Here is a 63,479-nt window from a genome sequence, read left to right as displayed (position 1 = left end):
GAAAACCCTATAGTCATCATTGTTTTCTTGTTGGGATGCATTCGGATAGTCAATGATTTCCCAAGAGGACCATATCTCCAAAGTGTCAATGACATTAACATCATACAATACCTTTAGTAATATATTCAACTGCAATGTAAAATTAATTAATGAGATGTATTATGAAAAAAACAATTTAAGTAATATTAATAGTGTTTTCATAGTTTAAATTGGTCCTTACAATTGTCTTCAATAGTTGATTCTAGTATGTACTATTTGGGCACCATGATATACTATCCACAAAGAGAACTATCTTATGTTGCAAATGTAGGACAATTGGTATTCAAGGATCTTTTATGAGCATAGGTATGAAGGTCTATTATAAAAATAAAAGATTAGAATATTACATATGATTGACAATAATGTTATAACCCATAAATCTAATGTAATGACCTAAAATTTTAACACATAGCTCGATAAAAGATTGTAAATTCTTAATTTATTTAATGGTTTAAAAGTGTGAATTTTAATTTATAAATATTTGGGAAATTCATCATCACCAATAGATTTAAAAGGGGCAAAAAACATACTTTAGCCTGTAAATACATCTTTAATAGAAATCGATCAAAAAGATTGCAAAATCCTCGAATTTCATGTTAAAGTTTTATCCAATAGGTAAAATAAATTTTAGAACCATAATTTGGGAAATCTAATTACTCCATTAGATTCGTATCGAAAAATTATTTAAAATAGACTATAACTTTGCAAAAATTGAAGCCTAGGATATACTTTAAAAAATTAAAAAAAAAAATTGAAAATAACCTTTACGTCCTAGATAAAAGTAGAGGGTAAAAGAACTATACTCTAAGTTTAGAAAACTAAGAAACTAAACTAATGAATAAGCTAAAACAAAAATGTTGTTGAAACTTTTTATGAACCCAGGATTTTGGTGGGAATTCACATAGATTTCACCTGCTTAGACTTGAAGGCTCTCTTTGATGGTTATGTACCCACTTGAGAGCATCTTTTTGTTGGTTTAGCCTTTAAGAGGTGTCTATGAGTTGGACACCACTATAAAACACTAGGGACCTTATGCATGAGTTGTGTCCTTTTAAGATTGTTTTTGTTAGCTTAAAGAGTTAGGTGTAAATCCCCATCTTTGACTTTTAACTATTTTAAAGAAAACATTGTGATGTGTATGTAAAAAGTGTATGCATGTAATGGACTTAGGAAGAGAAGATTACCTCCAATGAGGGATTACTCTCTAGCTGTTAAGCCATTAGGAAAGAAAATAGAAAAATCTTTATTGTAGGAATTTAGATTGCAAGAAAGTAAATAGCAACTAATCTAAGAATTTAAAACTTGTAAGAAAGTAAATAAATATATAATCTAGGAATTTAAAGCTTGCAAAGAAGTAAATAAACAATTATTCTAATGCTCTTGAAAGCTTATTTAGGATAAATTAGAGAAAATTACCTCTATGAGGTTTTACTCTCTACCTTTAAGCCTCACTAAAGCAAACTAAGATCTACATTGTTTAAGACAGAAAGTTTCAGTGTAAAGAAGGGAGTAGATAGAGAATGAAGGCTTAGAACTGCAAATTATATAGAAAAATCTGAAAATTACAACTAAAACCCCATATTGGTCACTTCTTCTTCTTGGTTAAAGCTTATTGGGTGTTTGGGAAGGGATTTGAAGATAATTTTGGTGGGTTAGAGGGTTTTGAGGAGAGACTTGGATATAATTTTTTATTACTTGAGCCTTTTATTTTACTTTGGATGAGTCTTTTATTTATAGGATTTTGGCAGACTCTTGAGAATAAATTTATCCTATATCATAGGATTCCTAATGTTTGCATTAAAATCTCTAGAGAAAAACTAAATTATCTCTCTTCTCCTTGGACTGTATAGTTTTTCACTCATTTATGTGATTACCAATCGTGATGATCATGAAGATAGGATTGTAAAAGGTCATAATTTTTAGAAAATTCTTTAAAGCGGATAAAAGAGTCCTTAGTCATTGGTTTTGGGTTAAATCCTAGAGCACTAGGCTAGATTACATGTAAATATGAACTTGGATTTTCGACATTAAGGTCATCTAGCCTAACTAATTTCCTAACATCATAGGGTTAAAAATGTCTTTGCTCATAAGTTTTAGAGAATTCTTTGGGTTGGGCAAATTGTCAAAATCTCTTGAACTTGATCTAATTATATTGATCTTTCTAAGATTGAAGATATACTTGGAGGACATAATGGTAATCTACCTTGGTTTAGTTCTAACAAGGCGATATTATGATAATAATTACACTCATGTAGGAACCAATTTAACTAAGGGTCTTTGTTGGAATAATATAGAAATTACAAGAAGACCATGATGGTGTGTTTTTTGAAGAATTAAAAGATGACTAAAAATATAAAATAGAGGGACTTTCTTAGGGAAAATTCATTAAAGAGTGAGTTAAAAGGTAATTATCCCTAATCAAATTCGAGCACATATTGGTTTGTAACAGAATTGGCCTTAGGTGAACCAAGGCTTGAATAAAAATTATGCTTGGCTATGGGTCACCCTTGGACTAGGCAAAAATACTCCCGAATATGGGTTACCCTTGACCATGCAAATAATTAAGTTTGGCCAAGGTTGAGATACAGTTAGACTGAAATTTAAGCTTGGCCAAGGTTATAGATACTCAGGTTTCGAAACCTTTATGGAAATTTAAGCTCATCTACATGTGTTTAAGAGTCACCATCATTTAATTAAAGTGTGAATAGACACTATGAAAGATTTTTAAAATTTAATTTTCTTGATTTGTAGTGATTCACATATCCAAAAGATAAGGAAAAATAGTCTATCTAGAAATCTAAGGTAAGGAGGTTCGGTTGATGAACAAAGAAGGTGTTAAGGCACCTTATTCCTCACATTTTAAGATGGTTATCAATATATAACCAAATGGTGAAGATTATATATATATATATTTTTTGGATTTTGAAAATAAAGGAAATTATAGAGAAAAGCAGAGGGTAAAAGAACTATAGTCTAATTTTAGAAAACTAAGAAACTAAATTAATGAGCAAGCTAAAATAGAAATATTGTTTGTTGAAATTTTTTATGAGTCTAAGATTTTAGTGGGAATCCACATGGATTTCACCTACTTGGATCCGAAGGCTCTCTTTGAGGGTTACGTACTTGCTTGGGAACATCTTTTTGTTGATTTAGTCTTTAGGAGGTATCCATGAGTTGGACACTATCATGAAAGACTAGGGACTTTATGCAGGAGTTGTGTCCTTTTAGAATTGTTTTTGTTAGTTTAGAGATTAGGTGTAGATCCCATCTTTGACCCTTACCTATTTTAAAGAAAATATTGTGATATGTGTAGACATAATGTATGCATGTAATGGACTTAGAAAGAAAAGATTATCTCCAATGAGAGATTACTCTCTAACTCTTAAGCCATTAGGAAAGAAAATAGAAAAGTTTCTATTATAGGATGTTAAATTACAAGAAAGTAAAGAGCAACTAATCTAGGAATTTAAAGCTTGCAACAAAGTAAGTAAACATCTAATCTAGGAATTTAAAGTTTGCAAGAAAGTAAATAAATAATTATTCTAATGTTCTTGAGAGTTTATTGAGAGGTTATTGGAAGAGATTATCTCTAAGAGGTTTTACTTTCTACCTTCAAATCTTACTAAAAGTAAACTAATTTCTAAATTGCTAAAAACAAAGAAAGCTTAAGAGTAAAGAGGGGAATAAATAGAGAATGAAGGTTTAGAAGGGGAAATTACATAGAAAAATCTAAAAATTACAACTAAAATCTTATCTTAGTCTCTTCTTCTTCTTCTTGGTTAGAGCTTATTAGGTGTTTAGGAAGGAACTTCGACAGAGTTTGGGTGGGCTAGAGGACTTTGAGAAGAGATTTGGATATAATTTTTTTATCATTTGAACCATTTCTTTTACTTTGGAAGGGTCTCCTATTTATAGGATTTTGGGAGACCCTTGGGGATATATTTGTCCTAAATCATAGGGTTCCCAATATTTGTATTAAAACTCTAAAGAAAAATCAAATTACCTCTCTTCTTCTTGGATTGGATGGTCTTTCACTCACTTATGTGTCTTACCAATCATGATGATCATGAAGATATGATTGTAAAAGGTCATAATTTTTAGAAAATTCTTTAAGGAGGGTAAAAGAGTCCTAAGTCATTAGATTTGGGTCAAAACCTAGAAAACTAGGCTAGATTACATGTAAATATAGACTTGGATTTTGGACATTAAGGTCATCTAGCCTAACTAATTTCCTAATATCTTAAGGCTAAGAATGCCTTTGTTTACAAGTTCTAAAGAATTCTATGGGTTGGGTAAAGTTGTCAAAATCTCTTAAACTTGGTCTAATTACATTGATCCTTCTAAGATTGATGATAGACTTGAAGGATATAAGGATAATCTACCTTAGTTTAGTTCTAACAAGGTGAGGTTAGGGTAATAATTATACTCATGTAGGGACCAATTTGACTAAGGGTCTTTGTTAAAAGAATAAAGAAATTACAAGAAGACCTCGATAGAGGGTTTATTAAAGAATTAAAATATGAACAAAATAGTAAAATTGAGGGATTTTCTTAGGGAAAAATTTATTAAGGAGTGGGTTAAAATGTAATTATCCATAACCAAATTCGAGCACACATGGGTGAACTGAGACCTGAACAAAAATTATGTTTGACCGTGGGTCACTCTTGAATTAGGCAAAAATACTCTTGGACGTGGGTTACCCTTGGCCAAGCAAACAATTAAGCTTGGCCAAGGTTGAAGTACGGTCAGGCTTAAATTTAAGCTTGGGCAAGGGTTAAGTATAGCCAGGCTTAAATCAAAATTTTTGAAAAATGGCCTTTAGGCTTTGTGATTGCTTGAAAATAGGATTTTGAACATTTTTGAAAATTACCTTGGGTCAAACCCCTTCTCGAAAGGTTTTTGATGCTTTCTGGCTTAGCCTAGGCAAAAAAGGGGTGTCTACAAAATGTTTATTGAAAATCATGTTAAGCTACCGCTTGAAACTCAGGGATTATTTAGAAAGAAGTCCCTTCGTGAGGGTCCTTTAAGTAATTTTTCCTTTTTTAAAATAACATAAATATGCAATTATTGGTCATTGAAGGCAAAAATGGGGTGTCCACAAAATGTTTACTGAATGTCATGTTAAGCTACTACCTGAAACTTAGGGACTATTTAGAAAGAAGTCCCTTCGTGAGGGTCCTTTAAGTAATTTTTCCTTTTTTTTTCAAATAACATAAATATGCAATTATTGGTCATTGATTATTGATCCATTTTACCAAATGATCATTTATCTGGCTATGGTTTTTTTAGAATAGAAATTATATAATTATTGATCATTGACTATTGATCTAGTTTACAAAATATCATTTCATTATTTTGATGTGCAGTCATGTTTTTGCTTGGTGGTGTTGGTAAACGATCCATTAGTATATGCAATCACGTTTTTAGTGTTATTTATTTAGTGGCGCCCACTAAATGTCATTCAGATGCATAGTATCTTTCTTAGAAAGACAAAATATCAGATGGTTCTTCATTCTGCATATATGAGCATTCTGATCATTTTGTTAGAATCCACCGGCTTGAACTTGTTTCCATCAAACAATAGTCTCCAGCTCTTGCATGCACTGCATTCAACACTTCTTTACATTGGTTGCCCATCACCTATCTATCTGAACAATACTTCTCAATTTCTTTAAATAGCACTTCATTAGGGAAACATTTTCAGTGAAATCCTAAGAATATCTTTTGACGGTACGTTGGATGCTATGATGTCTTAAACATGGTTTGAGTTAGGGCTGCAACTGGGGCAAGCTGGCCTGAGCTCAACCCGATTGATGGGTGAGCCTAGCCTGCCAAGTTATGTAGAACATGAGTTGAAGTCGGGTTGCGGGTCCAGGCAACCCACTTGATTCACCCAAAACTAACTCAAGCAAACCCAATTTCAACCCAAGTTTAGAAATTCAAGTCAGGTTGAGCTTGGGTTAATGAACTGATCAGGATCAATGCTAGGGTTGAGGGTTATGCCACTAGGGTTGAGCCTGGGGTCTACCTTCCAACCCTCCCAACTTCCAACTAGTTTGAGGTTGACATTTTCCTTTAGTATTGGATTAAAAGCTTAATTAGTCTTATAAGAGCATTTAAGCCAAAGACTTGTGCAAGAAGAAGTCTTACCCTTCACCTTCGTTACCTGCATCCATTAAGAGGATGTCCAAGACTTCTTTGTCTCCTGTACTACATGGAAGGGAAAAAAACGAAATTTTCCTATAGTCCTAGGCTGTGTTTGGATTGAGAGAAATGGAGAAAAGAGAAGAGAAGAGAAGAGAAAATAAATAATTCTCTCCATTTCTCTTGTTTGGATTGTTAAGTGGGGAGAGAAGAGAAAATAATTAGAGAGAAGAGGAGAGAAAAAAAAAAGTGAGTTTTCTTTCACTCCAAAAACGGAGAGAAACCCATTTAAAATATTTTATACTTCCAACTCTGCCTCTAGATATTTTTTAAGATATTTTAAAATTCCAAAGTTGTCCCAAGTTCTGTCCAGTCAATCCAAACATGATGGAGAGAAATTGAGTTTCACTTCTCTTCTTTTCTCTTCTCTTAATGAGTTTCTCTTCTCTACACTTCTCTCAATCCAAACATAGCCGTAGAGACCATTGGTTTCATAGCATTTAAGTCCAAGACTTGTGCAAGTCAAGTCCAAGACTTCATACTTCATACTTTCATAGCATTTAAGCCCAAGACTTGTCTAAATCATTTGCTACTTCCATTGAATCTTCAAAAACAGTCACGATCTAGGATGGTGTCTCATTCCTATTGCAACATATGGTGTCTACGAGTTACATTTTCGTTTGAGATTAAACACATTGGGCTGTGTGCCATGTAGAAAAATGCTTAGCTAGCAGTCCAATTTTTTTTAAACTCCAATCAAAATGTGCCACGTAGACACCGTTCCTATTCTATAGGAATGGTACACATTACCTGATCCAGATTCCTTCGAACATGAGAATGGAGGGGGCCTACTTTATAAGGAGAAAACTGAGTCTGGCTCATGAATTTTATTTTTAAATTCGGTTATTTTGCTCTCTTGCTGGCTATCAACTTTAATTACAGTTCGAAATCTGTTTCAAGCAGCAATCTTTTTCTTTTTCTATATATTTCACCCAAGAAGAAGCTATAATCACTTAAACCGAATGAAACTTCCATCTTCCACGATGAGTGCATTTGCTTTCTTTCTCCTAGTTTCCATCCTTCTCTTTTGTATTAAGTTTCCAGTAGGATTGGCCACGTCTGGCATTCTAGGAAATGAGACTGATCGACTCTCTTTGCTTGCTTTCAAGGTTAGCATATCTCCTGATCCTTTTCAAGTTATGAGGTCGTGGAATGACTCCATCCATTTCTGCAAATGGCAAGGAGTTACATGCAGTCGTCGACATCAAAGGGTTACAATGTTGAACCTCATGTCCCAAGGGTTGGGGGGTTCCATATCTCCACATATTGGGAACCTCTCTTTCTTAAGGGTGATAAACCTCGAAAACAACAGCTTCCAAGGTGAAATCCCCCAAGAAGTCGGCCATTTATTCAGGCTACAAGAATTCAATATGAGTGAAAATTCTTTCGTAGGGGAAATTCCAGACAATATAACCCATTGCTCTAACCTAAAAATCCTTCGTTTAGGTCACAACAATCTAACAGGAGGGATTCCACCATCTTTAGGAAACCTTTCGTCTCTCAACCTTCTTTCTCTAGAATTCAATAGCTTGGAAAGAAATATTCCAGATTCCCTAGGCGAATTGAAAAGTCTAAAAAGAATTTCTCTTGCAGCCAATATGTTATCTGGTATGATTCCTTCCTCACTTTACAATCTGTCGTCTTCCGAATTCTTTTCTTTAGCAGCTAACCGACTAGTTGGTAGTCTTCCAAATAATATTGGCTTCACACTTGCTAAACTTAGCGAAATTTATATTGGAGGAAATCACTTTCTTGGTTCCATTCCTGTGTCATTATTCAATGTTTCGGGGCTCAAGAAAATTGACTTAAGTTTCTGCACTTTTACTGGAGATGTCCCTATTAATGTGGGAAACTTGAAGGGCCTTCAGTATCTAAATTTGGCTTCAAATAATCTTGGAAGTGGGAAAGTTGGTGATCTGAATTTCCTCAATTCTTTAACGAACTGCACATATCTATCGATGTTGGGTATCGACGGCAATCATTTTGGAGGTAAACTACCCAACTCTATATCCAATCTCTCAATACAACTCAGTGAACTTCATGTAGGAAGAAATCAAATATCTGGAAATATCCCTGTTGGAATTGAGAACCTTGTGAACTTATTTGCATTGAGCATGGAATCTAACCTTTTCACTGGTCCTATTCCCAAGGGCATTGGGATGCTTCAAAAGCTTCAAGAATTATTCCTAGATGCAAATTTATTCTCAGGGACGATACCCTCCTCATTAGGCAACCTTTCTCAGTTATACTTACTCCAATTATCAAACAACATTTTAGAGGGAAACATCATTTCAGATCTTGCCAAGTGCCATTCTTTGCAAATATTAGGCCTAGCTAGAAATAACCTCAATGGTACAATACCGAAACAGGTTATTATTAGTTTATCCTCACAGTTAATTTACATTAACTTAGCCTATAATTCTTTGATCGGCTCCTTACCTGTCGAAGTCGGTAAGTTGAATAGTCTCCAAAGTCTAAGAGTTGCTGAGAACAAATTGTCTGGTCAAATTCCTAGCTCACTTGGTGGTTGTTCGAGCCTAGAATACCTTTCTTTGGAGGGAAATTACTTTCAAGGAACCATCCCTTCATCTTTTAGTTCCTTGAAAGGTTTGCAAGATTTAGATCTTTCGCGTAATAACATATCAGGGGAAATTCCTAAAGGTCTACAAGACCTTTTATTTTTAGAATATCTAAATATTTCTTTCAATGACCTTGAGGGTGAGGTACCAGTAAAGGGAGTCTTCAAGAATACAAGTGGATTTACATTTGTTGGGAATAGTGAACTCTGTGGAGGCATCCCAGAACTTCAGTTACCTGCATGCCCCATCAAAAAATATAAGCAAAGAGGAAAATCTCTTGCTTTCAAGGTGTCGATTGGTGTGATTATATTTTCAATTGTGGTAGCATCTTTTCTGGTGTTTTATTGGAGGAGAAAGCCAAGAATGAAATCTTCTTCGACAATTTTCTTGGGTGATTGGTACAAAAGGGTTTCTTACAATGGACTCCATAGAGCAACAAATGGATTTGCTTCAGCCAATTTGATTGGTGTGGGGAACTTTGGATCTGTTTATAAAGGAATTCTTCATCAAGATGAGATACCTATTGCGGTTAAGGTACTAAACCTTAATGTACGAGGTGCTTCCAAGAGTTTTATGACAGAGTGTAAAGCTTTAAGAAAAATCCGACATCGGAATCTACTCAAGATCATTACCGCGTGCTCAAGTGTGGACTTCAGAGGTAATGATTTCAAAGCTCTGGTTTTTGAGTTCATGCCTAATGGGAGTCTAGAAAACTGGTTGCATCCAAGTTCAGATGAGATAAATCAATCGTGTAATTTGAACCTTCACCAAAGACTAAGCATAGCAATTGACATTGCTTCCGCATTGGATTATCTTCATAATCATTGTCAAACACCCATTATTCATTGTGATCTGAAGCCAAGCAATGTTCTTCTTGATGACGAAATGACAGCCCATGTGGGTGACTTCGGTTTGGCAAAGATTCTTGCTAGCAACACAAACAATTCTAGCGAAATTGATACCAATTCAATATTTATAAAAGGGTCTATTGGATATATTCCTCCAGGTATGAATTTGATATAAGTTCATGTTGTTTCCTTTTTTCAAATTTTCTAAATAGATATCATTGATAACTCCAATTTGCCCAGTAGTTTTTAATACTTGACTAGACAATGAATGGATTGCAGAGTACGGTATGGGTGTTGAGGTCTCTACACAAGGGGATGTCTATAGCTATGGAATACTTTTGTTGGAGTTGCTAACGGGAAAGAGGCCAACTGATGAAATGTTTAAGGATGGTTTAAGCCTTCATCAATTTTCCAAAATGGCCTTGACTGATCAAGTGACGGAAATTGTGGATCCGTGTCTGCTCTTAGAAGATCGTAGTGAAACTATCAATGATTTTCGAAACCAAAGATATAATGCAATGGATAAAATACGAGAATCCCTGATTTCCATATTTAGAATTGGAGTTGTGTGTTCTACAGAGTCATTAGGTGACCGAATGGAAATCAAGGATGTTCTCTTGGAGTTGCATTTGATTGAGAAAATGTTTCTTGAAGATGGAATCCACAAATAGAGTTGAAATACTCTCTATTGGTCTTACATTTATGTTCGACTTTTGGCTAAATACTTGGAACTGTTTTTTTTTTTTTTTCCGCATGGTGTTTGGTCGTGTATGTAGCTTTGTCTAAGCCTATCTTGGTAATCTGTTCTATTTTATTTCTTTACTTGTTGAAATTGGAAATTATTTAGTTCAAGACATAATAAATTACTGAATAAGTTTAATTTCATGTCTTATCACTCCTATGCTACATTGAAAAAGTTATGCTTTGCAAGCACAATGTTCTTGTTTTCTATTCTTACTTTCAACTATGGATAGTAGCGCAATAGCATATGAAAAATATCCTAAAGTTCACTTGTTCTTACGGCACATGCATCCTCTTTAAGATTAAGGGAGATGAGGAAAAACCAATAAAGTGGATTAAAGGGGTAAAAGAAGAAATATAGTAAAATTGGAAGGGTATTATTGAAGGGGTAGAAGAAAGAAAATATAATTGGAGGGGTGAAGGGGAAAGAAAATAAAGTGAGTATCGTGGACCCAACCCACTATAATTAGAGGGGACGCTTATCCCCTACAAAATTCACTATAGTAAAATAAGGATATAGCGACGGCCATGACCGTTGTTATAGGTAAAAACCCGTCGCAAATACATATAACGACGACCACCCTGGTCATCGGTGGTTGTCGCTAAACCCCCAATGCTATATCTATTATCGACGGCCAACAATTCTAAAGACAGGCATTATATGTAAGACTTTTAGCAATAGCCATTATTGACCGTCGCTATAGAGAATTTGGTTTTTTACAAAAAATTTGGCCTTTAGCTAGGGTTTTGGCCATCACTAGAAGAACTTTTGAAAAACCAAATTTGATTTTACACATACCCCCATCACATGTTGCTGAATATTGGAAATACCCCTATGTTTTGAAATTGATGACCTAAACCCCAACTACCAACATGAAAAGATCAAAATGCCCCTCGTCTTCAACTTTCATAAATCTAATTGCCAATCCAAATTCTAGTCTACAATTTGAAATTCCTGCAATAACATTCCAAATGCCACACTCTAAGAAAACATAATTGACACGACAATAAGACTGTTTTGCCAATATATTATGACACCACTTACATACAACACAACCTCCCTTCTTCTTTATCAAATTGCAAATTTGTCTATTTTGATTTGTAGAATATAAATAAGAAACTATCAGTAGCGTGCGTCCTTGAAATCTGCAATACTTCACCTTACTTGTTCACCACGATATTCAAGAACCTGGATACAGTCACAGAAAAGGTGCACCCTTGAGGATTATATTCATTGTTGATGAAGTATGAACTAAAACACAAAGAGGTTGGCAATTTAGCCATTTCACAAAGAATAAGAGAAAAGGAAGAGAGAATTTTGGGAATCTCTTTAGCTGTTCTACAATTCTTGTAAGAAAAACCAAACCACGCCTATAGTTATCTTTCTTTGTGGACAAGAAATGCCCACTAATGTCTCACAGTGATGATGCATTTCTTATTTTATTTTCTCAATGTGTGTAAAAGGGCCATTCCAATGATAAACACATATAAAGTTGAGAAAAGGAGGTGACAAAGGTGAATCAAGCAGCGAAAGTGAATTGAAATGAAGGATGGATAGTTTACTTGTAAGTGGTAAAGACGTTCCCTGAATGTAGAAAATGTTTTAGGATCCTTCCCTCCCTGTTTAAAGAAAACCACACAATTTATTTTTAGTCTGATTCATCCCAGTGTCCAAGCTAAATTATAAAAGAACAAGACATCGTGTTATGTAAAAAATACAGAAACGTTACCCCAATTGTGTTGAAGCTTGCTATTGTAGCTAAAGAATGACGGTAAGGTCCCATGACTCGATGCGCTATTGCCTCTTCTGTCCTCTGGCAAGCAGAAAATAAGACAAGGCTCAAATAATCATACCATTGAGAAAAAGAAAGTAAAAGATAACAGCTGGGGTCAAGGTCATCAATTCAAAACATAGGGGTATCTACAAAAGCTGAAACTATGCTTCACCAATAGAAGTTCTACCTGCTATCCCTACAAGCATTTGGATGGTTATAGCTTTTGCTGATGATTTTCGTGGATAAGACTTCCAGAATTTCCAATCTATAGCAAGCATGTGATTTACAACTGATTGTTTCCCTTGGTTAACTGGAGAAATTACGTATCCCCCACCTACAATAGAACCAAAAAAATGTAACTCATTAATACATTTTAAACAATGCAAGGACTTCAAGGATCAAACACGAGGTCCCATCAAAATACAAAGTCCTCAAAAAAGACACCTTACAGCAAAAAGCAATAGCTCTAATATGCTAATTATTATTATTATTATTATCTCTTGGAAAAATTAAAGATGGCAAATATATGTGCAGCAAAGATCACCATGGGATACTGTACATACTATGTAATGAGAATTTGCGCAGTTAGCTACATTTTAATGTAAACTACCTGAATTGGAGGCTTAAACACAAACGCGTTTCCTGTCAGCAAGGTCGACAGGATAGTTGAAGGGTGGGATTGCCAAGACAACCGCAAGTGGAATTTGCAATTAAATACAATCAAGTAATACAACCAATTCTAGAACGTCAAAGGAAAAAATAAATAAGTGAACACTTCCATGCCATTTTTGAATCTCATTACAGTTGCTAGATGGTTTTAATTGGATAGAAACTATATTTATTTCATAAAACTAATCAAAAAATTCAGGAACATTTATATCTTAATAAAAGAGAGTTCGTATACAATAAGTTTAACATTTAACAGCTCTAAGAACTTTGCAGGATTTCTTTTCCCAACAAAGCATCATCCAACAAATTGGAGAACATGTGGACAATTGACAGAAAAAAAAACCAGGCTGAATATTTATTATAAAATTGGTTTAATTTTCCATGACATTTGTTTGTAAAATATTTATTCCCTTTTCCTGTTATACGTCATCTAATAATTGCCATCATCATTATCATCCCAAATATTGGGGTTAGGAACATGAATACTTTTCTTTTCGCATTCAACTCTAGTTTGGTCCATAGTTGGGAACAAATCCTGCCATATCTTCATTTGCAAATCTTGGAGTTGAGAACAAAACACTCTTGGAGTTGAGAACAAAACACTTTCATTTGTGAGGTTGGATCAATGACCAATAATATAACATTTACTATGGTGACTTTCAAGATTTTGTCTGGTCGAACAGATAATAGCTAATCCATTTTTTATGTCAACATATAATTCCCCATACTTTTCACACTTATTAGTCACTATGACCCACACTAACCAATTAACAATTCAAGTGAAAAAACAAAAGACACACGAACAAAAAAACAAAGCAACAACAATAAGAAAATTACCTTAGACACAAGGCAATCATATAAACTAGCATCAAACAATTGACACAATTTAAGCTTTGATGAAGAAACCAAGGGGAAAAACCAACCTCTTTTGGAATTGTACATTGAGAAACAATGGATGTCCTCCTGAGCTTCTCGTAGTATGAAGATTCCCTATGACAACACCACTTGGCCTGCAATTTTGTTTAGGAAGAAAACAAACCTTTGAATACATAGTAAAAAATGAATTTTTTTGAAGTTATATATGGTAGCCCCGAGTTAATTACCTGAATTATAATTGCTGCTTTATTTTGCTTCCTGAATCTAAATTCATTACGAGCAACCATTGCCCTTAAACCCATCTGCAAGACAAGCACAGACAACCGGAGCCAAGTATAATCCTTTTTGGCTAGGCATCTACGCAAATTCTTTTGAATTTTCATAGCAGTCACTGATCTCCTCATTTGTTCACACAGATTGCTGGCCAGCCTTCCTACGAACCATTTCAGAAAAAAAAAAAAAAGTAAAAAAATTTAAAACTAAATGAGAAAAATAGAAGCAAGTAGATAACAAATTCTCTGCAGTGCTTTCTCAGTTGCTACTAGAAAAATAACAGTATAAGCATAGGGCTATGTAAAAGATCATAAACATGTCTTTCTAATAAGTGTGTCAGCCTACAAAATTTAAGAAGCATACCAAAATAATAATAATTTCTTAAATGGTAGTACCTATAATTCATACTTAAAAGTTTTGGATGGGTTACCTCTATAGAAGGCCTACACTTGAATAGTTGCTTTCCGGCCACCTTGGCCTCACTAGCTAAATGAATGGGTAGATGTACCATAATATCAAAGAATGCTGGCAAAAAGATCATCTCCATTTTACAGAGTCTTAAAACAATTTGATGTTCAAGACACTTTAGTTCCCTTACCCTGAGTACCTTACGACATAATTGTCTGAAAAATGTGGACAACTCAATTAAAACAAAACACACATTCTTAGGCAAAAGTCCCCATATTGTAAGTAGAATAAATTATTGCGTCAATACATGAAAATCATGACTCTTCAACCCCAAGATCTTGCATTGTTCAACTTGAAAACACCTTGAGAAATTTGAAAAATAACTATTTGGAACCTTTACACCCTTTAAGCATGCACAAAACTTCTTCTTTTCAAGTGACGACATTGTGTGACATGCAGGTGACAGTAGCAGTTTCCCTTTTTTCGGTATTGGGTGAAGTTCTTTCCTTATACCCATTAACTGCATATTAAGACGGCTTTTCAAATCGTCTTTTGTTGAACCCTCAATGTTCAAAAGTGTACCAATCAAATTATCGCATACTTTTTTTCGTTGTGCATAACATCTAAATTGTGCTGTAATAAAAGATCTTTCCAACATGGTAAATTGAAAAATATGTTTTTTTTTTTCTTGCAATCATCCTTTTTTCTCTTCCTCCTAATCCTATCTTTATTTGCCTTACCAAAAATAATTTGCTCGTATTCTCGTAATTGATCAAACACATCCTATCCACTCAACGGTTTTGGTGTAAGTTCCAACTCTTTTTTTCCATTAAACTAATTTTTATTTTTTTAGAGTCTATGATCAAGTGGTAAGAATCGACGATGTCCCAAGTAACATTCTTTGTTTCCTTTTTACAATCTGACTGAATAAGCGTCTTTGTGACAAGAGGGATAAACAAGTTTTCTTCCATCTTGATAAATTCGCATATGTAGGAAAGTCATTGATAGTCCATAAAATGGCTGCATGCATCTTAAAGTTTTGTTTTCTTGAGGCATCTTATGTCTTAACTCTATCTGTCCACAGTTCATTCAATTCGTCTATCAATGGTTGTAGATACACATCAATGTCGTTCTCAGGAGCCTTAGGACCTAGAATGAGTAACGACAACATAAAAGTTGATTTCATACACATTCATAGAGGCAAGTTATATGGAATCAAAACAACATGCCATGTGCTGTGAGGAGTATTCATGTAATTGAAAGGAATAAAACCATTGTAGATACCCCATTTTTGCATCCGCCTGATTAATCAACTCATCAACCCGATTGCAACGGTTCCTGTAGACACCCCATTTTTGCATTCGCTTCATTAATCAACTCGTCAACCCGATCGCAACGGTTCCCAATGATGGATGTTTATTTCAATGCTTTATTTGTTACTAGATATGTTTCAGAAATCCGGATGAAGTATCTCGAACTGACAAAACTATAGAAACCACGCTATGCTAGGAAAATATAACCCCAACAACTTAGAAATCATCATTTTTCAGGCAAAAAGAAGCTTCACGATAAAAATCACTAAAAAAATGACCAAATTACCAAAACACCCCTAACCTTAAAACATCCCTAGAGCCTACGTTACGCTTAAGAAAACCCATTCAAACACATAAAACAACAAATAAAAACCAAATAAACCATTTCGCCACTTTTCACAGAATTCGATAAAATTACGAAAATACCCTTCATAATGTTCACGATCATTTCGCATAAAAAAATTTAATAAATGATACAAACCAATATTCCCATTGAATTCCTTACGAAAATCGATTCAAAAATATCCTGGAACATCAAAAACCGACTTGAAACGGAAAAGTTTTCTTCAGGGGCAAAACGGTAATTTTTCAATTAAAAAATTTTAAAATTCCGAAATTAATAAATAAAACATTAAATAACGTAAAGTGAAAAATTAATGAAATTAATTTAAAATTTTGAAAAAAAAAATCGATCAATCAGGCTCTCAGGCAAAATTGTTGATGGTTGCCTAGATATTTATTAAAGGCTCCATCTGGGAGCCCAAAGAATTAAAAATAATAAATGGGGGTTCTCCAAAAAGAAAAAATTAATGTCAATCAAATAAGACTAAAGTCAATCTTAAAGTTAATCAAGTAAGACTAAAGTAAAAAAAAATTAAAGTCAATCAAGACATTTGAGAGAAAGTAAACTAAACTGAATTTGCACATCACTCTTCGTTATGTGTGAAGATCCTCTTACGTCAATCTAAGCTACGGAGACAATGATCAGAGCACCTAAAGGGCGAGCGAGGATGTCTCGTAGCCAAGTAGAAGTTACTGCAGGAAGTGGGCTAGGCGAGTGACAACACTTCGTGATCAGAGACACGGCTGACACTTGACCCTCGCCCTTGAGTAAGAACGACAATGCATCGACGATACTAGACTAGGTCATCTCGAAAGATGCTTTGAACACAAGGGGAGAACGACCTTCCAAAAACCTCTCAATTGTCGACAGAGACCCGAAGCGAGCACTTGAGCCTCAAGTGTTGATGAGTCAGATGACAGAGTTCATAACAATGATAGATCTTACTCGCTTGCCAGCGAGAGAAAGAATAGGATAAAAAGGATGAGCGAGCTCCAACACTCTGTACCCAACCTGATACACCCCACCTCTTTCGTGATGTACAACGGAAGAGGAAATGCACGAGAACACGTCTCTTTCCTTATTGAGGCCTTTTGGACATGGTGGAGATCATGATCTTCGTTTATAGGAATTCTCGAAGTCTAATGTTCACTAACCTTGGAAGGACGAGGCAAGGCGAAGGAGAAAACTTGAACGACTACATATGAAGGTTTAGACATTTGGCCATTGCCTGCGACAAGCAAGTCGTAGAGATATGCCTAGTGGAAATGTGCATAAATGGGATGGTCATCGCTTATCGAGCATTACTTGAAAATCTCAGGACTTCGAACTTTTCGGTGCTTCATGAATTTGCACATCGGACCGTTGTCCCTGTGTGATTAGGGGGAGCTTATGGAATGGAGAGCGTACTAAGACCGAGAACCGTCAGGGACCTCAAGTATTCATAGTAAGATCTTCGCTCAAGACGGGGGTAGTGACTACCCTGGGCAGACATGCACCTACAAGAAACCCAATCTCAAAGCAGACAATGACAACGTCCCTGAATTCCCATGAAGTATAGGCGATGTTGAAGGGATCCTCAAAGCATGGATCCAGGATGAAGCCATCCACGTACCACCTACACAATGCAAACTGTCTCTTACTGATCAACTATACTTTTCAGAAGAAAAGAGCTATGTGGTGTTCATCAACTTGGCTAATGATTTCCAGCCCCATTCAAGACCATGCCGCCGTGGTCGAGACGTCAAGGAGAAGCATAAGGGGTCAGAGAGGCCTAACTAGCATCTATGTCTTGCCACTCCGAACGGTCACCTCACATGCCAATGTGTTTCATGGCAAGCGGAGACATATCTCGGAGAAGAGAGAAAGAGGACTAATTGATGTTGATCATAAACTTCTTACAAGATGGTCAACTCTCACTCGATAAAGTGGAAGCACTCAAACTAAATAGGCACACCACACGTTTCTACATCCACCGAAGGGTATTGTATAGGAAGAGCATGCGAGGGGAACCATTAAGATGCCAATATGACGACAAGACCCTACAAAGAAACATAATCACTATTGCAGATCGGGCATTACTGACTCACGAAGGAAACGCCACATTGTTAGTTTAAAGGTGTGAACTTTTTCAAAGGCACGAATACATGATACGCCCATGGTCGTTCTTTGTTTGGGGGCTAGACTTCATCGGACCGATCGAGTTAGGCCAAAGAACACACTTGGACAATCACCACTATAAAATTCTTTGTCAAACGAGTTGAAGCCATACCCCTAAAGACGACTAAATGACCCACAGTGGCATATTTCATTAAAAAGCACATCATTTGTTGAATGGGACCCCATTCATCAATCAACATGTGAGACAATTGCTGGCTAGCTAAATGGTGCACGACCTCCATAGGTCATGGCACAAGCACCAACCCTTAGCGTTATGGGCATTTTCGGATGTCACCTTGCACATCCACGAAGGCAACCCCTTACAAGATGACTTAGCTTTACGAGTAAATAGTTTACTTAGGTAAGGGATGTTGACACACATGATCGTACCAACATGATAATGATCATTTGCCATACACATCGTGTCTAACAACAGCCATACAATCATTTTTTCCTTCTCTCCTGATGATCTGTTCGTATCGACGTACTCTGCTCAAGAAAAAAAGGGGGGACATAGAAAATGTAATGGCAAATGAAAGATTCACAAAAAATGTTCATTATTCTCTATTAATCGAAAGAAAAAGAGAACACTTCCCCTTACCAAAAGTTTTTCTTAAGAAGTTACATATGTTTTTTATTAAAACAAATGAGAAAGTAAAACACCAAGGAAACTACAGAGTTAAAAGCGGCCCAACAGCCAACGTTCGGAGGGTGTCTGTATAGCGACGGATGGGGGCTAACGCAGCTAGCACATCTGTCTGCTCAACAAAGCACGACTTTCTCTTTGTACTTAATGAGCAACAGCTCTAGGCAAGCAACCTCACCCTCAACATCCGAAAATGCAGATGCTTCTCACCATGCTTCAAAATCACAAAGTCAAAAGTGGCCAATGGCCAACGCTCAGAGGCCCTCTATGCCACTGCTCTCACAACATCTGCACGACGTCAAATGGGATTTGACATGGTAGGCATGCAACCTCACCCTCGACATCCGAAAGTGCAAATGCCTGTCAACATGCTTTAAAATCACAAAGTCAAAAACGGCCCAAAGGCTAACGCTTGGAGGGCTTTTACACCACTGTTTTCACAACATTAGCACAGTGTCAGATGGGGGATCTAGCATGGTCAAAATCTTAACAAAGCACGTCTTTCTCCTTGTGCTTAGTGAGCAACCGCTCTAAGTAAGTAACCTCACCCTCCACATCCAAAAGTGTAAATGCTTGTCAAATGCTTCAAAATCATAAAGCCAAAAAACGACCGAGTGGCCAACGCTTGGAATGCCTTTGCGCCACTACTTTTACAAGATCTACACGGCGTCGGATGGGGTTTAGCATTGTCAAAGCCTCAGCACGCTCTCAACAAAACACAACGGCTTTCTCCTTGTACTTAGCAAGCAACCGCTCTAGGCAAGCAACCTTACTCTCAACATCCGAAACTGCAGATGCTTGTCAACATGCTTCAAAATCACTAAGTCAAAAATGGCTCAAAAGGCAATGCTTGGAGAGCCTTTATGCCATTGCTTTCACAACATCTACACAGCGTCAGATAGGGTCTAGCATGGTCAAAGCCTCAGCATACTCTCAACAAAGCACAATAGCTTTCTCCTTATGCTTAGCAAGCAACCGGTCCAGGCAAGCAACCTCACCCTCAACATCCGAAAGTGCAGATGCTTGTCAACATGCTTAAAAATCACAAAGTCAAAAGTGACCCAGTGAACAACGCTCAAAGGGCCTCTGTACGAGAATAGACGGGGGGTTAATGCGGCTAGCACATCTGCATGTTCAATGTGAAGCTTAGCAACCTTCTCCTTATACTCCGCCAATAGAAGCTCTAGGCAAAGAGTTTCGCTCTCAATCCCTAAAAGTGCAGACCCTCTTTGTTCCACCATACTCTGCATCGACAAGCTCGATATCAACACGCTTCAAATCGTGAAAGGCAACTGCTACTAGCCCATATTGTACTTTCAATCAAACTACATTGAACTTAACCCATTCTGTAGTCCTAAATCTTGCCTCCCCAAATGCCAAGCTACTGCGAGGTAAGATCAGATAAGCAAGTGCTTCGCATGGCAAACACAACCTTCAACACTTCTGAAATCATAAAGGTCAATAGCCCAGAACAAGACTCAATCAAGGTGTTGTCAAAAAAATGTTTGTGATGCGCATAAAACTCTCGATACAATGCCTCATCATTCGTAGCAACTACAACACCCTCCACATTTACCCCCAAAGGAGAGGAGCGGGCATGACTGTCACCCATGGAGCTCTCTCGAATATGTGGACAATCAAACCCAAGGGCATAATCAATTGAAGCCATTAGAGTAAACTCACTAGTAGAAATAACTTTGGTATTCATGGCATAAGAAGATGATATCATACCACCCATTTGATCAGTTGGGGAGGTAACATCCTCTCTAAGAATAATGTGCATTTCACGCCACCCAACCACACCACCCTTTGGAGTATTCATCCCTTCTTCCTCATGACAACATTGGTATGATCAATATCATCGATATGTGAATGCATTGCACCTCCTTTGAACGAAGGGGGGCTTGTACAGAACTTACAATACCAACAAGAGAAGCAGAGAGGGAATTCCCAATAGAGACTGGTATTGGCCAAAGGTACACCTGCAAGATTCTCCACACCAACAACGTCATCCAAATCATCTTCAAGAATGCTAAGCCCACCCTCAAGAGCAAAAGAATGTGAAGCACGCCAATACGTCCTAAAAAGATGGATCGAAAATAACATAACGTGTAATCACGGAAGTCATGGACATACGCTTTGGAATAGGGCCAGGAAGACCTTGATCAAACCCACATTGACGTGCACACCTGTTTGGAGTATAGTACTTAGTATCCCACCTGCCACCCAAGAACAACAGTACATGCCCAGGTGTTGAGCTGTGCAGAAATGCCACTTGCCCCTCGTGAAAGGTAGGGTCAATGAGTTAAATTGAGATCCACGCCAGGGGCTCAAGCAAACATGCTAACTTGCCCAATGCCATCAATTAGAGGAAAATATACGACCTCAGAAGGCTCATATAAAATCTTGTTAACAACTTTGTTGTCCTTGCCCCACACCACCTCCAAGCATGAGGCTCTAAAGACTTTTGGTCCTCACCAGCCAAAGTGCCATCCTTCAAACAAGTGCTGGCCATCACCATCAACTTAAAACACATAAGGGACGAAGGCGCCAACATGACAAGCACAAAGTGGACAACGAATTTGTGAAATGTCTGACATACGATACGAGCACAAAGGAAATATGACCGAGTATCACGAGCACAAAACGACTAACGTGCATACTTCGGGGTCGCAACATTGAACGACGTCAAAAGGGGGGGGGGCATAATATTAAAGACAAATTCACAAGCATTTTAGCAATTTAACACATTGGTGTTGAGGCCAAGGCGTCAATAGGGTGTGATCATTGGAGAAGGCGGCTTCGCGAAATGTCTCACACAAGATATGGGTATGAAGGACATCATCAAAACATACCTGACAGCAGCTCGAACTAAGTGTCCCACCCAATCAAGTAGGGGGCTAAATGTGAATGATGCTAATTTACTAGGGCAATGCGGCAACGATGACTTGGAAAAGGGGGCCACATTGCATCACTTCGAGGGTTCCATCTAGAGAAACAACGCACATGGACAGGTCAAGGGGGATGTACACCACTAGGACGTCATGTGACTTGGATAGCGCACATGGACGGCTCAAGGGGGATGTTCACCTTCATGATGTGCGCACATGGACAGGGGGAATGTGCACCTCCACGACTTGCGCACATTGACGACTCAAGGGAGATGTGCACCTCCATGACGTGCGCACATGGACGGCTAAGGGGGGTTGTCCAAGACGTACACTCATGGATAGGTCAAGGGGGATGTGCACCTCCAGGACGCCACGTCACTTGGACGGCCCAAAGGGGATGTGCACCTCCAGGACGTGCGCACATGGACAGCTCAAAGGGGATGTGCACCTCCAAGGTGTCTCCCAAATGGAAGAACGGGATCTAGGTGGAATAGATCCTCTTGCATGCCCAATGGGATGCTCGAAGAATAGGTAGACATGGAACTCATTCGAATGCAACCCCCTCGAGATACGTGGACGAATCAGGGGTTGTCCATACGTTGAAAGGGACATTTGAAAGCTTACAAATACCTTGAGAGAATATTGTTGTGAGAACGAATTTTGAGAGAATAAATAACTTATAGCAATTGTATCATTTATGTATTTTAACCCAATACACTATTTTTTTTAGGTTTAGGATTTTATATGATCCTAATCCTAATTGTAAACAACTACTGAAATTGTTTAATTGTGTCATAATGTTTTGAGAAGTTGATTAATAACTTGAGCCAAATCTCTGTAGTGTGTGAATAGTATGTTTTAATTTGTAATTGGGGTGTGATAAATAATTTAAGAATTTGGGGTGTAATAAGTAAAAGTTGGGGTGTCAATAACAGCTTTCTAAAAGAAACAATATAATCTTAGCTGGGATAAGCAAAGAAGGAGACGGAACTAGAACGGTTGGATTTAATGGGTATTGTATGAATTGGGTCAAGGTCACCAAATTCCATTATCATTATAAAATGTAGATTTTTCTATAATGAAATCCATACATAGTGGTGTACTTCGAGTAGTTCAATATCAAACAAAGAGTGGATTTGTATGAGTTTGAAATGATATGTACCGTGATCCTTCCTTCCTCATCAATTGGGAACTCACAGATGGAAATAACGTGGACGCAGCTTTCCTGCTATCATCCTGTCAAAATCCAACATATACTAGACATAGTTTAACTCACAAAAATCAACCAATTTGAGTAGAATGGCAACTCTAGTATAAAACAATCTTTATAACAATAAGATGTCATTAAATCAAAATGTGAAAAAAAAAAAAAAAAAAAAAGATCAAGTAGGTAATGATGATTCTAAATGACTTTCCCCACTATTTTTTTTATTATGACACACCAAACATAAATAATTGAATGGGGTTCAACGGTTGGGAATTTCTTTTCAAATTTGGAATTTGAAAACACGTATTCAAAACAAGATTTGGTGTTTGATGTTCATGGAAATTATGAAAAGGGGGACTTTGATAACGCATGTAAATAAGATCACTATGTAGTTTCCCATAAAGATGGAGATAAGTGAGGGCCAAAGTGTAATTTAAGGAACAACAGACCTTAGTTAAGTGGCTTTCGGAGAGTTCAAAATGATTCTTTCACAGGACAGATGGCACCGGAACAACAGAAAATCCAGAGGCAACTAAAATCCCAATCCACAACCCAAATCCAAATCCTCCACTCCACCATCCCTTCATTGCAGAAAAGGTAAATGTCCTCGGCAAGAACTACAATTAAAGTGTCAAAATAGTTAACATGACACATCAGTGTGATTGACATCAAACCAATAAATCAACAATGAAAGGAAATCTAGAACCAGTATATTCAAACCAAATAATGTGTGCAACATGATTCATAGAGTGTGAGTATGTGAAAAAATGAGTTATTTTAATATAGTATCTCTAGCAAGTTAGGTTTCTCAAGCCTATAAAATCCACCTCACTGAAACACAAAATTGTCTACCTAGAAAAGAGAATAAGCTGCAAGTTTTGGTTGTGGATACAAGAGGTTTTTAATTTGTATTAAAGGGATGAATGGCAAGAAAAATACAAGCTAAATGGACAAGATATCCCTCACAAGGAGATAGAAAAGAGTGGAAAAAAGAAGCTAGATAAAAGCATAAAACAATCTAGTTCCATCTAAAAACAAAATCCTCAAAGAGAACATTACCTCCTCGTGGTTGTGGCCTTGTGGGTACAAAAAACCGCCATTGCGGAATCATTTATTTCATATATAAAAGTTATAAAGAGAACATTACCTCCTCGTGGTTGTGGCCTTGTTGATTTTTCTCCACAAACTGGTCAAATTAAACCCCTAACCTTTAGGGTAAAAATTTCAACTATCATCTTTAACCTTGAGATTACATCTCCTTCAACTATCAAACATTAACAACAAGATAAAATTTTGGGAGAAAAAAATATGGATTCATAGATAAGCATCTGCATCAAATAGTGTGCATGGTTTTTAAACTCGGTATTTGGTCTCGTCTCGTTCACCTCTGATACCGAGTTGACTCGGACGATACGTCTCGTCTCGTCGAGTCGTCTCGTTCAACATTAAAACAATGGTTTTTAACCATTTAAAAAATCTGAAAAAATCAGGAAAAATTCAGAATTGATTCCTATTAAAAAAATGAACCCCTCAAAAAATATATAATTAAAAAAAAATTATAATATACCTATCAATCAAATTCAAGGTAATTAAATAAGGGTCCCGTTCAATGGCTAATTTTTTGGCAAAACATTTTTTAAAACATGAGTTAGAAGTTTTGGAATGGGCTGATTTTTGGTGAAGATGATCTCTACGGTGAGGAGATTATCATCACCAAAAATCAGCCCAATCCAAAACTTCTAACCCCATAAAAAATAGTTTACAAAAAATGGACGGTCCACGATTTTTCAACTTGTAAACATGGGTTAGAAGTTTTGGAATGGGCTGATTTTTTGTGAGGATGATCTCCTCACCATAGAGATCATCCTCACCAAAAATCAGCCCATTCCAAAACTTCTAACTCATGTTTTGAAAAATGTTTTGCCAAAAAGTTAGTCATTGAATGCTACCCATTAAATAAAACACATGTTTCCTAAAGATTAGTATAAATTTCTACTGAAATTTTCATCAAAAAACTTCTAAAGAAAAAATAAAACAAATTATCAAAAATACATTTAAGTATTTATCACAAGAAAGTAATAATATCACTCAATAGCTATTGCTTGTAAAATAAAATAGAAATTTTCATTTTTAACTTTTTTTTTCACAAAACTCGGTTGTCTCGGTTAACTCGGACGAGATTTTGAAAATCTCGTCCGATACAACTCGTTTGTCTCGCGAGTTAATGTAAAATCTGTAATATCTCGGATATCTCGTTTGTCTCGGACTAGTTTTGCGAAAATATCGTCCGAGACGACTCGCATAACTCACGAGACGCGTTCGTCTCATAACTCATTGTGAGTTGGTCTCGTTCACCGCTGATACCGAGTTAACTCGGGCGATACGTCTCGGTCTCGGACGAGTTTTAAAACCATGATAGTGTGATCTACATGACAAAAAAATAGTAGTAAGAGTCATTTTATAACCTAAAACCTTTTTTTTTTTTCTAACAATATTTATCACTAAAATGCTGGTTTTTTTAAATATTTCACAATGCTTTCGGAATGCTACACAAAATTATGAATGTTTCATTTCGTCCCATTTCAGTGAATATTTCAGTTTTTTTTCTTTGATGGAAACATTCCTTGAAAATGAAATTTTAAACCTTGATTGCAACATCTATTAAAAAAAACTGTATAATAAATCGAAGAATTAACCAATTACCTTAGCAGAACAATCTGAATCATCAGTTTTCAAGAGAGCCAAAGCTCCCGAAACATCGGGGTCAATCCCAATTATCCAATCCAAACCAGCATCGGTACTCGCCCGTGATTCGACACTAGAATCCTCAACCTTCTCAGGAATAGGACAACTAAGAGAGGCTAACCAATTTTCCTTAAGTTGGGCATCTGAAACATTAACCCTAACCCTAAAACTATCCCTCAAAACCCTCTTTTTGCAACTCTCAACATGAACAAGTTCATGGGTATCCTTCAAATCGAGGGAAGAACCAGAAAATGGCCTAAATTTAGTGGGATTGAATCGGATTTTTGCTCTGAAGTTAGCAGAGATTGTGTTCATGTGAAACGTTGGTGAATACAGATTTTGAGGTAGGATATGGAGGGTTTCCATTAAAATGGGGATCGAAGAAGAGATGGTGGTGACTAAAAGATGAGATTTTGGAGAAATTTCGAGAAGAGATTGAGGGATTTCTTCATCTATTGTTTTTAGAACTTCAAACTTGGGAGGTATGTCATTCTAAGGGACGTGCTATTCGCGCCCACCAAATACGCTGTCCTTGCCCACTTAATCTTTGTTTTTTAAAAAAATAGGAAGTTACATTTTTACCCTTCTCCATACACCCACCACTTATCCATCTATCAATCTAACAACCAAAACCATGTTCTCTATTTATTCTCTCATCCTTCTCCATCATCTACCTCTTTCTCTCCCTCAATCTCTTGGTCTTCTTCTTCAACTTCATCTCCTTTTGAGTATGTGAGAGGTTGAATCAATAGATATTAGGTTTTAAATTTTTTTTTTTTTTTTGCCTTTCAAAATCTTTTTATTTTAATTTTCTTATACTTTTTTGCATTTAATCATTAAAGATGGTAATAAAAATCATCATTAGAATCTTAAAAACCAATGATTTTAAATCAAAGAACTCAAAGTTTTTTTTACAGTTTTATTCAATAGATTCAGACCGAACTTGTTTTAGTAGATTCAGTAGGTACCTACAGTACATAACTTTCTACTGAACATTACAAAACCATTTCAGTGAAAATCTACTGAAGCATTGAGAAATAAGTTATGTTCTTTGATAGATATTATTTGGTAGGTTTAGTAGGTACCTACCGAATTTGCTAAAACAAGTTTGGTCTGAACCTATCGTACATAACTTCCTATCAAATATAACAAATCATTGTAGTGGAAACCTATCGAAGCACTGTAAAATAAGTTATGTTCTTTAATAGATATTGTTCAGTAGGTTTAGTAGGAAGTTATGTTCAGTATGTACCTATTGAATTGTCTAAAAAAAATTCTATATGAACCTACCGAACAGAACTGTAACAAAACTTTGAGTTCTTTGATTCAAAATCCTTATTTTTAAAGATTTTAATGGTGATTTTTCCATCATTTTTGATGATTAAATGAAACAAAAAAAAAGTAAAACATAAATAAATAAATGAAAGAAAAAAAAAACCTTAAAACCTAATATCCATTTATTCAACCTCTTACAAATTCAAAAGGATATAGATATGAAGAGAGAGAGAGGAAGAAGAGGAGGATGAGAATTGGGTATTGAAAACGCCCTCGATCCGCGGGGTGCGCGGATCTGCTTTTGACCTTTGAGGTCTGGGAGTCACCACCTAGTTATTACGATTTAGGAACCGAACTTGGACTCTAAACGGATAAATCAACTAATCTACTACAGAAAATACTGAGTCCGGGGATCACATTACGGGATTGGAAGGTGTTAGGCACCAACCCCGCCCGACAAACGCTGATCTCTACTAATTCCCAAATAAACTACATTGATAAAAGACCTATGTAATAAAAAAAATAATAAGAAATAAATATATTTTTGAAGGCAACGGTCTTGTTCCTTCAGATCTGATAGAGTAACACCTTGTACAATATTCCTCGCTTCATTCTATATCCGGATCTGATTTCTAATCTCTGAGGCAAGGTATCTCTTTCTTAGATCTGGATTCTTCGGATTTATTTATGGATTTTTGGGTGTTTTTGAAGGGCTTCTAAGTATTTTTCGAGCTAAAGTTGAGGTATGGGTGTTAGATAAGGAGTTAGGACTTCAAAATTAGGGTTTATGGGAGGCTAAAGAAGCTTTTTGACCTAGTTCTCTTAGGATTTATTATTTGATACGAAAATAGGGTGTGGAAGCTCCTATTTATAAAGTTTTTTAGAAGAAATAGGGTTTGATTATGAAAGCGCCCTCGATCCGCGGGGTGCGCGGATCCGCTTTTGACCCTTGAGGTTTGGGAGTCGCCACCTAGTTATTACGGTCTAGGAACCGATCAATGACTCTAAACGGATAAAAACTAATCTAAAACCAAAAAAACTGAATTCGGGGATCAAGTTACGGGGTTGGAAGGTGTTAGGCACCAACCCCGCCCTGCCAAAGCCGGTCTCTACTAAATTCCCAAGTAAATTACATTGCTAAAACCTAGATAAGAAAATAAATAAAAATAAAAGGTTTACCTTTCCGATGGCAAGGACTTGGTTCCCTCAGATCTGAAAAAAAGAACTTGTACCGTGCTCCCTTGCTTCGTTCTACTTCCGGATTTGACTTCGGATCTCCGAGGCAAGGTATCTCCTTGTTTTTTGAATCTGAACTCTTCAAGTTCGTTGCGAATTTGGGGATGTTTTTAGAAGGCTTTTGGGTGTTTTCTAGACTAAAATTGAAGGAGGGATGTTAGCTAAGGAGTTGGGGCTCCAAAACTAGGGTTTATGGGGGGCTAGGGGAGCTTCTAGACCTACTTCTCTTAGGGTTTATGATTTGATACGAAAATAGGGTGTGAGCACCTCTATTTATAGATGTTTTTAGTGGTTGATTTGGATAGAGTTAGTATTTAATTAGAGATCTTTTAATTAGAGTTGTGTTTTAATTTGACTTGTTTTAGGTATAATTATGTTTTAATTAGAATTGTTTTAGGTAGAATTATTTTTAAGTTAGAACTCTATTAGATAGAGTTATTAATCAATTATAATTCTATTATGACTCTTGGTCTTATTTGATTGACTTTTAATGTTTTGACTTTAGTCTTAATTGATTGACTTTTAATATTTTGACTTCAGTCTTGCTTAATTGACTTTAATTTTGACTTCAGTCTCACTTGATTGACTTTAATACCTTGACCTTAGTCTTGCTTGATTTACTTTGATTTTTGGAGAACCCCTCCTCTAAAATATTTTTAATTCTTTGGACCCCCAAATGGAGGGGTCCTTAAAGAAATATCCCACGAACCCTCAACAATTTTGCCTGAGAGTCCGATTAATCGATTTTTTAGGTTCAAAATTTTAAATTAATTTCATTAATGTTTAAATTTAATTATTTAATGTTTTATTTATTAATTTCGAATTTTTTAATTATGAAAATTGTGAAATTACCGTTTTGCCCCCGAAGAGGACTTTTCACGTTTTAAGTCAGTTTTTGATGTTCTAGGATGTTTTAGAATCAGTTTTTCGTAAGAAATTCAATGGGAATGTTGGTTTGTGTCATTTATGAAAATTTTTATGTGAAATGATTGTGAACTTTATGAGGGGCATTTTCGTAATTTTGTCAAATTCTGTTAAAATTGGTGAAATGATCTATTTGATTTCGATTTGTTATTTTATGTGTTTGAGAGAGTTTTCCTAAGCGTAACGTAGGCTCTAAGGTTGTTTTGAGGTTAGGGGTATTTTGGTAATTTGGTAATTTTTTAGTGATTTTTATCGTGAAGCTTCTTTTTGGTCTGCAAGATGATGATTTCTATGTTTCTGGGGTTGTGTTTTCCTAGCGTAGCGTGATTTCTAAGGTTTTGTCAGTTCGAGATACCTCATCCGGATTTCTGAAATACATCTGGTAACAAAATAAAGCAACGGAATACACATCCATCATTGGGAATCCTTGCGATCGGGTTGACGAGTTGATTAATCAGGCGGATGCAAAAATGGGGTGTCTACAGATTAGGGTTTCTTTTAGGGTTTTAATTATGATTTTGACTTTAGTCTTATGAGATTGACTTAGTCTTTAGGCTTTTAATTTAGGGTTTTGACTTTAGTCTTATGAGATTGACTTGATTAGTTTAGATTAGGGTTTTGACTTTTAGTCTCATTTGATTGACTTTAAGATTTTGACTTTAGTCTTTCTTGACTTTAATTTTTTGACTTTAGTCTTATGTGATTGACCTGATTGATCGAATTTTTTGGTTCAGATTTTTAAATTAATTTTATTAATGTTTCACTTTACATTATTTAATGTTTTATTTATTAATTTCAGAATTTTAATTTTTTTTATTGAAAAATTATCATTTTACCCCTAAAGAGAACATTTTGCGTTTCAAGTCGATTTTTGATGTTCCATGATGTTTTAGAATCGATTTTTCGTAAGGAATTCAATGGAAATATTGGTTTGTATCATTTAAGAAATTTTTGTGCGAAATGGTCGTGAACTTTGTGAGGGGCATTTTCGTAATTTTGTCAAATTCTGTGAAAATTGATGAAATGATTTACTTGATTTCAATTTATTTTTTTATGTGTTTGAAATGGTTTTCCTAAGCGTAATGTAGGCTTTAGGGATGTTTTGAGATTAGGGGTATTTTGGTAATTTGATCATTTTTTAGTAATTTTTATCGTGAAGCTTCTTTTTGTCTGAAAATGATGATTTCTATATTTTTGGGATTATATTTTCCTTGTATAGCGTGATTTTTATAGTTTTGTTTGTTTAAGATACCTCATCTGAATTTCTGAAACATATCTAGTAACAAACGAAGTATTGGAATAATTATTCATCATTGGGAACCGTTGCAATCAGGTTGACAAGTTGATTAATCAGGCGAATGCAAAAATGGTGGTGTCTACAGGTATTTAGTTTGATGGGTTGTGGAGAAGATGGTGGGTGTGGAAAGCAATCCGATGAGGATATTAGTGGAAAGTAGTGTGGGCGTGGAGAGTACATTGATATGTGTAGAGAGTAAGTGGGTGGCAAGAGCGTACTTGGTGGGCGTAGATAACACGTTCCGTACATCAATTATCAATGACATAATAAGAAAATTTGGATTCGATTATTATTCGGCAAGGTACATGTTCGATTGATTAAAAAAAAATAGGTGGGTCAATTTGCACACACCGAAATGGCTCATTTCACCACCTTAACTTTTAAATATCTCTTTACACATTCCTAATAAATTTGTTTAAACCTCCATTACCTATTGTACATACCTAAAGGTATTGAACCATTTCTTCATCTTTTCCTCTCCCTTTCTCTTATTTCTTATTCTTCTTTTTTGCATCTTGAAAGATTTCAATAAGGGTTTATGCTTTGATCTTACTTGTTTTTCTTATCCTAATAGTTAGAATTGAATCGAAGTTGTTCACATCAAAAAGTTTTGTTTGGTAGGTACCTAACAAAATTATTTTATAAGATTCAATAGGTACCTACCAAATCAGTTTCACAATGGTCAGTAGAAAGTTTTGTTCGGTAGGTTTTTACTGAATTTGTTTGGTAATATTCGATAGGTACCTCCCGAATTTGCTAAAACAAGTTCAGTCTGAACCTATCGAATAAAACTGTCAAAAATCTACTAAAAATTGTCGTTTTGAGGTGTTAATAGTGATTTCTCCATCTTCTTTTATGATAATAAATTGAAAAAAAAAACCTTAAAACCTAATCTCCATTAATTGAGCTTCTCATAAAACTCGAAAGGAGATGAATATGAAGAAGAAAAAAGATGAGGAGGAAGGAAAGAAGAAGAAAAAAATGGGTTTTGGGTTTTGTTTGGTAGGTGGTAGTGTGTGCAATAAGGAAAAGCGAAAGGCAAAAAATGGCAACGTGTTGCTTTTTTCAAAAGTCACTTAAGTTGGTACAATGAGCCATTTCTATGTAAGCAAACAAACCAACTTTAAAAAATCCAAAAACAATTCGGGACATTTTTAGAGGCTTTAAAAGTGGGTGGGACAATTTGCATACATCGAAATAGCTTATTTCACCCACTTTCTTGTGCTACTCACCTCAACTTTAAAATATCCCTTTGCATAAATCTAATAAATCTATTTAACTTCCATTGCTTATTGCACACACCTAAAGGTACCAAACCATTTCCTCATCTCTTCTCTATTTTTTATTCCTTTTCTTCTTCTTTGCATCTTAAAATATTTCAATAAGGGTTTTAATCTTTTATCTTACTTGTTTTTCTTACCCTAACACTTTCAATCGAGTCAAAGTCGTTCACATGAGAAAGTTTTGTTCAGTAGATACCTACCGAATTGGTTTTACAATGGTCGATAAAAAGTTTTGTTCGGTATGTACTTGCCGAATCTGTGAGTTATATTCAGTAGGTACTTACCGAATTTGTTAAAATAAGTTCAATTTGAAACCCATTGAATAAAACTGTAAAAAAATCTTCGAGTTCTTCAATTCAAAATTGTCATTTTAATGTTTTAATAATGGGTTATCCATCTTTCTTTATGATTAAATGCAAAAAAGTAAAAAAAAAAAAATTAAAAATAAGATAACTTGAAAAAGAAACCTAAAACCTATTATTTATTAATTCAACTTCTCACAAAATTCGGAAGGACATGGAGGAGGAGGATGAGAAATGAAGGATAGAAGGTACAAACACCTCATTTTTGCATTCGCTTGATTAATCAACTCGTCAACCCAATTGCAACGGTTCCCAATGATGGATGATTATTCCAATGTTATATTTTGTTGTTAGATATGTTTTAGAAATTTGGATGAGGTATCTCAAACTAACAAAAATATAAAAACCGCGCTACGCTAAGAAAATATAACCCCAAAAGCCTATAAATCATCATTTTTCAGACATAAAGAAGTTTCACGATAAAAATCACTAAAAAAATGATCAAATTATCAAAATACCCCTAACCTCAAAATATCCCTAAAGCCTATATTACGCTTAGAAAAACCCTTTCAAACACATAAAATAACAAATTGAAACCAAATAAACCATTTCGTCAATTTTCACAAAATTACGAAAATGACTATCATAAAATTCACGACCATTTCGCACAAAATTTCATAAATGACACAAACCAATATTCCCATTGAATTCCTTACGAAAAATTGATTTCAAAATATCCTGAAACATTGAAAAATAACTTAAAAACGCAAAAAGTCCTCTTTGAGGGCAAAACAATAATTTTACAATTTTTATAATTAAAAATTTCGAAATAAATAATTAAAACATTAATTAATGTAAAGTGAAATCATAATTAAAATTAAATTTTTTTTTAAAGTCAAGTCAATCAAGTGAGACTTAAGTCAAAATCCTAAAATCTAGTCAATTAAGTGAGATTTAAATCAAAACCCTAAAATCAAGTCAATCAAGTAAGATTTAAGTCAAAACTCTAAATTCTAGTTAATTAAGTGAGACTTAAGTCAAAATCATAATCAATCTAATAAGACCAAAGTCAAATCCTAACCCTAATAAAATTATAATTAAACTTTAAAACATCCAGAAATTCATAAAAAAGTCAGAAAACACTCAAATCTAGGAAGAAGATGCTTCATCTTGGAGATCAGAAACATATCCAATGATGGAAATGAAGTAAAGAATCACAAGTAAGGGATCTCTCTGCAAATTCTGAGGGAGTCATCGTTGCGATCATCAAGGTAAACTTTTTTATTTTTATTTTTTTTATCTTATTTATTTATTTTTAGGTTTTTTTAGCAGTGTAATATTCTTGGAAAATATAGAAATCGGCGTTTACCGGGAGGGGTCAGTGTCTAACACCTTCCAACCACGTAACGTGATCCCCGGACTTAGTTTTTTTTTGTAGATTAGTTATTTTTATTTATCTTGAGTCAATGCTCGGTTCCTAGATTGGGGATTCCCAAACATCGAAAATCAAAAGTGGATCTGCACATCCCGCGGATCGAGGGCGCTTTCAGTGATATGATTCCACTGGAGAGCATTAATGATAAAACTTGAAAAGCCCCAAGTATGGGAACCTTGACAAATCGACCTAGTTTTGTTATTTAGTCAGGTTTTTTTTTCTTTTATTTTTTTTTTTACTTTTATTTATTTGTGGCTTGGTTGTGAATCGTTTATTTGGATGTGGGTATTATATTTTATTCCAATTAAGGGTTATTTGGGATGACCCTAAACAATGAAAAATTCAAATTAACATATAAATTGAAGATGGAATGATGATTGCCGAGATAAAAAGTCATAGAAATTATTTATTTTTGAAAAATAAATTTTTTTTTTTTTTGGCAATCAGTGCTCTATACGTGTTGTTGGTAATAGCAAAAAAAAAAAGAAAAAGGTTTTATATCAACGAAACTGTTTGTGTTATGTTGTTGGTAAAAGAAAAATTCTTACATATTAAAAGGGTTTTTAAAAAAACAAATAATAAAAGAAATCAGTAAAAAAATAATAAACAATAGGTTTTCTCTCCCTTTCTCTGTGTACTTTCTCTCTTTCACGAACTTGCTGCCCAGGTCTCCTTCACCGCCATTAACGAGTCAGCACGTGGTAGATTTCTCACAAAACCATACTTTCGAGCAAACCCTCTCACTTCTCTCTCTCTCTCTTTCTCTCTTTCTTCCCTCACAACCATTATTGCTGCCCCCACCACTTCAACCCCCATAACTGTAATCGAAAGTTAAGAGATTGAAGGAGGAGTGCGAATAAAGCTTCAGAGATGAACATAACAGAGATCTAAATCCAGATTTGGAGAGGAAGAGATCCAACGTTGAGAAAAAAAGGGAGAAAATCAATCAAAAAATCGGTTTTCTCCGGTTGATGTTGCTGAAAAATCAGTCTTCAGCAAAGAAAATCAGTCTTTCAATGAGTCAAATTCGATGAATCCTTAAGTGAGAATGGCGTCTCTGTTTCTGTGGAGATGAGCATAGTAAAGAACCTGATTGTTTCTAATCTGTGATCCCTGTTTGGTTTTTTGAGATGAACCCAATAAGGCCGGGAGAGGCACATTCTTTAAAGGTAGAAAAGATCTTATTTCAAGGAAAAACCAAATACCAAAAAATTTTGGTATTACAGTCGATAACATTTGGAAAGGTTCTTGTCTTGGATGTGGACCAAGGAGGACGGTTTCAATCTCCACCATAGTTGTATACTATACAACAGATATTCCTTCCCACCTATTCACTATCACAATATCTTCTTTTGAAATTTAAACCTTCTCTAATGACAGATAGTGTACACAAGTTCTTGTTACACCGAAATCACGACAAATTTCGTGCCTAAACTTTTGAAATTGGAAAGAACATCCGTTCTGCTCGACAGATTTTTTATATACTTGAGGAAGAGAATGCCTTTGTTCTTTGGGAGTTGTTTTTGCCACAACAATTTTTACTAAGTGCTACATGCGTTTGTGTTTTAGTAAAAATAAAAAAATAAGGAAGAAGTGATCTTGTGTTACAGCTAGCAACATAAAAAGTTGATTGTGTGTTTGGTGGCAGGAGCATATTAAAATGTGAGTTTTGGAAGCGTGTTTTGCTGCCAGCTATTTTTTTTTTTTTTTTTAATTTGATTTTGTGAAATGGTGGCAGCCAAATAAAAAAAAACAGCAAGAGTGTTGTTAGCAACAACAATAATAGTAAAAGAAATAATTTAAAAAAAAAACTTCCTCACGAACCTATTTGTTACACAGCAAGCAAATTTGGCTAGGAATCCAATATTATGGGTTATGCTACCATGACAAAGTTAGTAAGATATTACATCTTACTCAATGTCGTTGGGCCCACTTGGATTAACAAACAAAAAATCTGATACGATGGTCTTTTAGATAAAAAAAAAATCTGTTTTCTTTTTTAAAATAATTTTTCTCAAATAAAAAATCTATTTTTTTTTTAAATAAAAGAAATCTATTTTTTTAAAAAGGAGTCTTTTGGTTCTTGTTCATTGGAAAAAAAAACTCATTTTCTTGCTTTCTGATCTAATGCCATCATTGAATTTTAATCGTTGAATTTTAATTTTGGAACCGTTTAATTTTTATTATTTATTTATTTATTATTATTTCCCATAAAACTTGTGGCATTGGATAGTTGTTATGGTGTTGGCCCAACGACTCTTAGTAAGATCGAAAATCTTACTAGATTTGTCAGGTTAGTGAAATTATTACCACAAAGTTTCTTAGGTAACAAACTTAATAAAGTAAGGGGAATTTTTGAACAAAAAGGTTTGCCATGCATTGTTCCTCGAAAAAAAAAGAAGAGAGAATCATCGTTCCTTATCTTAACAATGCCCTCAATTTAATACCTTTTGAGATTTCAAATTATTTTGGGTCATCTAAAGTGATCCTTGATTGGACCATATAAAAAAAAATTTGATTTAGATTAAAAATTGCATCCTTGTTTTAATTTTGAATTCTATTATTAGTCTTGGTGTTGATTACCTACCTAATATTGCTATGATCTTGATTGAGATATATGTTTGATGTGTTTATTTTGATCTTAATAATGTGATTGGACTGATATTTGTTTTGGTTAATATTCATGTGGTATCAATGTTGTGATGATATGATCTGGCCCACGGGCCTATTTGTCTGAAAAATGCCCCGGGCACACCCCTCCTTGTATTGCATACACCACTAGCACATTTATTGCTTTGCACACTTGCATGTCCCATATAGCCAACGTGGCACTAGTGCGTGGCCCGGTCTCTTTAGGGATGCGACATCATTCATGAAAATCACAACTTCAATCACGTATCTTAGGGTATATAAAATTAGGGCATCAGTACCGTTGGATCAGGTGACTCTGAAAAGTATATCGATACACCCAGGCTGGGGTGACCTGAGCCTTTGTTTTATTGTAAGCCACACAATCACATGTTCCAATTACCAATGTAGTACTAGTACGTGGTCAGTCCCTTCATGGGATGCTAAACCATTTATGAAAGGTACAATCCTAGACTTGTACTTATACGGTATATCAAAGGTAATCTAAAGTTCACCAATTACACTTCTTGGTCAAAACCAGTGCCTAAGCAAAATCCTGCCTCGCTGTACCCTACTGTACGAGGGGGATAAACTACGCTTATTCTAGACGAGAGGTATTTAAGAGGACCCTTACTCAGCATCGTGCGCCACCTTTTAACTGGGGATTAAACTGGCTAGTTTTCACTTTAGAGATGTGGGTTGGAGTCTTAGATTATCACCTATACGGTATATCAAACCAAGTCACCATGTACCGTCTGATTGAGTACGCTCGAAAGGTATATAGGTGCACTTGGGACTAGAGTGGCCAGATAAATTGCATTGTACGTAGTAAGCCTAGAGTCTAGTAACCTCCCTATAAGTCACAACTCGAACTTATCGTGGGTGTTCCCAGGTTGCTTGCTTTTTGGAAATGGACCCTATCAATTGTTGAGATCAAGAAATACAGTTTTGTCCTCAATGATCAATTTTTTTTTAACTTGATTCAGAGCTACTATGTCGCTGGATGCACCAACCTAATAAAGAATCCATTTTAAACTCGACAATGATTCATAATGACCCAGTCTATCTCGATCCAACGATCATTATGGGCCGAGCCATTTGAATCAAAATAGAGTTCAAACTCCTTCCTAATTCAGGTTTCAGTCCATTGTAAAAGAAGAAAAATATTTTTTAGAAGAAAAATATTTTAAAAAAAAAAGGGTTCTAGAAAAAATGTTTTCCAAAGGAAAAGAAAATGATTTTTACAACCTTAAAAAATTGTTGAAATATGTTTTTCTAAATATATGACTTACAAAAATAGATTTGTTGAAAGTTGTTATGAAAACATTATTTGTCAATAATTTTCAATAAAATCAGTTTTCCTTTTAAAATAATCATTGCATTAATGAATTGTTTAATGGATTGGCGCACAGAATTCAATAAAATCTCAGGGTTCATTTAAAATGTTATCAAAGGTGTAATTGAAAGCGCAACTTAGTTATTACGGTCTAAGAACCGAATACTGACTCTAAACGGATAAAAAACTAATCTATTAAAGAAAAACTGAATCCGATGATCACATTACGGGGTTGGAAGGTGTTAGGTACCAACCCCGCCCGGCCAATGTCGGTCTCTACTTATCCCAAATAGGACTACATTGCTAACAACAAAACCTAGATAAAAAAAATAATAGAAATTTTACTTTCGATATACAAAGATTCTATTCCCTCAGATCTGATAAAACTACTCATTGTACCGTACTCCTTACTCCGTTCTATCTCCAGATCTGATTTCTGATCTTCGAGGCAAGGTATCTCTTTCTTGGATCTAGGTTCTTCGAATTTGTTATGGATTTTGGGGTGTTTTTGAAGGGCTTCTAAGTGTTTTTCAAGCTAAAATCGAAGTATGGGTGTTAAGTAAGGAGTTGGGGCTTCAAAATTGGGATTTATAGGAGGTTAGGGAGACTTTTTGACCTACTTCTCTTAGGGTTTTTTCTTGGATACGAAAATAGGGTATGGAGGCTCCTATTTATAAAGTTTTTTAGAAGAATTAGGGTTTGATCAGGGTTTCTTTTAGGATTTTAATTAGGATTTTCAGTTTAGTCTTATGAGATTGACTTAATTAGTTTGACTTTATTAGTTTGACTTTAGCCTTTCTTGGTTGAGTTTTAATATCTTGACTTTAGTCTTACTTGATTGACCTTAAGATTGACTTTAGTCTTACTTAATTGATTTTAATTTTTAGAGAACCCCCTTTTATTATATCTTTAATTCTTTGGGCCTCTAGATGGATGGGTCCTTGAATAAATATCCTAGCAATCATCAACAATTTTGCTTGAAATCCTGATTGATCGATTGTTTTGGTTCAAAATTTTAAATTAATTTTATTAATGTTTCACTTTACATTTTTAATGGTTAATTTATTAATTTTGAAAATTTTAATTATTAAAATTGTAAAATTACCGTTTTGCCTTTGGAGAGGATTTTTTACGTTTTAAGTCATTTTTCAACGTTCTAGGATGTTTTGGAATCAGTTTGTCATAAGGAATTCGATGGGATGTTGGTTTTATTTATTTATGAAATTTTTTGTATGAAATGGTCGTGAACTTTATGAGGGTCATTTTTATAATTTTGTCGAATCCTGTGAAAATTGGCGAAATGATTTATTTGGTTTCGATTTGTTATTTTATGTGTTTGAATGAGTTTTCCTAACCGTAACGTAGGTTTTAGGGTTGTTTTGATGTTAGGGGTATTTTGATAATTTGATCATTTTTAGTGATTTTTATCCTGAAGCTTTTTTTTTTGTCTGTAAGATGATGATTTCTATGTTTTAGGGTCGTATTTTCCTAGCGTAGCGTGATTTCTAAAGTTTTGTCAGTTCGAGATACTTCATCCGGATTTCTGAAACATATCTGGTAACAAAATAAAGCATTGGAATAAACATCCATCTGTAGACACCCCATTTTTGCATCCGCCTGACTTGGTGGTCCGTCATCCGGTTGCTGTGGATTCCTAATGATGAGCGTAAAGAACTTGAAAGTTTGTGAGAAGTCTCCTTTCAATTCCTTTCACTTTCTAATTTTATTCTATTCTTTCTCCTTGCCACGCGACATAGAATTACGCACGCTTAGGATCGCTACACCATACGCTCAACTTAGCAAGCACGTACAGTTAGGCTCGCTACACATTTGGATAACTTAGAGACCTCGCTACGCTAGGAAAACATGACCTCAAAACTTAGAAATAATCACGTTGCAATTGAAAGAAACTTTACGCTAAAATTCACCCAAATGAACAAAAATCGAAAAAATGACGAAAATACCCCTCATAAATTTCGGACCTCCGAAAAGTCTCGAAAGTACCTCCATTGCACTCAGAATAGGATTTCGAGTCTAACAGGACCCAAATCGATGAAATCAGAGAAATTTATGAAAAATCAAAAAATGACCGAAATGCCCCTTTAACATCCAAATCCGACTTAGAGATCCCGATCCTTAGGAAAAAGCAATAAAAATCGAAACTCAGTTAAAAATCCAATCTAACTAAAAATAAAACTCGAATTAAAAATTAAACAATTCAAATTCAAATAATTGAAAATAAAACTCAAATTAAAAATTAAACGATTAAAATTAAAATCCAACAATTAAAATTAAAATCAAGTAATTTAAACTAAAAATTAAACAATTAAAATCTCAAAATATAGTCTAATTCAAAATTAAACAATTAAAATCTAATAAAAATCAAGATCAAAATTAAACAATTAAAATCGAAATCAAGATAAAATTGACCAACAAGTTAAAATCAAAACACAATCAAGAAATTAAATCCAATAAAAAAAATTCAAATTAAATAAAAAATTCTAATATTGATCGAACAAAATTCTAATTAACCAACCATTAAAATTAAACTTAAAATCAAATCAAGAAATTTAAAATCCATTTAACCCAATCCAAAATCGATTTAATACTCAACCAATGGAAGCAAAGTTAAGTTAGCCAATCACAACTCGGTGGCGGGTAACTATTGTAACGCGGGTAGCGTGGGATCCCCACCTACATTCTCTCAAAAGAAATATTTGAAAAGGAAAGTGAGTGAAACGTGTTGACTAAAATAAAATAAAAAAGAAAGAAAAATGAAACGAATGAGAAAGAGGAAAAAATTGAAAATAGAAGTTGGACTTCTATTAAAGAGGGACGTTCCTCTCTCCAAGGGGAGAGTTTCTTCTTCCTTCATGGTTTCTTCTCCATTGGGCTCACAGATCGCTCTCTCTCACGTGGGCAGCACATCTTCTTCTTCTCTTGGTTTGTGGCTGAGCATCTTCGGCTTCTTCTTCCTTCACATCTCTCTCTTACGTGGGCTGCTCTTCTTCAATGTCTCCTCCTCCATGACCTCCCTCTCTCGTCTCCTTCATTCTCTCTTCAATACCACCACCATTAACCACCCTTCTTGTTCTCATCTCTCCACTATTTCAGCCCCATTAACAACCCCAACGGCAGTCCCAAACACCCTCTCTCTCAGCCCTCTTCTTCTTCGTCAGAATAGCCACCATTAACTATTCACAGCCACTTCGATTTTTTGTGCTCAAACAGCCACCATTATCGCCCCACAGTCGTCTCATTCTGCTTCTTCTTCTCATGCTAACAGCAGCCATGTTCTCTTCTTCTTCTCTTTTATATCTGCACTTTAGACAGTAGCATCACCATGCTCACAACCTCCGTTCAACACCCATTACAACAGTCACCATAAGACCGGCCAACTTACTTCTCATAGTACCCCATATGGATGACAAGGTCTTCGACATCTCTTTCTCTGTTCAATGACGTAGCCACCAATAGCTTTGCTGCTGTTGCTTCTCCCTAAGCGACTCCACCGTCCAATACTCAATCACAGGCTTCCATCTCGGACGTTATTTTAATCGAGCCTTTCTTTGATATCTTGCAAATCCTCAAACTCTGAAGGAATCTCGGCAGCCCCATTAGATTAACGGGTTAACTCGATCAGCCAAATAAAAGGTAATGCATCGTTCCTTTTGTTTACTACTATGATACAAGTGTTAATCCATTGATTGTTGCAGGGATGATGTGGAGACCCGAATATTCAACCACAAACATCGGCTATTTTGGAGTTCATTGCCCTCACTCACTAAAGATGGAATTTTAACGTGAAAGTGATGACCAAGTTGACCCCCTGATTTTTTTCTTGATGAAAATTTAATACAAAATTGGCCATTCTTACTCTATAAAAGTAATTTTATATAAGCATAGGACCAATCAAATTGATTTTTTAAAGACAGTGAGTCGACTCATTGAATTTCTGTGAGTACGGAGACAATGAAATTATCTTGTGGCAAAGTTTTTGCCAATAAATTGACACATTGATTTTTGTGCACGTGGCACTAAAAACGATCCTTGATTTTCCAAAATATTAGTGGATCGACTCGCTGATTTGTATGTGTGCATAGAATTTCAAAATCAATTTTTTTATAATATTATCACGTGAGTTAACTCATTGATTTCCAGGTACATTGGAATTTCAAAATTGATTTATCAACAAAATAGACATTGAGTTAACTCACTGATTTACATGTGTGCATAGGAAACTAAAATCGACTTTTGATAAAATTGATATATGAGCCAATGCACTGATTTTTGGTGCACATAGGGATTCCAAAATCGGTTATTTTTATGAAGTGAACATATGAGTTGATTCACCGATTTTGGTGGACATTGGGGTGTGAAAACTTATTTTAGTTTTCAAAATATTGTCAATGAGTCGACTCGTCGATTTATGTTCACGCGACAAAATTGGATTCTTGAAAATTCACAACTTGCTAATTTTGGGGATTTATGGATTTTTCTTTGATGTGGTGATTTTCCTAAGATCATGATTTTTTTTATTTTTGGAAAGTTGATATTTGTAAATTGCTAATTTGAAAAATCTAATTGTGATAATTTTCTAATTTGGAAAACCCCTTTTTCAAATCTCTAATTTTGATCACTTAATTTAGGAAATTTCTAATTTCTAATTTAGAAATTTCGTGAATTCCCAAATTAGAAGTTTCATATTCTCAATTTTCCACTTTAGAAAGTTTTCACAAATTCCTAATTTGGTTGATTTGGAAGATCTTCATACATTTGGATTTGTAATTGGAATGGTGCCACGTGGACTTTGAAGCCTAGACCGGAATTAAGGCTTTTTCAAATATTTTCATCTTTATACGAAATTGGAGAAATTAGATGATATTTGAAAAATATTGGCCTTGAGATTCGTTTAGCATATTCGATATAATTTGATGATGATGATGATGATGATTGGACCATAATCTTGACTCTAGTCTCTACCCGTTGTCCGTAGGACAGTTTGGATCGTAGTAGAGACCGATCATCTCGATCGGGCGGGTTCGGTGCCTAACACCTTCCGAAACCCGTAATCTGACCTCTTACCCATTTCTCTGATCCGTGGACCGATCTGATCCATTTTGGAGCTATTTTTGGTTCCTAGACCTAAACTAGGTGGCGACTCCTTATTCCGTAAAAGTCCCCAATTTATCAATCGAACCCCTATCCACAATTTGGTGGAAAACGGGTCGAGGTGATTTCACCATCATTGGGAACCGTTGCGATCGGGTTGACGAGTTGATTAATCAGGCGAGTACAAAAATGGGATGTCTACAGATGCCCCTCTTTGGCAGAGGGTTGAAGCAAACTAGATAGCAAATTTATTTTGGTAGATAGTGCGATATCCGAATGCCAAAGCTAGTGACAGTTCATTTTGTAGCCTGATTTAGCAATTTGTCGGGGCGTTCGGATCCTTGAGGGTTAAATTCTCCCCGAACTAAAAGGTTGTCAGGTCCTCGAGCGAGAGCTCTCACTGACGGCGTTAGATCCTTGAATTTCTCCCTGACTAAGAGAACAAATGTGCAAGTGTGTGCACTGTGTGAAACTGAGTAAAATTTGAGTAAAACAAAACTCGAGAAAATTTGAATGAGATTTGAGACAAATCTGAACAAAAGTTGGGAGAAAGTTGAATGTCCTACTCTACCTACTCTAGGTGAAAGAGTAATGAATTTATATTTTTTTTTAGAGTCTTACTCTACCTACTCGGAGTGAGAGAGTAATGCACTATTTTTTTTTGGGAAGTTCTACTCTACCTACCCGGAGTGACAGAGTAATGAACTATTTTTTTTGGGAAGTTCTACTTTACCTACTCGGAGTGAAAGAATAATAAACTAAACTTTTTGAGAGTCCTACTCTACCTGCCCAGGGTGAAAGAGTAATGAACTAGTTTGTTTTGGGAAGTTCTACTCTACCTACTTGGAGTGAAAGAGTAATGAACTAATTTTTTGGGAGTTCTACTCTACCTACTCGGAGTGAAAGAGTAATGAACTAATTTTTTGGGAAGTTCTACTCTACCTACTCGGGGTGAAAGAGTAATGAACTAATTTTTTGGGAGTTCTACTCTACCTACTCGGAGTGAAAGAGTAATGAACTAATCTTTTTGAGAGTCCTACTCTACTTGCCTAGGGTGAAAGAGTAATGAACTAATTTTTTTGGGAAGTTCTACTCTACCTACTCGGAGTGAAAGAGTAGTGAGCTAATTTTTTGAGAATTCTACTCTACCTACTTGGAGTGAAAGAGTAATGAACAAATTTTTTGGGAAGTTCTACTCTACCTACTCGGGGTAAAAGAGTAATGAACTAATTTTTTTGGAGTTCTACTCTACCTATTCGGAGTGAAAAAGTAATGAACTAATTTTTTGAGAAGTTCTACTCTACCTACTCGGAGTGAAAGAGTAATGAACTAATTTTTTTTTGAGAAGTTCTACTCTACCTACTCAGGGTGAAAGAGTAATGAACTAAGCTTTTTGGGAGTGCTACTCTACCTACCTAGGGTGAAAGAGTAATAAACTAATTTTTTTTTTTGGAAGTTCTACTCTACCTATTCGGAGTGAAAGAGTAATGAAGTAATGAACTAAGCTTTTTGGGAAGTTCTACTCTACCTACTTAGAGTGAAAGAGTAATGAACTAAGTTTTTTGGGAATCCTACTTTACCTACTTAGGGTGAAAGAGTAATGAACTAATTTTTGAGGGAACAAACAGGGGACTAATCTTGCATTTGATTTTTTTGGGACTTTTTCTAGATTTTTTCGAGGAATCTATTTTTTTTATTTTGATGTGGTTGGGCCTGAAGTAACTTCTCAGGTTGCCTACGTACCCCAGAATTTTGGGATCAGATCAAGACGTAGTTTGAATTTTTCCCTCCCCTGGGTTACGTGATCGGGCTGAGAAAGAAAAATATATATATATATATTTTTTGAAAAAGATTGCAAAGGGCTGAGAAATGAGATATTGAACTGGGTAGTAGAAAAATTGATTCGACCAAAGATGACCCCCTTAAATGTAGTATCGCTTGATCTAGTCAAAGTTGGTTGACTCTGATGGTTCGATTTTATCATGATCTTGAAGTCTGACAGCTTTTCCAAGTAATATTTTTTATGATGAACAGATCTCCCCAGGTAGGTTTGAACTTCCCTCTGGGGTCAAAAATAAGTACCTGATTCTCTTTGAGTACCAAATCTCCGACTTGTAAAGACGGGCCTTGATTTTTTTGTCAAACGTATGGGCGATTCTTCTTTGATAAGCCTGCACGTGGTACAAAGCTTTTAGGTTATTTTCTTCAGTCAAGTTCAGTTCTTTGTACTGATGTCGGACTCAGTTTGTTTCTAACAATTGACTTTCCATCAAGTCCTTGATATACGGGATCTCCATTTCAACTGGTGAGACTGCTTCCATATCATACACTAGACAATAGAGAATGACTCCAATGGAAGACTGTATTGAAATACAATATGCCCCCAGTGTGAATGACATCTTCTCTGACCATTCCTGGTGCGATCGACACATTTTCACGATGATTATTCTGAGACTCTTATTAGCTATTTGCTTCAACCACTCCATTAATCTGAGGACGGTAGGGAAATGATGTCGGACCTTGAACTTTGAACACAAAATAATCTTTGACTTTGAAGTGTGACCCGTTATCAGATATCAATCCTAAAGGTACCCTGTATTGACTTATGATAGCTGTAGTGAGGACAACATTGAAACGTTTTGTAACATCTTCTTTGATCTCGTTAGTGTTTTCAATTCATCGAGCAAGTATCTATTCCATGTCGAACAACACCCAAGCTTGCACCTAACATATTCTCATCAGACCACGTGAACAAGTCTTTTGAAATTTCTGAGTATATTCATTATCCTTTCGTGTTCCTTTAGGGATAGGATGGTTTCTACTTGAATCTCTTTAGGAATTATTTTCTGTTCCGAGGTCAATGACCTTTGCTTTCTTGATTAAAAGTTGAGCCTAAATCTTATCTTCTTGTTCAAGAAAGAAATCTATCCTTGAAGTTAGATTAGTAGTTAATTCGTTAATGCGCTCAAGGTATTCAAAATTTTTTTTATTCAATTAAATTTAGATAGGGTGACTGACACCATTGCAGACTCGACAAACTAACTTGACTAGAACAAAATAAGAAATAAAAAGACAGACTTGATTACTGAATTGATAGAAAGAATTGGACTCAAGACTCATAAACAACTAAAGACAATTACCCACAACGGGCTTGATTACAGACTGAGAACTCGAGAAACTATTTCCAAGCTGTTGAACTGAGTTTTCTTCTTCAAATTCTTTGCATTCTTCAGACTTACTTCTTCTCTCTTGGCCAAGACTGCATTTGGTGGTGAAAACCTCATTAGGGACCGTCACTTTGGTAAGAGGAGGGCCAAGAAGTTTACGATTGACTGATCGGATAAGAAGGATTGGGTCAAACGAGAGTTGAGTATTGGATACCATGTTCAAAGTCTGAGGAGGTTGGTAAATGGGTAGAGGGTTGGTAGTAACATTTGGTTGCTCAGGGACAGGGACAGTAACTTTTTTGGCGTCAATGAGGTCTTGAACTGTATGACGAAGAGCGACGCAACGATCAGTAAGATGATCAGAATTTTGGTGAAACTCACAAAATAGGTTGGGATTGTGAGAAGTGGGAAGTGGATTTGGTAAAGGTCGAGGTTGGAGAGGTGCAATGAGCCATTTACTTAATAATTTTTGAAAGACAATGCTCAAAGGCATACCAAGATCGGTGAATTTCCTACGTGGTCGAGGTTGATTAGAGTTAACTTGGTTACTAGGCAGGATAGTAGATTGGATGGGTGTAGTAGACGTATTGGCTACATAGGCGTGATCAGCGTTAGACTTGGAATTGATGAAAGGTTTTTTGAACTTGTTGTCAGACGGATTGGAAAGGATTCCGGAAGCGAAAACATCTTCTAATTGGCTACCAACTTGCAATAGAGACTCGAATGTAGGAAGGTATTGGGAGATTAGATGTCGAGCATACCCTTGCGAGATGTTTTTTTAAGATAATAGCCACTTGTTCATTATCTGAAGGTCTATCCCACATTTGTGTACCCATGGCCCTCCAACGACCGATGAAGTCAGTGAATATCTCCCCATTTTTCTGTTTAGTTGCCTCCAAATCTCTTCTTGAAGTCTTAATCTCGGTACTATATTTATACTGATGCCATAAAGCTTTTAACTTGTTCTCCCATGTACCTACTATAGTTGGGTCTTGAGACATCAACCATCGCAAAGCTGACCCGAATAGAGTTCGCTGAAACAGTAATGTCATATGTTCGTCGCTAAGCCCCATAGTGCGCATGTTAGTAACATACACCTTAATATGCGTTTTTGCACAACCTACCCCACTAAACTTATCCATTTCAGGCATCACAAACTTCTCTGGCAAATGAATTCTATGGATACGTTTCAGGGCTTCAATGCCCGCTGCAATTTCATCGATACCCTTTATACTCTTCATAGCTGACTCTAATTGAGACATTCTGTTAGCTAACACCGGATTTTCATCAACATACTCTTCGTCTCCATCGAGTTCGAAGACTTCACGTGGACGTCTCTCTTCTACCTTCTTTCCTTTTGGGTCATTTAGGGGATTGCCCATTGATTCCGAGGTCTGTTCTAACACTTCCACTTTGCCTATTATACTGTTGATATCATTAGCAAAGGCTGCCAAGATCTTACGGATCTCTGTATTTTGTTACCAGATGTGTTTTAGAAATCCGGATGAGGTATCTCAAACTGACAAAATCTTAGAAACCACGCTACGCTAGGAAAATACGACCCCAGAAACATAGAAACCATCATCTTGCAGACCAAAAAGAAGCTTCACGATAAAAATCACTAAAAATTGATCAAATTACCAAAATACCCCTAACCTCAAAACAACCCTAGAGCCTACGTTACGCTTAGGAAAACCCATTCAAACACATAAAATAACAAATTGAAATCAAATAAATCATTTCGCCAATTTTAACAGAATTCGACAAAATTATGAAAATGCCCCTCATAAAGTTCACGACCATTTCACACAAAAAATTTCATAAATAACACAAAATAATATTTCCATTGAATTCCTTACGAAAAATTGATTCTAAACCATCATAGAACATTAAAAACCGACTTAAAACATGAAAAGTCCTCTCCGGGGGCAAAACGGTAATTTCATAATTTTCATAATTAAAAATTTCAAAATTAATAAATAAAATATTAAATAATTAAAGTGAAATATTGATGAAATTAATTTAAAATTTTGAATTAAAAAAATCGATCAATCGGGCTTTCAAGTAAAATTATTGAGGGTTTGTGAGATATTTCTTTAAGGACCCCTCCGTTTGGGGGTCCAAAGAATTAAAGAAATAATGGAGGGGGGTTTTTCAAAAATTAAAAGTAAATCAAACAAGACTGAAATCAAGGTATTAAAGTCAATCAAGTGAAACTGAAGTCAAAATTAAAGTCAATTAAGCAAGACTGAAGTCAAGATATTAAAAGTCAATCAATTATGACTAAAGTCAAAACATTAAAAGTCAATCAAATAAGACCAAAAGTCATAATAGAGTTCTAATTAAATAATAACTCAATTTAATAGAGTTCTAACTTAAAAACAATTCTACCTAAAACAATTCTAATTAAAACACAATTCTACCTAAAACAAGTCTAACTAAAACACAACTCTAATTAAAAGAACTCTAATTAGACACTAACTCTATCCAAATTAACCCCTAAAAACATCTATAAATAGAGGTGCTCACACCCTATTTTCGTATCAAATCATAAACCCTAAGAGAAGTAGGTCTAGAAGCCCCCATAGCCTCCCATAAACCCTAGTTTTGGAGCCCAACTCCTTACCTAACATCCCTCCTTCAATTTTAGCCTAGAAAACACTTAAAAGCCCTCCAAAAATACCCCCAAATCCGTAACAAATTTGAAGAGTTCAGATCCAAAAATAAGGAGATACCTTGCCTCGGAGATCCGAAATCAAATCCGGAGACAGAACGAAGCAAGGGAGTACGGTACAAGGAGCTATTTTTGTCAGATCTGAAGGAACAAAATCCTTTCTATCGAAAAGGTATGAAATTTTTATTTTATTTTTATCTAGGTTTTTAGCAATGTGATATATTTGGGAAGTTAGTAGAGACCGGCTTTGGCCGGGCGGGGTTGGTGCCTAACACCTTCCAACTCCGTAACGTGATCCCCGGACTCCTTTTCTCTTTCGTAGATTAGTTTGCCTTTTTTAGAGTCAGTTTGGTTCCTAGACCTTAACAACTAGGTGGCGACTCCCAAACCTCAAGGGTCAAAAGCGGATCCGCGCACCCCGCGGATCGAGGGCGTTTTCAGTGGCGACTCCACTGGGAAAATTGAGGATCAAACTTGAAGAACCCCAAGTAAGGGAGCATTGCTAGAATAACCTAGACTATTTTTAGTTGCTAGTTTACCATTTTTATTTTATTCATCTTTTTCGGTTCAAAAATTGATCATATGTTTAGATTATGAATATTCCGCTCTTGCATGTTCATATTATTTTTGTTTATTTTATTTTATTCTTATGGTTCACTCGAGGGTTATTTAGAATGACCCTAAGTAATTAAAGAGATCATGAGGTTTAATTGAGGAGAGAATGATGATTAATGAATGTTGAAGTTTTTTTTTTTTTCTTTTTGTTTTAGGATTCTTTTTTTAAGCATCGTTGTTTAAAAAAAATAAAAATAAAATTTTTTGTTTAAAAGTGTGATGCATCCTTTAACAAAAATTTTATATGTGTTTTTAAGATTAATGAATGTTGAAGTTTTATTTTATTCTGTTTGTTTTAGGCATCGTTGTTTAAAAATAAAAAATAAAAATAAAATTTTTTGTTTAAAGGTACGATGCATCCTTCGACAATATTTTTTATATTTGTTTTTTTTTTTTTAAAGAAATTTAGGGTGCTGTCCATTGACAGCAAGAAGGAAATTTAAAAAAAAAAAAAAGAGTTAAAAAAATTTCTTTTGAGGTTCTGTTAACAGCAACAATTTGTTGGCGTGTTTGGTGTGCCAAAAATAAAACTTTGTCTTTAAAAGTGTACACACCATCTTCCCCATTAATTTTATACCCATTTCATCGTCTTCATCAGGCTGGAGAGCCAACTCAATCTGATCAGTCTCTCTGATCCAATCGATTGAAACCAGTCCCATTGGTTTAAAGCTATTGTTAATCGATTTTTTTTATATTAAAAAGAAAAAAAACCAGTTTTCTTCAATTGATCGACCGGTTTGAATTAAAAGATCGATCAGTTCAATCTTCTTATCCGATCGATCAGAACCCTCCATCCCAATCGATTTAAGACCTCAAACACTTGGAGAGAATTCTTGATTCATGTTGATGGAAAGATACAGAACATAAAGTCATTGATTTCTTTGGAAACCAACCCGATTTCGAACGACCTCGCCAGAAGTTGGTCTCTCCTTCATCTGTCGAATAGAACTTCAAACTTCGTTGGTTTTGATCGACTGGAAACTCTCGATTCTAAATGAACGGGTAAGATCTCAATCGAAGGGAAATTTTCTTTTTTTAAAAATAATTTGTGTCGTATTTTTTTTCTGAAAATCGGATTTAGTTTTTCGATTTGATTCGAGGACTCAAACTTTTTTTCGGATCTCTTTAACTCAAGGAACAATGTTTCCTACCTTTAAACCATCTCACCAAAGGGTCAGGTTTTCTTCGATTATTCTTTTAATCCATTGTTCGTGTGCACGATTCTCGAATATTGGAAAGAAAATGGCGCTGTCGCCTTTCATGTCTAATGAGCAAACATGCTCTTCTGTTTGATTTCAAAAAGAAACAGAGAAGTCTTTGAATTGATGTTGCTGTAGCAACACACATATAAAAAAAAAAAGAGATTTTTTTTGTTGTAATCATTGTGCATAGGTTGTGTGTGTGTTGGCAGCCATACTTCTAAAGAAACAAAGAGTAAACGTGCTCCTTTGTTTGGAAAGTGTTGAATTGTGTTTGGAAAGTGTTGAATTGATGTTGCTGTAGCAACACACACACACACACACACACACACACACACACACACACACACACACACACACACACACACACACACACACATATATATATATATATATATATATATATATATATATATATATATATATATATATATATATATATATATATATATATATATATATATATATATATATATATATAGGGTCACGTTCCTAAGACTCATATTGAGACTCACATTGCGACACACCAATGTTTGGAATGAGCTGATTTTTTGTGAGGATGATCTCTGTGATGAGGGGATCATCCTGGCAAAAAATCATCCCATTCCAAAACTTCTAACCCCATCAAAATTGATTTACAAAAATTGGACGGTCTATAATTTTTCAACAAAAATTGGACGGTCTAGAAGTTTCATAATGAGCTGATTTTTGGCAAGGATGATCTCCTCACCATAGAGATCATCCTCACAAAAAATCAGCCCATTCCAAATATTTTTGCCCATATAAGACAAAACGGTGTGTCGTAATGTGAGTCCCAATATGAGTCTTAGGAACGCTGTTCATATATATATATATATATATGAGTAGCGTTCAATGGCCAACAGTTTGTCAAACATTTTGGCAAACACATTTTTCAAAACATGGGTTAGAGGTCTTGGAATGGGCTGATTTTTGGTGAGGATGATCTCTATGGTGAGGAGATCATCATCACCAAAAATCAGCCCATTCCAAAACTTCTTACCTCATCAAAATGGTTTACAAAAAATGGACGGTTCACGATTTTTCAACTTGTAAAATGGGGCTAGAAGTTTTGGAATGAGCTGATTTTTGGTGAGGATGATCTCCTCACCGTAGAGATCATCCTCACCAAAAATCATCCCATTCCAAGACCTCTAACCCATGTTTTGAAAAAGTGTTTGCCAAAATGTTTGCCAAACTGTTAGCCACGGATAGGGACCCTATATATATATATATATATATATATATATATATATATATATATATATATATATATATATATATATATATAGAAAGAGATTTTTTTGTTGTAATCATGGTACATGGGTGGAATGTGTTGGCAGCCACACTTTTAAACAAAGAGCAAACGTGCTCCTCTATTTGATTTAAAAAAAGAAACAAAAAAAATTTTAAACTAATGTTGCTGGTGGTAACACACATAATTTTGTTTTTTTTGTGATCATGGTGCATAGGTTGTGTGTGCTGGCTGCTATACTTTAAAAAATAATAATAATAAAAACGGCGAGTAGTGCGAGTGTCGCTGGTAAACAAAATTTGGGAATTGTTTCCTTCACAAAGTTAGTAAGATTTTAAATCTTGCTAACATCTTTGACCTCCCCACGTGGCAGCAATTTTATTTAAAAAAAAAAAAAATTAAATGAGTTAGAATATTTTGTGAGTGCCGCTAGCTAAAAAAAAATAAAATAAAAAAAGTGTGAGTCGTGTGTTGTTGGTGGAAGCATGATGTTGATTGTGTGTGTTAGCAAAAAAAAGGGGGGGGGGGGGGATTGCTTTTCTTACTAATGTAATAAGATTTCAAATTTTGTTAATGATTTCTATCTCACCACATGGCATTTTGTTAATGTTTGTTTATCTCACCACGTGGCATTTAAGAGCATGATCCAATACCATATGCTTATGGCGGATAAAATTCAAAGAATTTTCAAAAGGAAAATTTCAAGAAAAATTTTAAATTTATTTTTTATGTTGATCTTAGATTCCATCAACACCAATTTTAAAAACCTTGGATCTAAATTAAATTTTTTTTTTTTTTTGAATTTTATTGAAAGATCCAAATTTTTCCTCAAATCTAAGATGGCTATGGTATTGGATTATTGATGAGGTGACCACATTGGCGAGTTGACTCTTAGTAAAATTTGAAATTCTATTGTGCTAGCTGAGAAAGCTTCGTTTTCATCCTAGGTTTGTTGGGTAACAAACTTCATAAAGTAAGGGAATTCTATACCAATGGGTCGACCCAAAAAAAAAATATATATATATATATATATATATATTTATATATTGTCCAATCAACTCAGTGGACTCAGAAAACCCATGCTTTTACATGTCATGTGCTAATTTGAGGGGATGACCCTTTTTGATGCCTTGTTTGATTCGATCATGTGGTTGAATTTTTGATAGTTGATCCTTATAAGTGCTTTGAGGCATGTTATGATAAGTGATATCCTGTTTCATAATATCTTCTTATCTTTATCTTGATTATGCATTGTTGGATATCTTTTGTGATCTTGATTGATATTGCATGTTGGAATTTCAATTGATTTCTATAGCCATGGGCCCATTTGTTTGAAAAAAGGCCCCGGGCACACCCCACCCTGCTTTGCACACACCACATGCACGTTTACTGTTTTACTTACTTACACGTCCCATATAGCCAACGTGGCACTAGTGCGTGGCCCGGTCTCCTCGGAGATGCGACGTCATTCATGAAAACCACAACTCCAGTCACGTACCTTAGGGTATATCAAACTGGGGCATTAATACCGTCTGATCAGGTGATTTTGAGAGGTATATTGATGCACCCAGGCTGGAGTGACCTGAGCCTTTGACCTATTGTGAGTCACACGGTCGCACGTCCCGATTGCCAATGTAGTACTAGTACGTGGTTGGTCCCCTCGTGGGATGTCAAACCATTTATGAAAGCTACAACTCTTGACTCGTACCCATAGGTATGTAAAAGATAATCTAAGTAGATCAATTGCACTTCTTGGTCAAAACCAGTGCCTAAGCAAGATCTTGCCCCGCTATACCCTATTGAACGAGGGGGATAGACTACGTCTATTCTAGACGAGAGGTATTTAAGTGGGCCCTTGCTCAGCATTATGCGCCACCTCTCAACTGGAGATCAAACTGGCTGTTTTTGGTTTCAGAGAAGTGAGTTGAGGTTTTAGATTATCACTTATACGGTATATCAAACCAAGTCACCACGTATCGAGAGGTATATAGGTGTGCTTGGGCAAGGGTGGCCAGATAAAAATGCATTGCACGTAGTAAGCTTAGAGTCTAGAAACCTTCCCTGTAGGTCACGACTCGAACTTATCGTGGGTGTTCCCGGGTTGTTTATTTAATGGAACCTTTTAATTGATGAGTGTATGTGAATGATGAAATCAGAATGCATGTGAATGATGAGATGAGAACGAATGTGAATGATGAGATCAGAATGCATGTGAACGATGAAATGGATGTATGTGAATGATGAGATCAAGAATGTATGGTTGTCCTCAAGGATAAAAAAATTTATTTTGAAAATTAAAATGAGTGCACCGACCCAATAAAGAATCCATTTTTGGCAATAATTCGTAATGACCCCGTCCATCTCGATCCAACAATCATGATGGGCCGAGTCATTTAAATCAAAATGAAAATCAAATTATTTGCTAAATTCGGGTTTCAACCCATTTTCAAATAAAGAAAATGATTTACAAAAGTAAAATATTTTCTGGGAAAAATGTTTTCCAAAAAAAATGAAAAGGAAGGAAAAATGATTTACAAAAGATCTATTTTTGTATGAAAAATTTTGAAATATTTTTTTTACCAAAAATCCATTTTTTGCATGGACCTTGGAAAATTACCAAAATATTTTTTTCTAAAAAGAAAATGATTACAAAAAATAATCAGATTTGAGAAAATTATTCAATAAAAACATTATTTTTCAATAATTTTCAAGAGTGCAATAAAATTATTTTCCTTCTGAATAATCATTGAATTGATGAATTATTTAATGGATTGGTGCATAAAATTCAATAAAATCTCAGGGTTCATTTAAAATGTTATCAAGGGGGTGACACTAAAATTGGTTAAATTCGCCTTCAAAGAGGTTTAAGGGTTATCATTATACTTCAGCTCAATCGTCCATCATCTAACTAGGGTTGTAAGTCCGATCAGTTAGAACAAACGTCAGTACCAAAACAACAGTCAGAAATGACCTCAAAATTTCTCAACATCATCCAGTTGTTCTTTGAAGATCATAATGCTTCAATCCTACCGGTTGTAAGTAATATCTCAGTCCTCAGTCCTAATCAAACTCGTGTGGGTACTTGTCTTGAGTTTTCATGAGTCATTTGGGTTAGCTCGAGTCCTTTTTTCTAGCAAGGTCATGTCTTCCTTAGATTGAGTCTACTCTTTCCTATTGAGTCAAGTTAGTTCGTTGAGTCTATAGAGTTGTCTATCGCCCCTTCTGAATTTGATTGGATAAAGGAAATTTTTGAATGCCTTGAGTGCATTAACGAATTAACTAATAATCTAGCTTCAAGGATATATTTTTCTCCTGAACAAGAAGATGAAAGTCGGGCTCAAGAAGGCAAAGGTCATTGACCGTGGAACAGAAATAAATTCCTAAAGAGATTCAAATAGAAACCATCCTATCTCTAGAGGAACACAAGGGGATAATGAATTTTCTCAGAAATTTCAAAAGACTTGTTCGCGTGGGCCTATGAGGTTATCTTAGGTGCAAGCTTGGGTGTTGTCTTACACGGATTAGATATTGAATTGATAAAGTGATATCAAAGAAGATCTTACAAAATGTATCAGTGCTAGACTTCTCAACATGGTAGAGCTCCCAGAATAGATTACCATTATCAGATTATAAAACAGTTGAAGCGATATTGATCTCTGATAATGGGTTGTACATCAAAGCTTAGGTTATCACTCTGTGTTCAAAATTCGAGATTCGACATCATATTATCTCTCTACCGTCCTCAGATTAATGGAAAGGTAGAAGCAGCCAATAAAATATCTCAAAACAATCATCAAGAAAATGTGTCAATCACACCAGGATTAGTTAGAGAAGTTACCATTCATACTAGGGGCACATCATACTTCAATGATGTCTTCTACTGGAGCTATTCCTTACTTTCTAGTATATGATATGGAAGGAATCTTACCAGTTGAAATGGAGATCCCGTTCTCAAGGCCTTCAAGGAAAGTCAATTGTTAGAAACTGATTGAGTTAGTCAGTGGTATAAAGAATTAAACTTGATCGGAGAAAAAATGACTAAGAGCTTTGTATCACGTGCAAGCTTATCAAAGAAGAGTCGCCCGTGCGTTTGACAAGAAAATTAAGGCCCGTCACTTACAAGTCGGGGATTTAGTACTCAAAGAGAACAGGGCATCTATTTTTGATCCCAGGGGGAAGTTCAAATCAAATTGGGCAGGTCCGTTCATTGTCAAGGAAATATTACCAGGAAAAGCTGTCAGACTTCAAGATCATGATGGAATCGAATTACCAGAACCAACCAACCTTGACCAAATCAAACGGTACTACATTTAAGGAGGCCATCTTTGGCCGAATCAATCCTCATATTACCCAGTTACCCAGTCCAACATATCCTTTTTTAACCCCTTTGCAGCCTTTTCAAAAAGAAAAATTATGCTTTTTTTTTCTCAGCCCGATCACCTAATCTAGGGAAGGGAAGCTTCGAACTACGTTTTGGTCTGATCCCAAAATTCTGGGGTACGTAGGCAACCTGAGAAGTTACTTTAGGCCCGATCACGTCAAAATAAATATATATATATATATATATATATATATATTTCCCATACAAAAAAAATCAAGAAAAAATTCAAAAAAAAAAAAGAAATCCAAAATGGGGAAGAAAATTTAAAAAAATAAAATGCCACACAAGGGGCATTTGGGTTTTTGAGCCTCAAAATCCCTTTCTTTTTTATACCCAGTCCTAAGCCTACCTATAAAAGTCCTCCTAAGTACCGTACGAAAAGTCAAGGAAGATAGCAAAGCATGATCAGACAGTAACTCCAGAAGTTCAGAGGAGACAAAAAAAGATGAAAAATGATGAAGCCTGCTAAGTGGAAAACCCGAAAAGGGCGACTTAGACAAAAATTAAGGCAAGCTCGCAAGGTTGAAAATCTGAAAGGACAACTTTGGCAACAATCAGAGCCAAGAAAAAAAGAAGAGCTCGCTAGATCGAAAACCTGAAAAGGCGATTTAGGCAAAAGCTAGAGCAAGCTCGTTAGATTGAAAACCTGAAAAGGCGATCTAGGCAAAAATTAGAGCAACAAAGAAAAAACAGAAGAAAATCCCAAGCTGGTAGCGGTCCGAGCTAAAACATCAGAAGTTCGAATAACCAAGTTCAATACTTAGCTTAAACCAGGCATAGACTCAGAAGCCACAAGTATCTTGTCTACGATCGATCTGAAAATGTTTACTCCCCCAAGTGAACCAAGGGAGATAAAGGTGAATTCTATGATGAGTCTCAAAAGAAATAATTTTGTACTCTTGAGCCTGACTCAAAACCTCCAATAAATTAATCAAATTTAAAAAGTTGAGTCTTTATTGCGCTTATGGTAATCAATTATTTCAAACCTTCATACAAGGGGCATTTTCTTTCTTCTTTGTAACTTTTCCCCCTTATACTAGGGGCATTTTTTTTAATTTTTGCATGATGTGTTCAATTATCTTCAATGCCACGTACATTGTCAAACTAGGGGCATTTTGTCTTCGAGCAATGTTAATCCTAAAAAAATAATAGGAACCCCAAACTTAAGGTTACCCTCTTGATAACAGTTTTTTCGAAAAACTTTTGAGGTTCAAAAGAAATAAAAACTTATGTTTTAAATTCATAAAACTTTTTGATAAATCCTTGAGGTTCAAACAAAAGCATTTTGGATCTCACATAGGAGATATGGCATTCTTTCGTTCTCCAGATTCTTTTTCAGATCCAATCATTCCTGGAATCGATCATTTCTCTTCCAGATTCATTATCTTCCAGATTTATTTGTTCTCCGATTCAATCAGTTTTCTCCGAATTCGGTCATTCTTTTCCAAAATTTATTCATTCCTCTGCCAGTTATGCTCAGATACCGCCGAGGGTTTTCTCGGAACTATGCTCAGGTACCGCCGAGAGTTTTCTCGGAACTATGCTCAGATGCCGCCGAGGGTTTTCTCGAAACTATGCTCAGTTACCGCCGAGGGTTTTCTCGGAACTATGCTCAGATGCCGCCGAGGGTTTTCTCGGAAATATGCTCAGATACCGCCGAGGGGTTTCTCGGAACTATGCTCAGGTACCGCCGAGGGTTTTCTCGGAACTATGCTCAGATGCTGCCGAGGGTTTTCTCGGAATTATACTCAGATACCGCCGAGGGTTTTCTCGGAATTATACTCAGATACCGCCGAGGGTTTTCTCGAAATTATGCTCAGATACCGCCGAGGGTTTTCTCGGAACTATGCTCAGATGCCGCCGAGGGTTTTCTCGGAACTATGCTTAGGTACCGCCGAGAGTTTTCTCGGAACTATGCTCAGATGCCGCCGAGGGTTTTCTCGGAACTATGCTCAGTTACCGCCGAGGGTTTTCTCGGAACTATGATCAGGTACCGCCGAGGGTTTTGTCGGAACTATGCTCAGATGCCGCCGAGGGTTTTCTCAGAATTATGCTCAGATACCGCCGAGGGGTTTCTCGGAACTATGCTCAGGTACCGCCGATGGTTTTCTCGGAACTATGCTCAGATGCAGCCGAGGGTTTTCTCGGAACTATGCTCAGTTACCGCAGAGGGTTTTCTCGGAACTATGCTTAGATGCCGCCGAGGGTTTTCTCGGAATTATGCTCATTTTATGCTCAGATTATATTCAAATTGTGCTCAGTTTATATTCAAATTATGCTCAGTTTATACTCAGATTATGCTAAAATTATACTCAGATTTTACTCAGTTTCACACAATGCACACACTTGCACATTTGCACTTTTTAGTCAGGGAGAATTCTTTAAAATTCAAGGATCTGAATACTGTCAGTGAGAGTTTGCGCTCAAGGACCTGACAACCTTTTAATTCGGGGAGAGCTTTACCCTCAAGGATCCGAACACCTCGACGAATTGCTAAATCAGGCTGCAAAATGAACTGTCACTAGCTTTGGCATTCAGATATCGCACTATCTACCAAAATAGATTTGCTATCTAGTTTGCTTCAGCCCTCTGTCAAAGAGGGGCATCTGTAAACACCCCATTTTTGCATCCGTCTGATTAATCAACTCGTCAATCCGATCGCAATGATTCCCAATGATGGATGTGTATTCCATTGCTTTATTTTGTTACCAGATGTGTTTCAGAAATCCGGATGAGGTATCTCAAACTGACAAAATCTTAGAAACCACGCTACGCTAGGAAAATACGACCCTAGAAATATAGAAACCATCATCTTGCAGACCAAAAAGAAGCTTCACGATAAAAATCACTAAAAATTGACCAAATTACCAAAATACCCCTAACCTCAAAACAACCCTAGAGCCTACGTTACGCTTAGGAAAATCCATTCAAACACATAAAATAACAAATCGAAACCAAATAAATCATTTCGCCAATTTTAACAGAATTCGATAAAATTACGAAAATGCCCCTCATAAAGTTCACGACCATTTCACACAAAAAATTTCATAAATAACACAAAATAATATTTCCATTGAATTCCTTACGAAAAATCGATTCTAAAACATCCTAGAACATTAAAAACCGACTTAAAACATGAAAAGTCCTCTCCGGGGGCAAAACGGTAATTTCACAATTTTCATAATTAAAAATTTCAAAATTAATAAATAAAATATTAAATAATTAAAGTGAAATATTGATGAAATTAATTTAAAATTTTGAATTAAAAAAATCGATCAATCGGGCTTTCAAGTAAAATTGTTGAAGGTTCGTGAGATATTTCTTTTAGGAACCCCTCCGTTTGGGGGTCCAAAGAATTAAAGAAATAATGGAGGGGGGTTCTCCAAAAATTAAAAGTAAATCAAACAAGACTGAAGTCAAGGTATTAAAGTCAATCAAGTGAAACTGAAGTCAAAATTAAAGTCAATTAAGCAAGACTGAAGTCAAGATATTAAAAGTTAATCAATTATGACTAAAGTCAAAACATTAAAAGTCATAATAGAGTTCTAATTAAATAATAACTCAATCTAATAAAGTTCTAACTTAAAAACAATTCTACCTAAAACAATTCTAATTAAAACACAATTCTACCTAAAACAAGTCTAACTAAAACACAACTCTAATTAAAAGAACTCTAATTAAACACTAACTCTATCCAAATTAACCCCTAAAAACATCTATAAATAGAGGTGCTCACACCCTATTTTCGTATCAAATCATAAACCCTAAGAGAAGTAGGTCTAGAAGCCCCCATAGCCTCCCATAAACCCTAGTTTTGGAATCCCAACTCCTTACCTAACATCCCTCCTTCAATTTTAGCCTAGAAAATACCTAATAGCCCTCCAAAAACACCCCCAAATCCGTAACAAACTTGAAGAGTTCAGATCCAAAAATAAGGAGATACCTTACCTCGGAGATCTGAAATCAAATCCGGAGACAGAATGAAGCAAGGGAGTACGGTACAAAGAGCTATTTTTGTCAGATCTGAGGGAACAAAATCCTTGCTATCGAAATGGTATGAAATTTTTATTTTTATTTTTATCTAGGTTTTTAGCAATGTGATATATTTGGGAAGTTAGTAGAGACCGGCTTTGGCCGGGCGGGATTGGTGCCTAACACCTTCTAACTCCGTAACGTGATCCCCGGACTCCTTTTCTCTTTCGTAGATTAGTTTGCCTTTTTTAGAGTCAGTTTGGTTCCTAGACCTTAACAACTAGGTGGCGACTCCCAAACCTCAAGGGTCAAAAGCGGATCCGCGCACCCCGCGGATCGAGGGCGCTTTCAGGGGTGACACTGAAATTGGTTAAATTCATCTTCAAAGAGGTTTAAGGGTTATCATTATACTTAAGCTCAATCGTCCATCATCTAACTAGGGTTGTAAATCCGATCAGTTAGAACAAACGTCAGTACCAAGTCAACAGTTAGAAATAACCTCAGAATTTCTTAATATCGCACAGTTGTTCCCTGAAGATCATCGTGCCTCAGACCTGTTGGTTGTAAGCAATGTCTCAGTCCTCAGTCCTAATCAAGCCCGTTGTGGGTAGTTGTCTTGAGTTTTCATGAGTCATTTAGGTTAGCTCGAGTCCTGTTTTTCAGCAAGGTCATGTCTTCTTTAAATTGAGTTTACTCTTTTCCTATTGATTCGAGTTAGTTTATTGAGTTTATAAAGGTGTCTGTTGCCCCTTCTGAATTTGATTTGATAAAGAAATTTTCTGAATACCTCGAGCGCATTAAAGAATTAACTAATAATTTAGCTTCAATGATATATTTTTCTCCTGAACAAGAAGATAAGAGTCAGGCTCAAGAAAGCAAAGGTCATTGACCTCGGAACAGAAATAAATTCCTAAAGAGATTCAAATAGAAACCATCCTATCTCTAGAGGAACGCAAGGGGATAATGAATTTTCTCAGAAATTTCAAAAGACTTGTTCGCGTGGGCCTATGAGGATATGTTAAGTGCAAGCTTGGGTGTTGTCTAACACAGGATAGATACTGGCTTAAGAAAATGAGATCAAGGAAGATGTTACAAAATGTATTATTGCTACATTTCTCAAAATGGTAAAGCTCCCAAAATAGATTACCATTCTCAAACTAATGAAACAGTTGAAGCAGTATTGATCTCTGATAATGGGTCATATATCAAAGCTTAGGGTATCACTCTGTGTTCAAATGTTCGAGATTCGACATCACATTATCTCTCTACTGTTCTCAGATTAATGGAAAGGTTGAAGCAGCCAATAAAATATTTCAAAATAATCATCAGGAAAATGTGTCAATCACATCGAGATTAGTTTGATAAATTTTCATTTGCACTATGGGCATATCGAACTTCAATTCGATCCTCTACTGGAGCTACTCCCTACTCCTTAGTGTATGGCATGGAAGCGGTCTTGCCAGTTGAAATTGAAATTCCATCTCTCAGAGTTTTGTTGGAAAGTCAGTTGTCAGAAACAGATTGGGTTCGCCAGCAGTATGAAGAATTGAATTTGATCGAAGAAAAATGACTGAGAGTTTTGTATCACGTGCAAGCTTATCAAAGAAGAGTCGCCCGTGCATTTGACAAAAAGATCAAGGCTCGTCACTTACAAGTCGGAGATTTAGTATTCAAAGAGAATCGGGCACCTATCTTTGACCCTAGAGGGAAGTTCAAACCAAATTGGGGAGGTCCGTACATCATCAAGGAAATATTACCAAGCAAAGCTGTCAGGCTTCAAGATTATGATGGAATCGAATTACCAAAACCAATCAACCTTGACCAAATCAAACAGTACTACATTTAAGGAGGCCATTTTTGGCTGAATCAATTTTCCTACTACCTAGTTCATTATCTCCTTTCTCAACCCCTTGCATCCTATTCAAAAAGAGAAAAAAATATGTCTTTTACTTCTTAGCCTGATTACCTAACCCAGGGGAAGGAAAATTCGAACTACGTTTTGGTCTGATCCCAAAATTTTGGGGTACGTAAGCAACCTGATAAGTTACTTCAGGCCCGACCACATCAAAATAAAAGAATAGATTCCCCGATAAAGAAAAATCTAAAAAGAAAAAAAATTCAAAAGAAAAAAAAATATCATCCAAAATGGGGAAGAAAATTCAAGAAAAAATTTTAAATGAAATGCCACACAAGGGGCATTTGGGTTTTTGAGCCTCAAAATTCATTTCTTTTTATACCCAGTCCTAAGCTTACCTATAAAAGTCCTCCTAAATACCGTACGAAAAGTCAAGGAAGATAGCAAAGCATGATCAGACAGTAACTCTAGAAATTCAGAGGAGAAGAAAAAGATAAAAAAATGATGAAGCCTGCTAAGTTGAAAACTCGAAAATGGCGACTTAGGCAAAAATTAAGGCAAGCTCGCAAGGTTGAAAATCTGAAAGGACAACTTTGGCAACAATCAGAGCTAGAAAAAAAAAAGTTCGCTAAATTGAAAACCTGAAAAGGCAATCTAAGCAAAAACTAGAACAAGCTCGATAGATTGAAAATCTGAAAAGGCGATCTAGGAAAAAGTTAGAGCAACAAAGAAAAACAGAAGAAAATCCCAAGCTGAGAGCAGTCTGAGCTGAAACATCAGAAGTTCGAATAATCAAGTTCAATACTTAGCTTAAATCAGGCATAGACTCAGAAGCTACAAGTATCTTGTCTACGATCGATCTGAAAATTCTTATTTCCCCAAGTGAACCAAGGGAGAGAATGATGAATTCTATGATGAGTCTCAAAAGGAAATATTTTATTCTCTTGAGCCTGACTCAAAATCTTCAATAAAATTAATCAAAATTAAAAGTTGGATCTTTATTGCGCTTGTGGTAATCAAATATTTCAAACCTTCATACAAGGGCCATTTTCTTTTTCTTCTTAATATGTAATTTCCCCCCTTATACCAGGGGTATTTTTAATGATGTGTTCAATTATCTTCAATTCCATGTTTATTGTCAAATTAGGGATATTTTGTTTTTGAGCAATGTTCAGATGCCGCCGAGGGTTTTCTCGGAACTATGCTCAGATGCCGCCAAGGGTTTTCTTGGAATTATGCACAGATGCCGTCGAGGGTTTTCTTGGAATTATGCTCAGTTACCGCCGATGGTTTTTTCGGAATTATGCTCAGATGCCGCCAAGGATTTTCTTGGAATTATGCTCAGATGCCGCCGAGGGTTTGCTCGGAACTATGCTCAGATGCCGCCAAGGGTTTTCTTAGAATTATGCTCAGATGCCGCCAAGGGTTTTCTTGGAATTATGCTCAGTTTATATTTACTTCATGCTCAGATTTGACTCATTTCCAACTTAAACTCTTTGAAATCTATCTCAGATTTTGAGTCCACACACTACACAGTTGTTACATCAGTCAAGGAGAATTTTCTAAAATTCAAGGATCTGACACTGCTAGTGAGAGCTTGCGCTCAAGGACCTGACATTTTTCTAATTCGGAGAGAGTTTTACCCTCAAGGATCCGAACACCCCAACGAGTTGTTAAATCAGGCTGCAAAATGAACTGTCACTAGCTTTGGCATTCGGATATCGCACTATCTACCAAAATAGATTTACTATCTAGTTTGCTTCAACCCTCTGTCAAAGAGGGGCATCTGTAGACACCCTAT

The 63,479-nt window shown here is 35.7% G+C and overlaps 2 protein-coding genes across 9 annotated transcripts; one reads left to right on the top strand and one right to left on the bottom strand.

Annotated features, from left to right (window-relative positions):
• The first annotated feature begins 7,223 nt into the window (after positions 1-7,223).
• On the top strand, positions 7,224-10,341 carry LOC147384329 (uncharacterized). The gene is made up of 2 exons (XM_086424910.1): positions 7,224-9,828; positions 9,950-10,341. Exons 1-2 carry the CDS (start codon positions 7,227-7,229, stop codon positions 10,339-10,341), a joined length of 2,994 nt encoding a protein of 997 aa, XP_086281036.1. The 5' UTR covers positions 7,224-7,226.
• A 950-nt stretch (positions 10,342-11,291) lies between these two features.
• LOC147384328 (uncharacterized) lies at positions 11,292-26,238 on the bottom strand. Of its 8 annotated transcripts, none has more exons than XR_015172646.1 (10): positions 25,673-26,238; positions 23,419-23,586; positions 22,925-22,998; positions 15,697-15,750; positions 13,959-14,164; positions 13,779-13,865; positions 12,374-12,520; positions 12,142-12,225; positions 11,975-12,031; positions 11,292-11,600 (listed from the first exon to the last, which is right to left on the bottom strand). XR_015172646.1 is itself a non-coding variant. In XM_086425639.1 (8 exons), exons 4-8 carry the CDS (start codon positions 13,795-13,797, stop codon positions 11,568-11,570), a joined length of 339 nt encoding a protein of 112 aa, XP_086281765.1. In that variant the 5' UTR covers positions 13,798-13,865; positions 13,959-14,164; positions 22,925-22,998; positions 23,419-24,589; the 3' UTR covers positions 11,292-11,567. The 8 variants fall into 8 exon arrangements, 1 of the variants encoding a protein (XP_086281765.1); XR_015172647.1 differs by lacking the exon at positions 15,697-15,750 and adding an exon at positions 14,435-14,627; XR_015172645.1 differs by lacking the exon at positions 15,697-15,750.
• Between the last annotated feature and the right edge of the window lie 37,241 nt (positions 26,239-63,479).

This window comes from Akebia trifoliata, chromosome 15 (assembly GCF_017979445.1).
Source record: "Akebia trifoliata isolate Shusen 1 chromosome 15, ASM1797944v1, whole genome shotgun sequence".
NCBI lineage: Eukaryota > Viridiplantae > Streptophyta > Magnoliopsida > Ranunculales > Lardizabalaceae > Akebia > Akebia trifoliata.
The sequence above is the reverse complement of the archived record's forward strand: the minus strand, read 5'-3'. Positions and strand labels throughout refer to the sequence as shown.

What these genes read in the sequence shown, in the direction of transcription:
- LOC147384329 (XM_086424910.1), top strand. Translation starts at nt 7,227, where the DNA reads ATGAGTGCATTTGCTTTCTTTCTCCTAGTTTCCATCCTTCTCTTTTGT. An exon ending in TATTGGATATATTCCTCCAG is followed by an intron (nt 9,829 to 9,949) that starts GTATGAATTTGA and finishes AATGGATTGCAG; the next exon opens with AGTACGGTATGGGTGTTGAG.
- LOC147384328 (XM_086425639.1), bottom strand. An exon ending in AATGCTTGTAGGGATAGCAG is followed by an intron (nt 12,226 to 12,373) that starts GTAGAACTTCTA and finishes TCTGCTTGCCAG; the next exon opens with AGGACAGAAGAGGCAATAGC. An exon ending in AACGTCTTTACCACTTACAA is followed by an intron (nt 11,601 to 11,974) that starts GTAAACTATCCA and finishes GACTGTATCCAG; the next exon opens with GTTCTTGAATATCGTGGTGA.